At 42.9% G+C, this 63,347-nt stretch overlaps 3 protein-coding genes across 3 annotated transcripts; 1 reads left to right on the forward strand and 2 right to left on the reverse strand.

The window, feature by feature from the left end:
- Positions 1-9,440: 9,440 nt before the first annotated feature.
- Positions 9,441-10,046, forward strand: LOC145802286 (uncharacterized). Its single transcript, XM_082894970.1, has one exon. The coding sequence runs from the start codon at positions 9,441-9,443 to the stop codon at positions 10,044-10,046; it is 606 nt and encodes a 201-aa protein (XP_082751096.1).
- A 29,488-nt stretch (positions 10,047-39,534) lies between these two features.
- LOC145802287 (uncharacterized) lies at positions 39,535-41,232 on the reverse strand. Its single transcript, XM_082894971.1, has 2 exons — positions 40,344-41,232; positions 39,535-39,806 (listed from the first exon to the last, which is right to left on the reverse strand). Exons 1-2 carry the CDS (start codon positions 41,230-41,232, stop codon positions 39,535-39,537), a joined length of 1,161 nt encoding a protein of 386 aa, XP_082751097.1.
- A 997-nt stretch (positions 41,233-42,229) lies between these two features.
- On the reverse strand, positions 42,230-42,643 carry LOC145802288 (uncharacterized). Its single transcript, XM_082894972.1, has one exon. The coding sequence runs from the start codon at positions 42,641-42,643 to the stop codon at positions 42,230-42,232; it is 414 nt and encodes a 137-aa protein (XP_082751098.1).
- Between the last annotated feature and the right edge of the window lie 20,704 nt (positions 42,644-63,347).

The raw sequence follows: 63,347 nt of genomic DNA on the forward strand, positions 1-63,347 counted from the left end.
TCTGCTGGGGATTTATAGAACTTGACTCAAACTCATGATATGTTGTTTTATTTACACTCATGTGTTTCTTTGCATTTGCATTTGCATTGGTGCGCCTAAGTCCCTGTGTTTGCCATCTGCTATTCTTAAACGGTTTGCCAGAGGCTTGCTTAGAAAAGCTTGCCGTAAGATTGACCGGTTGCGGACTCTACCACGATGGGAACACAACCCTTGGATCTGGACTGCCGCTGTACCGTTTGATCCTCCTTTCACTTCTCAGTGTTAGGTCTGAGAGGTATATTAGGTGGTCTTGCTGATGTACCCTTTCAACCAATCGACCTAGTTGTATATCGGAAGCCTTAGAGAGTGTTCCAAACTAGGACAGGTTGCTCACCCGAATGTAGGAACTGTGGTGAATCCACTTTGTTTGAATAGTTATCCATAGTTCCTGATGAAATTAGGATAGAGTAACCCTACCCCATCATAGGGGTATTTTTGGCTCTCATTTAACTGGTATGCGCTTTACAGTCAAACTATACAAGGATGCGCATATCAGTTGCCCAGTTGGTATCTGTTTTGGAGCAGAATTCAGTGTGGAATACAGTCATTCAGCTGTGCTCATATTCGTTCTAGTGAAATTAGGCTGAGATGCTATCTGCATTCTCTTTTGCAAGGTAGTTTTGAAATCATAGCTTCAGAAGGCTCCAATATCCCCCAAGTACACTAGACTTGTCACTACAAAAAATTTACTTTTTTGCAATGGCAAAATACCGTTACAAATACCCAAAACGCCGTCTCAAAAGATTTTTTGTGACGGCAACTGACTTTTAGCGACCGCAAGTGGGGGGTCATAACAAAGGGGGTTGCAAAAAGGTTTTAGCGATGGTATAACGCCGTCGCCTTTTTTTGCGATGGCAAAATGCGGTCAGCGTTAATGCGTGGAAATCGAAGATTTTTTGAGACAACACTATGTTGCCGTCGATGAAAGGGTTATTTGCAACAGTAAAAATACCATCGCTAAAGGGTTATTTGAGACTGCCCAACATGCCGTCGCTACAATATTATTTGCGACGTCAAAGAATACTGTCGCTAAAGGTCTTTCGTTTCAACTAATGGCAATATCTTTTGCGACGGCATTACTGCCGTCTGTAGACACCCCATTTTTGACCGTCCTCAAGACTTGGACATCACCGTTTGAACACTTGGTGATCATCCATGTTCATGTTCGTCCTGAGTTCTCGAAGGTGTCGGCCACGCCCCTTGTCTCAAGACCTCTCGACTTGCTTGTTTTGTGTTTAGTTTTGCACCAAACACTTGTGTTTTGCTTTTGAGGGGCAGGGAATGGCTTGCTGGCCATCCGCACACCTCACCGGCCTTGGCTTCAGGCCACCGGCCATTGTTTTGTCTCCATTGACCAAACGTTTGGTCAGTCGGCACTTCTGTTAGGTGTATCGGTTGTTTGTGTGGTCGGCTGGCCATTTATTTGGCCGATAGTCTATTTCTCTGGCCAATACCTCCTTTTTACGTTTTTCAGGCATTGTGCATGCCAGCTGTGCCAGCTGGAGTGCACGGACCTGTCCTCCATACACGTGTATGGAGGAATTTGCACCCTTTGCACCCTTTTGGTCTAGCTTCTTGAGGAAGCTTGGACCATTGTCTTAGCTTCCACAAGAAGCTTGGACCCCTGTCTCAGCTTCCTCAGGAAGCCTTGGCCCCTTTGCCTTGGCTTCTTTAAGAAGCCTTGACCCCTTTCTTTAGCTTCTCTTGGAAGCTTAGGCCTTTGCCTTGTCTATATAAGAGGGCCTCTCTCCTCCTTTGAAAGGGTTGAGCAAAAATCAGATATACACATCTGATATATACACCACACTCTCTCTATATCTCACTCTCTCTCTCTTCATTTGTGTGTGTTAGATGGCCTAAAAGGGTGTTTTGTTCTTAGTTTTGCACTAAAACACCTAGGGTTACACCATACCTTGGTTATTGAGGTGTTGAGAGGTTGTTCTTGGAGCTTTTAGGCTGGTTTTGACCTAGGGAGGCTGCTGGAGCATTGTTCTTGAAAGGGGTCTTCAAGGGTAAGAACTTTGCTCTTTATTCCCATTTTTGCATAGGCTTTTAGCCATCCTTGCATCTGTTTTTGTGCTTAACTTATAGCATATAAAAGTTCTGGTTTTAAGTGCTTAAAATAGTTGTTTAAGGTTATTTTGGTGTTTCGGGTTGTTTGACCCCTCTTAGGCCTTGTTATTTTGTGCTATTTTGGTGAGCTCCGGGACCACCTTGTTTGGGCCTCCTCACCACTGAAATCCAGAGGGATTTCAGTCGTAGGGATGGTGCTTTGAGGTCCTAAGAAGGAGAGGGCCATCCCCTCTCCTTGTTGTCTTCAAAAGTTGTCATTTTAGCCTCATGTGTGAGCACCATTGTTGAGTTCATGGGCCATGTCTAAGCTAGTATTTGTGCTTATATTGTCATGATATAGCACTATTTTAAGTTGGTTTAGGCACACCATGCTTGCCTTGCATACTTGTCTTGTAATGCCACTATTTGCCTTAACATGTACTTAGCATTTAGACCACTATGCTTATTTGTTTTGGCTTAGCTTTGTGAAGCTTTTATGCATGTTTTGATGTGCTTGAGCTCTGATTTTGGTCATTTTGGCCATCCATGACATCCTTTGTATAGCCACCTTGCATTTTGTCTTGTTAGTCTTGGGTGTGTGAGTGTTGAGCATGCATTACTCAGCTTGTTTCAGTGGTTTGGCACCACTTATAGCATCATTTCAGTCCTTGTGGCATGCTTGTATGCTTGCATTTGATGCTCCTTTAATGCTTTGAAAGGTTGGTGTTTCATGCTCCATGTTTGGACCCTTTTGCATGCCTTTAGACTTAGGCCATTTAGATGCCATCTAGGTGTGCCTTTGACCTTGTTTTGGTCTGCCTTGTTTGTCTTGTTTAGTTGGTTTGGCACCATCTTTAACATGATTTTCAGAGCTTAGTATGCTTGCCATATGTCCATGCTTGTCCCTTTTAAGTGTGCTTAAAAGTTGCTTCTTGATGCTTAAGTCTTGAACCATGTATCTATGCATGCTTGTATGTACATTTGCCTTCATGTGCTTAGCATATTGGCCACTGTTTTGGACCTAGTAGAGAGCTGTCCATCTTAGTGTAAGTCTCTCCTTTGCATGTTGTTGCATGCTCACCTTGTATGTTGTTGCATACTTGGCCTATCGCATGTGTTGCATGCTTGAATCACATTGCATTTAGCATGTTTTCTTTCTTTTATCATGGTTGCTTAACATGTTACGTGTCTTGCATGTTTGCATGTTCGCATTGCATATTGCATGCTTGTTAGCTTGTACATGTTGTTACATGCCTTGCATGTTTGTTTGTTTAGGTTGTGTGCTTAGTACACATTACTTGCCCTCATGCTGATATTGCATACTTAGCTCACATCCTTAGGTTGCATTTGGCATGCATGCCTTGCCTCTTGATCAAGTGATAGAGGTTGGGCCTTATGTGTTTATTTGTGTGCATTGCATTTGACATAAAAATGCACAACTTGGCCTCTTTGGCCATCACGCATTGAAATGCGTGATTGGTGGCCCGAGGGTCGAGGACCATCCTCCTTTGAGTTGTGAACATGATAAGGAGGGTGTTGGTGCAACATTTGCTTGAAATACATTGCCATGCCATGTCTTGTCCTCTACTGCGGTCAAAACAGGATTCTGCAGGCATAGATGGCCGACCGACCACATTCAGTGCCGACCGGCCATGTATTGGTGGCCGAGAGCTCAATAGATGGTCGATGACCACTTCCCCATGGCTGGTGGTGTTTTCCCCTGGCCGGTGACCTTCCACTGGGATCAGAGAGTGTTCCTTGGGACTTGTCAAGTCTTCAGAGGAGGAAAACTGTGAAAACAGAGGCAGCTTGTGCATGGCGTTGGATTTCCGAGCGGAGCCGAGCATGCGTGCATTGGGCCCTCTTCTCGAGGCAGCTTTATTGCTTTCTTAGCTTAGTTAATTTGCTTAACTAGTTAAATGGTCTGTAATAATTAGTTAGCTTGTAGGTTAATTAATTTGTATTATTCTTTTGGTCACTCCGAGTGAGGGCGAATGTGTAATAAGTGTGGGTGTGTGTTTGCATGTCTTCCAATCCCCATTTCTTTCTCCCTTTTACTTACCTGCTTTTGATGGTTAGTACTAGGGCATATTTAATTTAGCATACCTTATGCTATGCATGCGTGCATTCATTCATCAGTATTGCATGCACCAGGCTCGGCGCATCATGCTAACTGCATAATATTTCAAATCTAACTTGAATACGTGTTACTTGTTGCATTCCGCATGCCACTCTTAGATTAGCCGAGCCTATCCTAGATTGCATTTTGTATGCGATGCATTAGCCATCTAACATGGACTTGGATCATACATTTGATTGCTAACATGTTCATTGTTTTGTCTTGGAGTACACTGTAAGTGTTTTTATGCTTTAGCATCTCGCATGAGTGTGAATGTTAACATGACGGCATGCTTACCATGTGGCTATGTGCTTATGTGTTATAACTGCCTAAATGCCTGTGGGTGAAGGTTGGATTGCTTAAGTCGGAACAACTCATTGAAATCCGTATTTTAGCCTACTTGCGAGTAGCAAATTTCAAACCATTTTCCGAATAAACGAATATGCAATGCTTTGTTCCAAATTAGGCGATCTAGTCTATACTTTTGTGTTGTGCACATCACATAGTAAGATTAGCTAATTAATTGGAATAAGAATGCATAATGTTTTCAAAACTAGATATCATGGTTAGTAGAGGCCGATCTTTGATCGGGCGAATGGGGGTGCTCATAGATGACCTTTCCCAATCGTACCCAAGTTCCCGAGCCGAGGCAACTTTGGTGATGATGGACAGGTGGCCTTAGGCGAACGAGTCAGGGTTTCCTAAATTCCAACATAACAAATATTTAGGTGGCGACTCTGTATCTGGAAAAGCAGTCCATGTTTGGCACTTCTTTACAAAAAATCTGTTTTCAAAAAAACGATTTGCCGGATTTGGACTCTTTGGTTCAGATTTAGAACTGTGACAATTTGAGTACTGAACTGTAATGAGCCCAAATGAACAGAACGGGATTTCCCTCCCGGGACGTTCGGGGACGTCTACAGTTTCTGGCGACTCTGCTGGGGATTTAGAGAGCTTGACTTGAACTCATGATATCATGTTTTGATTTCACTTATGTGTTTCTTTACATTGCATGTGCATTGGTGCGCCTAGGACACCGTGTTTGCCGTCTGCTATTCCTGAGCGGTTAGCCTGAGGCTGCGTGCCATAAGGTTGACCGGTTACGGGCTCTGCCAATATGGGAACACAAACTGCAGTTTTACCGGGGCAACCTTTTTGACCATTCAACCTAGTGCATATTCGGAATCCATAGTGACCATTCCAAACTAGGACAGGTTGCTTACCCGATGTTAGGTTGTTTGAAACCGCTGCGTGCGTAGTGAAACCCTAGTTCCTGACAAAATAGAACAGGGAAACCCTACCCCAATATAGGGGTGTTTTGGCTCTACTTTGCTTGCTATGTTTGCTTTTGGAGTGTATCTCTACAGGAACGCACATGTCAGTTGGCAAGCCTATGGGCACCAGTGTCAGTGTTTTTGAGAATCAGTTATATCCGCGGGTATCAAACTCAGTTTTGGGGCAGTGATTTTGGGGAACAGTGATCAGTAGTAGAGTACAGTTATTCAACTACGCCTGTGTCTGTTCCATTTGGGCTGAAATGCTGCTTTTTTTCCCTTTCAGTTCAGAGATTTGAGTTCAGAGATTTGGTGTTCTCCTTCACTGAGGCAAGGCAGGCGTCTGATCCGTCAATCGTCGGTTACATCATCACCGTTCAGTTCAGCGGACTTATGATGACGCAGAGTTCAGAGGAAATTGTGGTTGTGGCAGCCGCACTGCACCGAGGAACCATCTTGCGGGATGAGACTAATGTTGAAATACCACATCCGCCCAGGTCGCTTCCTGCGCGCCCGATCTGGGAGCCCCAGTTGTTTCAAGCTCGTGAGCCCACCACGTTCGAGTTGATGGGAATGATTGGTGACCTCCAGAGGTTTGTGGCGGATCTCGCTTACGGAATGTCGGCTTCGCCACCAGCTGCACCATATGCTGGGAACTTCGTGCCGCAGGAGCCCCCGCTACTGGGGCGAATTGTGATCGAGCTCAGCCAACCTGAGGTTGTTTCAAGCTATAGCAATGACGTGTCAACAACAACCGGGTTTCGCTCTGATGTAGCAACCCAAACCCTTGACCAAGCTGAGACTAGAGGTAAGAACAAAGTGGGAACAAATGCTGATACCATGGAACTACTGCCATGGGCAGTCGAGGCTTTGAAAACTGGGGGGATGAATAAGCAACAAGTACTCGTAGTCATGGCTAAGACTGTGGATGATGTTTTCCCCACTCCAACTGAAGGCAGTTCAAGCCAGGCGAAAAATCGGAATAGGCCCCATCATGCCAGAACAGTTCCTACTGCTCTTAACCCTGCACCGAGAACAGATTAGAAAGCCAAGGCGGTGCCTGCCGACCCTTTCGCTACTGCATCTAACAGGAACCCTCAGACTTCAACGTACCTGCCTCGAGGGCACAGAGTCTTTCATGCCCACTACATGCCTTTGTGTAATAACCCGACCCTCGTACATGTTCTTTGTTATATTTTCGGATCCTATTTTGGTGATTTGAATGCTTATTGTGAAATCCTATGGGAAATTTAAATTAAGTAAGTAAACCATATGATTGAGGATGTCTATCTGTTCAATAAGAAAAGCATCTGTTACATGAGAATGCTTAGATCAGAAATTGGAAGCCTTAGAGGCTTAATTATTCGGAATTGATTCCACATATCTAATCAGCATAATTTTTAAGTAATATTAAGCACTTCTGTGAAATTTCAATTTGGGGATGCTTAAACGATTAAATTTTGTCCTTAGTCAACCTATACATACATATATACTTATAAAGCCCTCATTGAGTAAGACTTAGCAATTTTTCCATAGCATCTTCTTGGGAGAAAAGGGAAAAGGGGATGAGAGCAAGGAGGAATTGAGATTGAAGCTAAGGTGAATTCAACTTCCCTAGTCTAATTCTCCTCCTCAATTTGAAGTAGTAAGATTTGGCTATGGTATGAGCTAAGTGTGATAAAAGTTTGGAGACATGTGTATGTTGAAGACTTGGTATGATAATCCTACTATTTGTGCATGTTGGACCAATTCAAGTTATTTGATTAAGACCATCCTCTTGCTCCTTATTTATCAATTGATATCCATGTTTATGCCATGTTTTGTATATTTATGTATGTGTGTATAAAGTTAAGAGCTTCAAGAACAATGATATGTGGATGAACTTCTATGGTTGCTCCAAATCAATTGAGTTATATTCATGAGCCCAATTCAAGTTAGATGAATTTTGGTGTGTCGTATTTATAATTTATATGTTTTTTTTTTTTTTAGCCTTGATTTAACACCTAGAAGTTTCAATTTAGAGTCTTGAAAACACTCCTAAAAGAATGGAATTTTTATAGCAAATTTCGGACTGGAAGTGCAGAATCGCCGCACGTACGGGAGTCATGGCCGCACGTGCGGGAAGTGCTGCCGCACGTGCGGGGGTTGTGGCCGCACGTGCGGGAGAAGGGCAATTTTGAGGCTTTTGTTCTGCTTAAAAGGCACGCGCGGGACCTCAGGGCCACACGTACGGGGCTCATAGCCGCACGTGCGGCTCATGCTGAAAAATACTGTTTGCCCCGTTTTGCGTGTAGAACCCTCTAATGTTGTCGAAATATGTATTTGATGCCTTTTAATATGTATAAATTCCTTCGAAGTAAAACGAAACAGAAAGTGATCTAATATGGAAAGGAAACTAAATTGTGTAAGGTTGAATGTGTGCAGGGCACACTCCGGAAAGAACAAGCACATCATCGCAACACTGTGAGTAGTAATACCACTATCCGCTTTACATATGGCTAATGATTTTCATTAGCATTTCATTCACGCAATTATGTTAATGTTTCAAGTATGCAACTATGTTCATAATTCAAGTATGTATCTTAATGTTCAAGTATGTTCCAAGTATGGAAAGAAAGAAATGGGAAAGATAAAATACCTTCCTTCTATATGACTCTGGGCCTACGGCCATTCAATGTAAGTTGTTACGATATGAAACAAAGTGCTACATGGAACTAAGTGCTATGACGTGAGCCACCTCTAGAATCCGTGTGAGACACCTCTTGAGTTCGCATAAGTATATTCAAGGGCATAATGCCAAATTATCCAAGGGCTTTGTGCCACTCTGTTTAAGGGCCTTGTGCCACTCTGTTTAAGGGCCTTGTGCCATCATGTTTAAGGGCCTTGTGCCACCAAGTTCAAGGGCTTTAAGCCATTATGATTTATGATGTGATCTGCCAACTGTTATGTTCAAGATTGGGCCTGAGGCCCTTATAAGATAAACACATAATCAGGCTAATTATGCGACCTCTGCACTTACATATATATATTGGTATATGTCATGTTTCAAGTTGAGCATTGTTTCATTATGTATTACTATTCACTGAGCCCGGCTCACTCTCTGTTATGTCTGTTTCTGTAGGCAACGAACCAGGTGGTCAACCCTAACCCGTGACGCCCGGTTTCTTTTGTCAACCTTCGTGTATCCAGGCACTCACGAGGCCACTTATTTTGTGAAGTTTATTATGATAATTAGCTTACTTCTTGGCTATCCTTCCAAGGTTGAATGTATATAACTTCAATAGTTTTTGTTACACGCCCGACTACAGGGCTGGGTCTGTATATGTGTTTATATATAAGTATTGTTAAGGAATATTTTTGGACCGTATCAATCTATTATGGTGCATGTAATGTATGAGATCCTGGCATGTTAGAAATAGCTCAATGGAGTTTGTTGGTTTTGTATTCTTCTAATATTTTGTGCTTCCGTCAAGGCCCCATATACTATATATACCAGGTTATATGTCTGTTTTTGAACGGGTCATGCCCGAACTTTTAGGGGCAAGTTTGGGGGTGTGACAAGTGGTATCAGAGCACGAGTTGCCATCTCACACACGGAACCATTGGGCTTTAGGGTGTCTAGAAAAGTTTTAGGCATCTTGCATGACATCCTGAAAATATATGAAAGAGCAATGGCAACGTTAAGTCTACTCTGATAATGCCAACACTTTTGAAATGTCTATTATGTATAAATGCTATTTGTGTAGGCAATGGTGAGGACAAGGACAGAAGAGACGGAAGATGCTACTTCTGCACGGCTGGATAGAATGGAGAGAATGATTATGGAAATGGCAGAGACCCTACGGCAACAACAACAACAGCCACAACAACCACCCCCACCACCGGTACCTCCACCGGCAGTACAAGATTTCCATGCTGAAGACCGGACTATCTCCCTTACTAAAGAGTTTAAAAAGATGAAACCGCCATCCTTCAAAGGAGGAATAGAACCAACGAAAGCTGAGGCGTGGGTGTTGGGAATAGAGAAGTTATTTGAAGTCTTTCCCTGCACAGAAGCTCAAAAGGTGCAACTGGCTGCCTTTACTCTTGAGGATGAGGCGCGCAAATGGTGGATGCTTACGAGAACTGTACACCAAGGATTGACATGGGACAGATTTTTAGAATTGTTTTATGACAAGTACTTCCCTCAAAGCATGCGGGATAAGAAGGTAACAGAATTCGAAACTCTCAGGCAATGGAACAAAACCGTCGCCGAATATGAAGCCCAATTTGCGGAATTAGCTCGGCTTGCACCTCATATGGTGGACACGGATTATAAGAAGGCGCGTAAATTTGAAGGGGGATTGCGGAGCGCTATCCTGGACAAGGTCAACATGTTGAAGTTACCTACTTACGTTGATGTGTTGGAGAGAGCTGTTATAGCGGAAGGGAATCTTCCTACTCAGGGTCGAATTTCGGAATGGAAAGGGAAGAGGCAAAATACTCAATGGTCGAAGGGATCACCTACTCCGCCAAACAAGAAGCAGACTTTAGGGAATTCAAATACCTCTACCCTCAGTTAGGATTCAATACCGACTTGTTTGGAATGTGGGAAGAAGCATCGTGGAACGTGCTATCGGAAGTCTGGAGCCTGTTTTCAGTGTGGTAAGACGGGTCATTTGATCAAGGACTACCCTCAAAGAAATCAACAAAGTAATAATAGAACCACTACAAGTTCAGCGGGGTCTGCACCAACTTCTAACACCAAGACAACTGTTAAGCCCACTAATAATAAAGACACTGCAAGACAAGGAAGGGTGTTCGCATTGGTTCCGGGAGATGTGCAAAATGCGGCAACGGTGGTGTCAGGTACATTTATCGTTCACGGTCATTTCGCTCATGTATTATTTGATTCTGGCTCCACCCACTCTTTTGTGTTGAAACTATTTGCTCCTAATTTAGATAAAACTGAAGAAAAACTGTCTTATATGTTGTGTGTGTCTTCACCTTTGGGAGGCCCTATGATTTGTACTTCTGTATATGCTGCTTGTGAACTCCAACTTGGGGATATCCGGGTATATGCCGATCTGTTACCTCTTGACATGGCCTACTTTGATATTATTCTGGGAATGGATTGGTTGGGTGAATATGGTGCAACCATAGATTGCTTGACTAAACAAATCAGTTTCCACCCTTCGGGACAATCAGAGTCTACCTTTCAGGGACATGGAGTGACTTCTCCACCTTATTTAATTTCCGCAGCAAGGGCTTGTAAATTAATTCAGAAAGGGTGTCAGGGGTATTTATGCAGTGTTCTAGAGAGGCAAGCGGAGAATGGGAATACCGACATGATCCCAGTTGTCTGTGAATTTTCGGACGTCTTTCCAGAAGAATTACCAGGACAGTTAATAGACCGTGAAATTGAGTTTACAATTGAAGTAGCACCGGGAACTCAACCCATTTCTAAGACTCCGTATAGAATGTCGCCAGTTGAGATGAAAGAATTGAAAATGCAGTTGCAAGATTTACTAGACAAAGGATTTATCCGTCCGAGTGTATCTCCGCGGGGTGCACCAGTTTTGTTCGTAAAGAAGAAAGATGGAACACTCCGGCTTTGTATTGATTATAGAGAGCTTAACAAGGTCACAATCAAGAATAAGTATCCATTGCCAAGAATCGATGACCTATTTGATCAACTTCGAGGGGCACAGGTCTTTTCTAAGATTGATCTACGGTCTGGATACCACCAATTAAAAGTCAAGGCTGATGATGTTGAGAAGACAGCCTTTCGAACCCGGTACGGTCACTATGAATTTTTGGTTATGCCCTTTGGAGTTACTAACGCCCCAGCAGCCTTTATGGATTTGATGAACCGCGTCTTTAAGTCCTATTTGGATGAATTTGTGGTGGTCTTTATTGACGATATCCTCATTTATTCAAAGAATGCAGAAGCTCATGAAACCCATCTTCGCTTAATTCTTCAAACCCTCTGGGAAAAGAAATTGTATGCAAAGCTAAAGAAATGTGAATTTTGGCTACTCAAGGTGGCATTTCTGGGGCATATTATCACAAAGGAAGGAGTTTCTGTTGATCCACACAAAATTGAAGCAATTGTGAAATGGCCGACTCCTACCAATGTGACTGAAGTGCGTAGCTTTATGGGGTTAGCTGGTTATTACAGGAGATTCGTTCAAAATTTTTCTAAAATTGCTGGGCCACTTACACAATTGACTCGAAAGGGAGTTGCATTTGAATGGTCAAAAGAGCGGGAATCTGCTTTCCAGGAATTAAAGATGAAATTAACCACAGCTCCAGTTTTGGCTTTACCGTCTGGCACCGAAGGGTTTGTAATTTACAGTGATGCGTCCCATAAAGGATTAGGGTGTGTGCTTATGCAAGGTGGAAGGGTCATTGCCTATGCTTCACGACAGTTGAAACCCCATGAAAAGAATTATCCCACGCATGATCTTGAACTCGCGGCGGTGGTTTTTGCTTTAAAGATATGGCAGCACTATTTGTATGGTACTACCTGCGAAGTTTACACCAACCACAAAAGCCTTAAGTACCTTTTTACCCAGAAGGAATTGAACATGCGGCAGCGTCGGTGGTTGGAGTTAATTAAAGACTATGATTTACAGATCCATTATCATCCTGGTAAGGCCAACACGGTTGCAGATGCTCCTAGTCGGAAAAATATGGGAGATTTGGCCAACCTGTTTACGGAGCAAAGAGAATTAGTAAGTGAATTGAATAAAATGAGTGTGGAGTTTGAGATACATGGGCAGGAAATAGTACTAGCAGCAGTAATGGCTCAACCGACTTTACTTGAGGAAATCAAGTTACATCAAATGGAGGATGACATTTTAAAGAAGGTATGTGATGAGTTAGAGACAAAACCAAAATCGGGGTTCAGTTTAGTGGATTCGGTACTCAAATTTCAAAATCGAATATGTGTCCCCAATGTGTTGGAACTTAAATGGAAATTGATGGAAGAAGCGCACGCCTCAAGATTTTCCATGCATCCGGGAAGTACTAAAATGTACCGAGATCTGAAACAAAATTTTTGGTGGCCAAGCATGAAAAAGGAGATTGCAGAATTCGTCTCTAAGTGTTTGCAGTGTCAGCAAGTGAAAGCGGAGCATCAAAGGCCAGCAGGATTATTACAACCCCTTCCAATCCCGGAATGGAAGTGGGAACATCTAACCATGGATTTTGTTGTGGGATTACCACGGACACCTCGGGGTATGAATTCTATATGGGTCATTGTCGACCGATTGACTAAGTCCGCCCACTTTCTACCAGTAAAGACTCAATGCAATGCAGATAAACTGGCGGTCATTTATGTGAATGAAATTGTAAGGCTGCATGGTGTACCGGTCTCAATTGTATCGGATAGGGAACCGAAGTTCGTTTCCAGATTCTGGCAAAGTTTACAAGAAGCCATGGGTACAGAATTAAAGTTCAGTACAGCTTTCCATCCTCAAACTGACGGTCAATCCGAGAGAACGATACAAACTCTGGAAGATATGCTCCGGATGTGTGTGCTCGAATTTCAAGAAAGTTGGGAAACCCATTTACCGCTGGTAGAGTTCGCGTACAACAATAGTTACCACTCAAGTATTGCAATGGCACCCTATGAAGCTTTGTATGGAAGACCGTGTCATTCTCCCATATGTTGGGCTGAAGTTGGAGACAAATCTTTGTTAGGGCCTGAAATTGTTCAGTTAACAATTGAAAAAGTTAAAGTTATTCGGGAAAGATTAAAAATAGCTCAAAGTAGACAAAAAAGTTATGCGGATAACCGACGGAGAGATTTGGAATTTGAAGTGGACAGTCACGTTCTTATAAAAGTTACTCCGATGAAAGGCCATCCAAGATTCGGAAAAAGGGGTAAGTTAACACCCCGTTATGTTGGTCCCTTTCAAATTTTGGAAAGAGTAGTTCCAGTAGCCTACCGGGTTGCCCTCCCGCCATATATGAGTCAAGTACATAATGTGTTTCATGTCTCTATGCTTCGGGGGTATCTTGCGGATCCGTCTCATGTTATTGATCATCACCAAATTGAACTAAATGATAAGTTAACTTATGAGGAGAAACCAATCCGTATTTCGGATCGGCAAGTGAAACAATTACGAAACCGAGAAATTCCAATGGTAAAAGTGGAATGGCAAGAACATTATGGAACCGACGCAACTTGGGAAAGAGAAGAGGAAATGCAACATCAGTATCCACATTTGTTTCTACCCTAAGGTAAAACAAGTTTGGAGGACCAAACTTATTTAAGGGGGGGAGAGTGTAATAACCCGACCCTCGTACATGTTCTTTGTTATATTTTCGGATCCTATTTTGGTGATTTGAATGCTTATTGTGAAATCCTATGGGAAATTTAAATTAAGTAAGTAAACCATATGATTGAGGATGTCTATCTGTTCAACAAGAAAAGTATCTGTTACATGAGAATGCTTAGATCAGAAATTGGAAGCCTTAGAGGCTTAATTATCTGGAATTGATTCCACATATCTAATCAGCATAATTTTTAAGTAATATTAAGCACTTCTGTGAAATTTCAATTTGGGGATGCTTAAACGATTAAATTTTGTCCTTAGTCAACCTATACATACATATATACTTATAAAGCCCTCATTGAGTAAGACTTAGCAATTTTTCCATAGCATCTTCTTGGGAGAAAAGGGAAAAGGGGATGAGAGCAAGGAGGAATTGAGATTGAAGCTAAGGTGAATTCAACTTCCCTAGTCTAATTCTCCACCTCAATTTGAAGTAGTAAGATTTGGCTATGGTATGAGCTAAGTGTGATAAAAGTTTGGAGACATGTGTATGTTGAAGACTTGGTATGATAATCCTACTATTTGTGCATGTTGGACCAATTCAAGTTATTTGATTAAGACCATCCTCTTGCTCCTTATTTATCAATTGATATCCATGTTTATGCCATGTTTTGTATATTTATGTATGTGTGTATAAAGTTAGGAGCTTCAAGAACAATGATATGTGGATGAACTTCTATGGTTGCTCCAAATCAATTGAGTTATATTCATGAGCCCAATTCAAGTTAGATGAATTTTGGTGTGTCGTATTTATAATTTATATGTTTTTTTTTTTTTTAGCCTTGATTTAACACCTAGAAGTTTCAATTTAGAGTCTTGAAAACACTCCTAAAAGAATGGAATTTTTATAGCAAATTTTGGACTGGAAGTGCAGAATCGCCGCACGTACGGGAGTCATGGCCGCACGTGCGGGAAGTGCTGCCGCACGTGCGGGGGTTGTGGCCGCACGTGCGGGAGAAGGGCAATTTTGAGGCTTTTGTTCTGCTTAAAAGGCACGTGCGGGACCTCAGGGCCGCACGTACGGGGCTCATAGCCGCACGTGCGGCTCATGTTGAAAAATACTGTTTTCCCCGTTTTGCGTGTAGAACCCTCTAATGTTGTCGAAATATGTATTTGATGCCTTTTAATATGTATAAATTCCTTCGAAGTAAAACGAAACAGAAAGTGATCTAATATGGAAAGGAAACTAAATTGTGTAAGGTTGAATGTGTGCAGGGCACACTCCGGAAAGAACAAGCACATCATCGCAACACTGTGAGTAGTAATACCACTATCCGCTTTACATATGGCTAATGATTTTCATTAGCATTTCATTCACGCAATTATGTTAATGTTTCAAGTATGCAACTATGTTCATAATTCAAGTATGTATGTTAATGTTCAAGTATGTTCCAAGTATGGAAAGAAAGAAATGGGAAAGATAAAATACCTTCCTTCTATATGACTCTGGGCCTACGGCCATTCAATGTAAGTTGTTATGATATGAAACAAAGTGCTACACGGAACTAAGTGCTATGACGTGAGCCACCTCTAGAATCCGTGTGAGACACCTCTTGAGTTCGCATAAGTATATTCAAGGGCTTAATGCCAAATTATCCAAGGGCTTTGTGCCACTCTGTTTAAGGGCCTTGTGCCACTCTGTTTAAGGGCCTTGTGCCATCATGTTTAAGGGCCTTGTGCCACCAAGTTCAAGGGCTTTAAGCCATTATGATTTAAGATGTGATCTGCCAACTGTTTTGTTCAAGATTGGGCCTGAGGCCCTTATAAGATAAACACAGAATCAGGCTAATTATGCGACCTCTGAGCTTACATATATATATTGGTATATGTCATGTTTCAAGTTGAGCATTGTTTCATTATGTATTACTATTCACTGAGCCCGGCACACTCTTTGTTATGTCTGTTTCTGTAGGCAACCAACCAGGTGGTCAACCCTAACCTGTGACGCCCGGTTTCTTTTGTCAACCTTCGTGTATCCAGGCACTCACGAGGCCACTTATTTTGTGAAGTTTATTAAGATAATTAGCTTACTTCTTGGCTATCCTTCCAAGGTTGAATGTATATAACTTCAATAGTTTTTGTTACACGCCCGACTACAGGGCTGGGTCTGTATATGTGTTTATATATAAGTATTGTTAAGGAATATTTTTGGACCGTATCAATCTATTATGGTGCATGTAATGTATGAGATCCTGGCATGTTAGAAATAGCTCAGTGGAGTTTGTTGGTTTTGTATTCTTCTAATATTTTGTGCTTCCGTCAAGGCCCCATATACTATATATACCAGGTTATATGTCTGTTTTTGAACGGGTCATGCCCGAACTTTTAGGGGCAAGTTTGGGGGTGTGACACTTTGTCTAGAGCATTTCAAATTTTGGCTAAAAAGCGGCATCTTAAACCCCTCGAGCGTCGACCTCTCCTGAAGAATCTCCCTCTCACACATTATGCTGCCTTGTACTGTGTGTACCACCAGCAAACAGGTCACAGCACCGACGGTTGTTTTCGCCTTCGCTACGAAGTGCAAGATTTGATCAACAATGAGGTCATCCTCCCACCTACCTTAGTAAAGTCTGTCGCCGCTGAGTTGTTGGACTTCGAGGATACTGCAAGTATGTGATCAGGGTTTGGACCACCTGCGGGCGGCGCTCGGTGTATTTCAGATGTGGCGTTTGGCATGCACTGTAGGGAGCATTTGCGAATGCAGTTCTGTAATTTCTGGCTTGGGTGTCGAGTCAGTTCTTTGTTTTGGGTCTGTCTCATTGTCTTGAGTCAGTCTTTTTGCTTAAGGGTCTGTCTTGTTGTGTCGAGTCAGTCCCATTGTATAGAATGTCAGGTGATCCCGGGGTTGTTGCCTCGAACACCGTTTTGTTTTGTAATTATCCTTTTGCTTTCTTTTGAGTCTGTCTCTACTGTGGACCCAGTTGCAAACCAAGAAATCTGAATGAAACAGCTGTGGCTATCATGCTTTCTGTGCTTATTGCTACTTTAAGCTAGTTGTGCCAGAGCATGTGAATGAAACGGCGGAGCATCTCACTTACTCTTCTGCACCTTGAATTCATTGCATTGACCTAAGTTTATCAAAACTTTTTCGACATTGAGGTGATGAAAACGAAGAGGAAGGAATTTCTCGGAATTTGCAAAACTTTGATCAAATTGAGAGAAAAAGAGACATGCTAAGCCCTTAATGATTGAAATCATGTTTGTTAACGTTAGTACTAAGAAGGACCCTGGCTTGATCCAGATGGGTTCCGCACTATCTTCGGCGTGAGCGATTTGTCGCTTTCTCAAAAAAATTTCAAAAACAAAATATTTTGCGCAGTCCTGCGAAAACCTGTGTGGAATCGCTTTTGAGATTGTGCAGCTCAGGATCGCTCTCAGCCTCAAGACTTGAGCCCTTGCTTTCAAACCTTGGACCTTAGTTCAGAATGTTCAACGGTCAAGCACAACATGAGGCCCACGTGGCCAAATTTGAAACAGCCCTCAAACAAGAGGCCAATAAAATCAGATCAAGAAGATCAGAGCTCATCAGAAGAAGCTTGCTAAGCTAGAACAGAAGCACCCCTCAAACTAGGGGCAAAAATGTCCAATGACCTCGAAGAGCCGAAGATGGATCTTTCTTCAAGCCAATATAACAGCTACCCTCCAGGATACGGATGGCTTCGAGATCCTAAAACCATTTGGCATGGACTTGTTACACTTTTACCCTTTAAGAGGCTCGCTGGGCCGAAAACCCGGAAGGGCGACCCAAGCAAAAGTTAGAGCAAAAAAAAAAAATAAAAATAAAAATAAATATAAAATAAAAAGATTTGAAAGAGAAAAGACAAAAAGGAATGAATAAAAAAAAAGAATTGAAAAGAAAAGAAGAATGAAGCTCGCAAGGTTGAAAACCCGCAAGGTTGAGAATTTATTTTTATTTTTTACTGAGGTTGACTATTTTCTCGAAAATTATTCCATCTTTTCTAAAATTGGACCATCTTCTTGGACCGAAAAAAGGAAAATTTTCAGTGCTCATAGCCTGGCTTGCATGATTTCAAATCAAAAATCGAACATGTATGCTAATCTAACTCTCATTTTGGTTAAAAATGTTTTAGTAGAAAACCAAAACAAACAAAAAAAAAAATATGGTCAAAATGATGAACTAAGGGGCACAGTTGAGTCAGGCTTCCTGTCTTTTCCCCATCGGCAGCATACTTGCCAGAAAGGGCACAGCTGAAGCTGTCATTACAGGGGCTGAAAGCTCTCTCAACGTCCGAGCAGCGAGGTGTCAAGCCAAGTGCGAAGGACGAACCGGAATATATCAGGATACTCCACTCCCTTATTAGGAACATCGACTAAACGTCACCGAAGGAAATAGCTGTGAGCTAACAGTGTTAGGCATGAACCCACAACCTCATTTGTCATGTGAGAATCACAAATGAGAAGAGGGTAGGAAACAATACCCGGGGAAACTGGCTCCTCGTGATCTGAGAAGTCTCTCGTCTTTATAACGCATCTATGTGTCATGTCTTTTGTTTTGTTTACCTTAACTCTTGTTTTGGGTCTGTTTCAAGCGTGTCTCATAGTGTTTAGGTTGTATACCTTTGGTTGAGTCGTAGTATGCTGTGTTCAGTCGTAGGCTCAATACCCGGTCGAAAACCCTCTCCTCAAATCATTTGTGCTCAAAGTGCTGTGCCATTCTCCACATTTGTGCAAAGTAAGATTGGTTCTTAAACAACCGCTGGGTTTAACCTAGGACATGTCAAAATAGTAAAACTTGGACCTATCTGAAGCTTTTGGGTTCCGAATTGCTAAGCAAGAAATTTTGGAGCATCTGAGTGTGTTTCAACTTCTGCAGAGTTCAGAATGAACCGTGTATTTAGAATGAGCAATATGCTGCTGTGGGCTATGAGTTCAAAATAAGCAGTGTTCAGAATTGGCTGTGTGTTCAGAATAAGAAGTGCGTTGTACGAACTATGTGTATAGGCTATATGCAGAGTAAACCAAACACTGTGTTATGGGCTGTGTGTTGAAATGAGCAGTGGGTTGTACAAGTTGTTTTGTCATTAGCTGGTTCACTACCTGGTTATTACAATACAAGTGTTTGATTTTCAGACAAAAGATCAATCTCATTTACGTTGAGGTGTAATATGATGCAATGTGATGCGATGTACGAAATACGCAAATGTAAGACTTTTTCAGACAAAAAGTTTGTTTCATTTCATCATCTTTTCAAGTACAAAGTTTTGCAGAGAATAAAACCTGCCTGTGGCAGTACAAGGTACTCAAGCTACCAGCAAAAAAGGAAAAGTAAAACAAAAAGAAGAAAAGCAGCAAAAATTTGGATCAGCATCGATCATCTCAGGCCTTAGAGTCTATCCTCATCCTCTTCCTGGACGAAGGTCCAGGAGCGTCATCGCCACCTCCATAGTCTGAACCCGAGTCCAAGTCATCTCCGGTCTCCTCCTCAGATGCCTCCGCCTCCGTCTCTGCCTCGGACTTGTTATCATCTGGGATCGGTGCTCGAGAGCTACTCCCAACATGAGTGCGCTCCACTTTGCTGCGGGGGAATACTGGGCCACCTCGCCTTCGCCCTCGAGCGGGAATAGAAGGCCCAGCTGGAACACCTCCTGCGGCAGGAATCTAGAATGGAGGTTGAAAAAGTACAAATGGCAAATGCGTCAGTATGCTACGCAAAAGCAGAGTATGAATATCAAGTACAGTGTATGAGTACAGTGTATGAATGTTGTGAACAGTGTATCAGTACATAATGCAGTGTATGAATACAGAGTATGAATGCTGTGAGCAGTATATCAGCATGGAATGCAGAGACTAAGTGCAGTGTATGAATGCCGTGAGGGCCGTGTATCAAGTGCTGTGTTGATGGTGCGATACATCAGATTGTGTAAAGTTTGAGTCGATAATCAGAAGGACTTACCGGGATACTGTAAAAGGCCAGCAAGTCTAAGCTTCACTGGAGCATCCCCATCATGGAGGCGTTCAACTCCAGGGACTGGCGAGTATACTCAGATGAAGCCTGCAAAAGTGTGCATCAGTATTCTGCGGAATATCAAGAAAAACGAAATGACTGTATAAAATGCAGTAGTGCATACCGGAGGCAAGTCGTAGAAACCGACTAGCTCGTGATCAGCCTGAGGGAGAGCGAAGGGGATCTGATAAATCTCCCCACTCTGCCCTCTGTATGTCATAATCGTGGGCAACGCCAGCCATCCAACTCCCCGCCCTCTCCGAGGCCCACTCCTACCACGGGCACGAGCCATCCTAGGTGCTCCTGCCCTTACTCCCGCTCCCGCTCCAGCCGCTGGTCTCTCTCTCTCAGCTCAGCGACCACTGCTCAGAGGCCACATGATGTAGGTCTGGACGTACTCTGCATAGTCGCTCTCGCCTCTGAAGCCCTCCGCCTCCCATCCGATCGTGTAATTGGCCATCTCATATGGTGGTATCTCTCTGTATACCTCATGTCGATAGGAGGCAGACGTGGAACTATCTGCTCTGGTAAACCTAAGGTCTGGCGCAGGAAGCGCTCACCCAGGTACTAAGCCCGACAGACCGGGCCCTCCAATAGAAGCCTGAATTGGGTGGACTCCTCAGCACCTGCATACCGCTCCCAAACTACAGCTGGCAACGGAGCCCAAGGCTGCCAGGTGATCTGTAAATTATACATAGTTGGTTATCTACCATTATCGAAAGAACAATGCAAAGCGAAGCCTGAATTAAACTCTAAAGTCGAACATACCTCTGCGGTGGTGATGGTGTCGAAATAGCCGCAGAAGAATATGAAAGACTCCTGGGGTCTCCGCACGCATCTCACGTCAAAGCGGCGGGAGAATAGAATGCCGAGGGGGGTCTCCTAGTCCGGCACTGGGGCAAGCCTCGGGAAGTAGGCATAGACCTACAACTGCAGAGCAAATATCAGTATGCTTATCAGATAAAGCAGAATGCTGAATAAAGCAGAAATTGCGGAACCGTGTATTGTGCAGTGTATTGTGTAGAGTGTACAGTGTGTGCAGTATACAGTCAGTGTAAAGCAGATTGCATGTTTGCAATGTGTGCAGTTTACAGTCAGTTGGCAGTAGATTGTGCAGTATATAAAGTGTATTGTGCAATGTGTGCAGTGTGTAAAGCAGATTATATGTGTGCCATGTGTGCAGTATACAGTTAGCGTGAGGTAGACCGTAGTGTGTGTAGTGTATAGAGTACAGATAATGTAGGACAGAAATGTAAAATAGAGAAAGAGAATGTACCTCCCAAGCCCGCCAGTAGCCTCCGATGTCCGCTGAGACGAGAGCATGAACTCATGTAGCCGTACAGGGTGGCCAAGCCGGCACCACCTCAGTCGTAAAGGCGGATCCGCGTGACGTCCACCAAAGCGCTCAGTAAACAGAGAGGCATGGTATTCGCCCGGTCGGCAAAGAGGGTCATCCCCAGCAAGAACATCAGGAAGCTGCGGGCATACTGCTCCACCTCTTCTTGAGCCATCGGTGCTTCCTCAGTCAAGGCTGGCTGAATCCTGAAGTGGTCCTCGAACCACGAATATCTGACGAATCCTGGACGAGCAAGAGGCGGTAGGTCGCCAAGCAAGTACATCTGAGTAGCCTCCCACTCATCCATGTCTTTATCGAAGAGGATCGGATCACCCCCTACCCCGATGCCGGTGAGCATCGAGAAGTCGAAGGGAGTCATCGTCATGTCTCTCGTGGCGAACAAAGTGGAAGGAATCAGTAGTGTCCCACCACCTCTCCACTAGAGCAGCAAGGAGAGGCCTGCTCGCAGTAAGGTGCGAGAGTCCCCTGCAGAAAGTGCCGAAGCCGGCCTGGTCGACGATGCGGCGGACCGCGTCAGGAAGCTCCAAGTACCATCCTCTGGCCATGACATTCCCATACCCTTGGAAGGCATCGGAATCCCCCTGTGGTCAAAACAAACATTTGCGAAGCAGTATTACAAACACAGCGTTGAAAGCACTCAGAATTGATGAAAACACAACGTGTGTGCGCGTGTTCAGATTCAAACAGATATCGGGTGCAGGTGTGCTCGCAGTGAGCTACAGCTTATGATGTATCAATGTGTTCAAGTGGTTCAGTGAAAATGCAGTGTGTGTGCACATTCTCAGGTTCAAACAGATATTGGGCATCAGTGTGCTCATAGATGAATTACAGTGTGTAATATATCGGTGTATCCGGGCTAAGCAGTTAAAGAACAGAATCAACTATTGCAGTTATGTTCTACAGTGCAAAAAATAAGACAGAGGGAAGACTGTACCTCAGAAGTGCCGTAAGACAGATGTGACTCTGGCTCACGCAGAAGAAGCTCTCGTGGCACGCCCCTATCAAAAGTCCTGAACTGGTGAAGACCATCAGGAGGTAGCACGTGAATCGCCGGCCTATAGGTCGCCGGGTCGAACGGTTGGACACTGAGAGGCAAGAGCTCGGCCTCAGGGTCCATCTCCTGCTCTGGGGGAGTCCCACCCTGTGGAATATCATCCGCCATGCCGAGAATGGTGTGAAAATGGCCGGAAGTGTGAAAACCGGGTGAGAAGGTGAAAAGTCAACTGAAAAGTCAACCCCGGGAGGGTGAAAAATGGCCGGAAAGGTCGGGGTGCAGAAAAGGCACATAGATCAAGGAAAACTCGAGGGAAACAAACCCCAACTGGTGGAAATCGAGAAAGAAACACTGAATTTGAGATTTGTTTAGCTCAAAATGTTCGAAACGTGAACGAGTTCGCGAATCGAATGATGAAACGGGCCTGAAAACCGAGGAAAAGCGAGGGTAGAAGGTTGGAAAATAACCTAGAGAGAGGGGGCAGGATTTTTTGAGCAAGAGGAAGTCAGAAATATAGGGCTAGAAGCCCTATATTTAAAGACCTGTGCCGAATTGACCAAACTGCCCCGATTCAGGCATATTTGGCCGGTCGGCCACATTGTTGGCCGGTCAGCCAAATATTTGGCCGATGGCCTTGTTTTGTGGCCGGTGTATGGCCGGTGACCTCCCCCGATGGCCGGTGAACCTCTTACACCTTTGTTTGGGCCTTTTATGTGATTTGGGGCCTCCATTTCTGAACACATTGCAAGAAAATGCATTTCCGAAGCTTAACCGGTCTATGTGCCGTGCCTTCTGTGCGTAGCACTTGAATGCGTGTGAAGGTGTATCCTTTTCGTATCCTTTGATATCTTACGGGATCCAATAACTACTTTGAATGCATCGCATTACAATGTTTTATCTTGTTAACGGTTAGCATACATAGATTGCATCGTTTTGCATGCATACACGCGTTCTAACGCGCACGATTCGCATTGTTATGCACCTCCCTTTGGTCCAGGAGACCTTAAATCCTGCCGGTCTAGGAGACCTTAAATCCTCTAAAGGTGCAAGTCCTTTGGTGTTTGTCGTGCTCGAACGACTTTTGGCAGGTTTCATCTTAGGCCGCATCGTCATGCGCACCTTACATGCATTGTCATACATGGTCCTTGTCACGCATCATCAATGCATTTGTCATGCATTTCAAAGAGAATATGCGTTGTCACGCATTTGACTCCCCTTGCATCGTCATGCGCATTCCAGTTGCATTGTTATGCATTTTCTCTATCATGCATTGTTATGCATTTTAATTTCGGTCAAGGAGACCTTAAATCCTCTGAAGGTGCAAGTGCTTTGGTGTTTGTCGTGCCCGAACGACTCTTGGGGGGTTTTGTCCTAGGTTGCATTGTCATGCATCCCTCACTCGCATTGTTATGCGTTACTCATGTGCATTGTCAAGCATTTTAAAAAAGACATGTGTTGTCGCGCGTTCAATTTCATCTGCATTATCATGCATTTTCAAAAAAAAAAAAACAAAAAAAACAAACATGCATATGTCATGCATTCATGGTAAATAGTGCATATGTCATGCATACATTGTAAATAGTGCATATGTCATGCATTACACTGTGTATAGTGCACATGTCATGCATCACTGTAAATATTGCATTGACATGCATTTCATTGTAAATATTACATTGCATATTGTATATATTGCATCGTAGCTTGCATGCATTCGCTGCATCGCCCCCATCTACGGTTTGCGCCTTTCCATGTTGAGCCTGGTCTAGTATGTGCCCGTACTTTTTGCGTTGAAGCACAGTTATGATATTATGTGTACGCACCTAGTGTTGAGGGTGATAGCACCGTTTCTGTGTTAAACGTGGTTTGTATGTGTCCATGCCTTTCCTAGGCAAGATACGGTTCATCCGCAGGCCTTATCCATCATAAATATTCCATTGCATTCATTGTATTGCATTGTAGTTGCATGCATTCACTGCATCACCCCCATTTTCGGCTTGTGCCTTTCCATGTTGAGCTTGGTCTGGTATATGCCCGTACTCTTCGCGTTGAAGCACGGTCATGATATTATGTGTACGCACCTAGTGTTGAGGGTGATGGCACCGTTTCTGTGTTAAATGTGGTTTGCATGTGTCCATGCCTTTCCTAGGCAAGATACGGTTTGGCCGCAGGCCTTATCCACTGCATCCATTGCATTTTAGCTAGTAAATATTGCATTGTACATAGCTTGCATTGTCATGCATCTTACCTTACATGCATTGTAGTGCATTCTTCCTTACTTTGCATTGTGTATGTAGATTTCATTGTAAATAGTGCATTGTCATGCATTCATTGTATTGCATTGTAGTTGTATGCATTCACTGCATCACCTCCATCTACGGCTTGCGCCTTTCCATGTTAAGCTTGGTCTGGTATGTGCCCATACTTTTCGCGTTGAAGCATAGTTATGATATTATGTGTACGCACCTAGTGTTGAGGGTGACGGCACCATTTCTGTGTTAAACGTGGTTTGTTTGTATCCATGCCTTTCCTAGGCAAGATATGTTTTGGTCGCGCACCATATCCATTTCATTCATTACATTGTAGTGTAGTGTTTTGCACCCGGCATTTAGGATCACGATCTCTCCTGAGCAGAGCATTCCCCACTTATATCATCCCGCCCAATTACTTGTATCTTGTGTTCCATCTACACACTCATAGTTCTGCATGTGTACGCGCCTATTCCACTGCTGGTATTGTGGTTTGAGGGTGTCGGCACCTTTTCTATGGTAGACGGACTTTGCATCTCCATCATCTTCATGATATTTGTGTGGTTTTGAACTGCTTATGGTTTGATCATGTTTCAATTGCTTTGCATATCCTTTGCATTGCTTATATATAGTTTTGTATATATTGCATTATCATTTTGCATCCATTCCGCATTGTTATGCATTGTCACACATAGGTTGCATTGTCATGCACTCCATCACTTGCGTTGTTACACAGCTTAGATTACATTGTTATGCATGTTGCTAGCGATATCGTACCTGTAAAGTTTTCTTTCTCTTTCAGGCACGATATTGTATGTAGGGTTCATTTGAAGCTGGTGCAACCAGACGAGCCGCACAGGTAATGTATTCTCCGTGTGAGGCGTATCGAGAATTGAATAATTCTCGTACATCCTTTCTGTATTGTAATGTAGTTTGGTTTCTGCTAGCTTAAAACTGTCGCATGTTATGCTTCGTTATAGCTTTCTTTGCATGATCATAAGTTATGCTCGGCTTTGTGCATTGTTTTGCATTTTGCCCCTGCCTTCTGGCGCATATCTTTATCTGTAGCTTGTATGCTTTGTCTAAGTCTTCGGCCTTGTCAAAAACGGGTCGTCTCCAGGATTTGACACTCACTCCCGTCATTGTTATCACTTCCGAGTTCTGTCAAAGAGGGGCAATTGTAGACACCCCATTTTTGACCGTACTCAAGACTTGGACGTCACCGTTTGAACACTCGGTGATTATGCATGTTCGTGTTCGTCCTGAGTTCTCGGAGGTCTTGGCCACTCGCCTTGTCTCAAGACCTCTCGACTTGCCTGTTTTATGTTTGGTTTTGCACCAAACCCTTGTGTTTTGCTTTTGAGGGGCAGGGAATGGCTTGCTGGCCATCCTTGCACCTCACCGGCCTTGACTTGAGGCCACCGACCATTGTTTTGTTTCCATTGGTCAAATGTTTGGTCGGTCGGCACTTCTGTTAGGTGTATCGGCTCTTTGTGTGGTCGGCCGGCCATTTATTTGGCCGATAGTCTATTTCTCTGGCCAATACCTCCTTTTTGCCTTTTTCAAGCATTGTGCATGCCAGCTGTACCAGCTAGAGTGCACAGACCTGTACACCATACATGTGTATAGAGGAATTTGCACCCTTTGCACCCTTTTGGTCTAGCTTCTTGAGGAAGCTTGGACCTTTGTCTTAGCTTCCTCAAGAAGCTTGGACCCCTGTCTTAGCTTCCTCAGGAAGCCTTGGCCCCCTTGCCTTGGCTTCTTTAAGAAGCCTTGACCCCTTTGTTTAGCTTCTCTTGGAAGCTTAGGCCTTTGCCTTGCCTATATAAGAGGGCCTCTCTCCTCCTTTGAAGGGGTTGAGCAAAAATCAGAGATACACATCTGATATATACACCACTCTCTCTCTATATCTCCCCCTCTCTCTTCATTTGTGTGTGTGAGGGACTAAAATGGTGTTTTGTTCTTTGTTTTGTACTAAAACACCTAGTGTTACACCATACTTTGGTTATTGAGGTGTTGAGAGGTTGTTCTTGGAGCTTTTAGGCTGGTTTTGACCTAAGGAGGCTGCTGGAGCATTGTTCTTGAAAGAGGTCTTCAAGGGTAAGAACTTTGCTCTTTATTCCACATTTTTGCATAGGATTTTAGCCATCCTTGCATCTATTTTTGTGCTTAGCTTATAACATATAAAAGTTCTAATTTTAGGTGTTTAAAATAGTTGTTTCAGGTTATTTTGGTGTTTGGGGTTGTTTGACCCCTCTTAGGCCTTGTTTGGCCCCCATTTTGTGCTATTTTGGTGAGCTTCGGGACCACCTTGTTTGGGCCTCCTCACCACTAAAATCCAGAGGGATTTCAGTGGTGGGGATGGTGCTTTGAGGTCCTAAGAAGGAGAGGGCCATCCCCTCTCCTTGTTGTCTTCAAAAGTTGTCATTTTAGCCTCTTGTGTGAGCACCATTGTTGAGTTCATGTTGGCCATGTCTAAGCTAGTATTTGTGCTTATTTTGTCATGATATAGTACTATTTTAAGTTGGTTTAGACACACCATGCTTGCCTTGCATACTTGTCTTGTAATGCCACTGTTTGCCTTAACATGTACTTAGCATCTAGACCACTATGCTTATTTGTTTTGGCTTAGCTTCGTAAAGCTTTTATGCACATTTTGAGGTGCTTGAGGTCCGATTTTGGTCATTTTGGCCATCCATGACATCCTTTGTATAGCCACCTTGCATTTTGGCTTGTTAGTCTTGGTTGTGTGAGTGTTGAGAATGCATTACTCGACTTGTTTCAGTGGTTTGGCACCAGTTATAGCATCATTTCAGTCCTTGTGGCATGCTTGTATGCTTGCATTTGATGCTCCTTTAATGCTTTAAAAGGTTGGTGTTTCATGCTCCATGTTTGGACCCTTTTGCACGCCTTTAGATTTGGGCCATTTAGATACCATCTAGGTGTGCCTTTGACCTTGTTTTGGTCTGCCTTGGGGTGGTTTTGAGTCCCCATGGCCCTTTGGGACTTGCTTCATATAGCCATGGTTTAAGCACCTTGGCTTGCCTTGAGTTTTGGAGTTAGTTGCATGCCATGTTTGTCTTGTTTAGTTGGTTTGGCACCATCCTTAACATGATATTCAGAGCTTAGTATGCTTGCCATATGTCCATGCCTGTCCCTTTTGAGTGTGCTTAAAAGTTGCTTCTTGATGCTTAAGTCTTGAACCATGTATCTATGCATGCTTGTATGTACATTTGCCTTCATGTGCTTAGCATATTGGCCACTGTTTTGGACCTAGTAGAGAGTTGTCCATCTTAGTGTAAGTCCCTCATTTGCATGTTGTTGCATGCTCACCTTGTATGTTGTTGCAGGCTTGGCCTATCGCATGTGTTGCATGCTTGAATCACATTGCATTTAGCATGTTTTCTTCCTTTTGTCTTGGCTGCTTAACATGTTACGTGTCTTGCATGTCTGCATGTTCGCATTGCAAATTGCATACTTGTTAGCTTGCATATGTTGTTACATGCCTTGCATGTTTGTTTGTTTAGGTTGTTTGCTTAGTACACATTACTTGCCCTCATGCTCATATTGCATACTTAGCTCACATGCTTAGGTTGCATGTGGCATGCATGCCTTGCCTCTTGATCAAGTGATAGAGGTTGGGCCATATGTGTTTATTTGTGTGCATTGCATTTGACATTAAAACTCACAACTTGGCCTCTTTGGCCATCAAGCATTGAAATGCATGATTGGTGGCCCGAGGGTCGAGGACCATCTTTCTTTGAGTCGTGAACATGATAAGGAGGGTGTTGGTGCAACATTTGCTTGAAACACATTGTCGTGCCATGTCTTGTCCTCTGCTGCTGTCAAAACCAGATTTTGCTGGTATAGATGGCCGACCGACCACATTCAGTGCCGACCGGCCATGCATTGGTGGCCGAGAGCTCAATAGATGGTCGATGACCACTTCCCCATCGCTGGTGATGTTTTTCCCTGGCCGGTGACCTTCCACTGTGATCAGAGAGTGTTCCTTGGGACTTGTCAAGTCTTCAGATGAGGAAAACAGGGAAAACAGAGGCAGCTTGTGCATGGCATAGAATTTCCGAGCGGAGCCGAGCATGCGTGCATTGGGCCCTCTTCCCGAGGCAGCTTTATTGCTTTCCTAGCTTAGTTAATTTGCTTAACTAGTTAAATGGTCTGTAATAATTAGTTAGCTTGTAGGTTAATTAATTTGCATTATTCTTTTGGTCCCTCCGAGCGAGGGCGATTGTGTAATAAGTGTGGGTGTGTGTGTGCATGTCTTCCAACCCCCATCTCTTTCTCCCTTTTACTTACCTGCTTTTGATGGTTAGTACTAGGGCATATTTAATTTAGCATACCTTATACTATGCATGCGTGCATTCATTCATCAGTATTGCATGCACCGGGATCGACGTATCATGCTAACTGCATAATATTTCAAATCTAACTTGAATACGAGTTACTTGTTGCATTCCATATGCCACTCTTAGATTAGCCGAGCCTATCCTAGATTGTATTTTGTATGCGATGCATTAGCCATCTAACATGGACTTAGATCATGCATTTGATTGCTAACATGTTCATTGTTTTGGCATGGAGTACACTGTAAGTGTTTTTATGCTTTAGCATCTCGCATGAGTGTGAATGTTAACATGACGGCATGCTTACCATGTGGCTATGTGCTTATGTGTTATAACTGCCTAAATGCCTGTGGGTGAAGGTTGGATTGCTTGAGTCGGAACAACTCGTTGAAATCTTTATTTTAGCCTACTTGCGAGTAGCAAATTTCAAACCATTTTCCGAACAAACGGATATGCAATGCTTTGTTCCAAATTAGGCGATCTAGTCTATACTTTTGTGTTATGCACATCATATAGTAAGATTAGCTAATTAATCGGAATAAGAACACATAATGTTTTCAAAACTAGATATCATGGTTAGTAGAAGTCGATCTTTGATCGGGCGAGCGGGGGTGCTCATGGCTGACCTTCCCCAATCGTACCCAAGTTCCCGAGCTGAGGCAACTTTGGTGATGACGGACAGGTGGCCTTAGGCGAGCGAGTCAGGGTTTCCTAAATTCCCCCATAAAAAATATTTAGGTGGCGACTCTATATCTGGTAAAACAGTCTATGTTTGGCACTTCTTTACAAAATATTTATTTTCATAAAAATGATTTGTCGGATTTGGACTCTTTGGTTCAGATTTAGAACCGTGACAATTTGAGTCCTGAACTATAGTGAGCCCAAATGAACAGAACGGGATTTCCCTCCCGGGACGTTTGGGGACGTCTACACTGTCGCAAAAAACCTGATTCTAATTTTTTTTTTTTAAGACGGTGTGGTGCCATGTCAAATTTTTTTTTTCTGAAAATTACCTGTATTAAATAAAAAATAACTAAAAAAGAAACCGATAATTACATAATATTATAAAAATTCCAATATATAAATAAAAATTCATCCATAATTAAAATATTTTTCCATTCATAACATCAAATCAGGAAAATTATCTCACTACATAATGTTGCATAATACATACATAATGTTGTTCACAAATCTAAATAACATAAATCAAAAACAAAAGTTTTCGTCATGATTCTTCTGTGGGTTACAAAAACAAAAGTTAGTCGCAATCTTCACACGCCTGCATTCCATAAAAAGCAAACTGCTACTCAGGAAAATATCTAAAAATAAAAAATAAAAATAATTAATGACAATATAATTATGTGTTAATATTTTAATTACAAAAAAAAACATAAAAAATTAACTACTATATAATTACAATGATAGTCGAGTAAATAATTTTGGCCAGACAGAAATCCAACCCTAATTCCCAAACCAGAAACCCAATTGAAGTCTCGTCTTCTCCCACAAGTCTCCCATACCTAGGCCGTCGTGTGTGGCAAGTTTTGTGCTAAACTAAAGTCGTTTGGTGATTTTGGGGTGTCAACACCTTGAATTCAAGTTTCTTAAGGAACTAGTTTGCCTAGACCGAAATCTGGCTCTAACGCCTAAACTGGGAACGCGATTGGAGTCCCGCCTTCTCCCACAAGTCTCGGGCCTAGGTGGTCATGTGTGCCAAGTTTCGTGCTAAACCGACGCCGTTTGGTGATTTTGTAGCGTCAACACCTCGAATTCAAGTTTCTTAAGGTACTAGTTTTCCTAGAGTGATATTCGACTCTAACTCCCAAATTGGGAACCCGATTCAAGCCCCGTCTTCTACCACAAGTCTCTCATGCCTAGCGGTCGTGTGTGCCAAGTTTCAGGCTAATCTGACCCCCTTTGGTGATTTTGGGGCGTCAACACCTCGAATTCAAGTTTCTTAAGGAACTAGTTTGCTTAGAGTGATATCCGACTCTAACTCCAAAATCGGGATGTGGACACCCCATTTTTGACCGCCCTTAAGACTCAGACGTCATCGATTGAGTGCTCGGTGATTGCGTATATTGTGCTCGTTTCGAGGACTTAGAGTTTTGGCTGAGAGCCTTGCCCTCGGGTCTCTGAAATCTTTGTGTTTCGGCTCAGTTTGTGGACCAAGCCTTGTTTTCCTTGCCTGAGGGAGGGAGTGGCCTGGTAGACCATCTTTTTGTGGTCGTGGATCACTTTTTGTGGTTGTGGGCTACTTTTCCCGTTTGGATACTAGTTTCCGATTTTCGGAGCCTTCGGCCGCATGCCTTGTCTCGGGACCGCTTAACGTTCTCCATTTGGCATGGTTTTTGAACCACACCTTGTTTCCTTGGCCTAGAGGGCCATTGTGGTTTGGGAGACCACTTTTGTGGTCGTGAACCACTTTTGGTGCTTGTCAGCTAGTTTTTGAGGCTCCCGGCTGCGCGCTTTGCCTCCCGAACTTTCGTCTTGCATCTGTTTTGGTTTGTTTTTGGTGCAAACCTTGTTTTCTTTGTTTGGAAGGTGGTCTAAGGGTGGGAGACCAGTTTTTTTCCTTGGAGACCACTTTTCTTCCCGCCAGCCTGTTTTTTGATCTAACAACTGGTCTCCTTGGTCTTTGAGCCATCTTTTCTGGTCGACCACCCCACCCCTGGCTTGTTTTCAGTGTGCTGATCATCTCCCACCATGGCAGACCACTTGTTGTCTTGGAAGATCACTTGTGGTGGTCGGCCGACCACTTGAAGTAGCTGGCCGACCACTTGCTTTTTGCCATATTTTTGGAGATATTTTCCTCCAGCTGGAACATCTGGAGGGCACTGAAGCTATCCTCCACACATGTGTATGCAAGGATTTCCTTGGACCTTAGCCTCTCCAAGAAGCTTTGATTTTGGTTCTCTATAAGAGAGAACCATTTCTTCCCTCCTCTAGGTTCAGAAAAAATGTCCTTGAGTGATACATATAGCTTTGTATCTATACTTATTCATTTTGCTCTCGTTTTGCCTTAAAAGTGTAGTTTTGCCTCACTTTGACACACAAACACAAACTCAAACACCATACTCTTGGAGCTGAGGACCGTTGAGGTTGTTTTTGAAGCTTTTGGACTGGTTTTGGTTGGAAAAAGCTGCTGGAGTTTTGGTTTTGAAGAGGGTCTTCAAGGGTGAGTCTTTAACCTTTTAAACCCCAATTCTTGCTTAAGCTTTTGGACCCTTTTGCATGCTGGTTTAGGACTAACTCTTAACTACAAAAATTTCTGTTTTTTGGTCCTTAAGATCTTTGTTTAAGGTCACTTTTGTGTTTGGGGTTGTTTACCCCCTCTTAGGCCTTGTTAGGCATTGTTTGGAGCCATCCATTTAGGCTCTTGTTGTAGCCTTTGCATGACCTTTCTACCACTAAAATCCAGAGGATTTTTAGTGGTGGAAAGGTGATTTTGATGTCCAAAAAAGGAGAGGGTCATCCCCTCTCGTTGTATTTTCAATACTTGCTTCATTAGCCTCATGTGTGAGCATGTTTGTTAAGCTTATGTTGGCCATATCTTAGATTGTATTTGGGGTTATTTCAGCATGCCTCAGATCTTTTTTGACTTGGTTTCGTCATTCCATGCATCCCTTATACACTTGTAGTGTAAATCTTACAAACTAGCTTTGTTTGTCTCATGTTTGAGCATGTCTTTCTAGCTTGTTTTGGGGCCATCTCAGTATGTTTTCGGTGTTGTTTTAACATGTCTTAGATCTGTTTTGGGTTGGCTTAGTTGGGTCTTGCATGCCTTATACACTTGTAGTGTAAATCTCATAAACTAGCTTTGTATGCTTCATGAAGTAGCGTGTCATTCTGGCTTCTTTGATGTCCATTTCAGCATGTTTTTGGTAATGTTTTGCCATGTCATGACTCTGTTTTTGGTTGGTTTGGTTGGCCTTTGCATGCTCCATGAACTTGTAGTGTATTTCCATAAAATAGCCTAACATGCATCATGCTTTAACATGTCATTCTAGCATGCTTTTGGCTTAACTTCATGAAGCTTTTGTCCATGTTTTAACATGCTTTAGCTCTGTTTTTGGTTGTTTTGACCATGCATGCTTTGCTTTGCTTTGTATAGCCATGGTTCAACCTAGCATGTTAGCTTTGTGTGTCAAGTCCACTAGCATGCTTTCCTCGGACTATTTGAATGATTTGGCATCATTTATTATGTGATTTCAGTCCATGTTTCATGGTCATGCACTTGCATTTATCACTCATTCAATGCGTTGAAGGGTTTCCCCATTTATGCCTTAACATGAACCATTGTGTATGCCTTCATGCCTTAGCTTGCGAGCCATCATTTCAATGTGTTTTTGGGGTTATTTTGCCATAATATAACTCTGATTTTTGTTGGTTAAGTCATCCCATGCTTGGTCTTAATAGGTGCAGTGTAATCCACCTTGTATGCATCATGGCTTATGCCCTTTATGCTAGCTTGTTTTGGCTTCCTTCCATGCATGTTTTAGTATCATTTTGACATGTTCTAGGACGGTTTTGGGTTTCCTTTCCCATGTCCTTCATGCTTTGTATAGTTGTAGTGCAATTGGCCTTGCCAGCTTTGTGTTTTGTTGACTCATGCATGCTATCTTTGAGCTATTTAGATGATTTGGCATCATTTAATACTTCATTTCAGAGCATATAGGACTGTCATGTTCCCAATTCTTTCATGCTTTGAATGCCTTTAAGTGTTGTGCATTGTTGTCTTACTTATGGCCTAGCATGTATGCCATCTTGCCTAGGCCTTCGAGACCCTAACTTGGCATGTTTTGGCCCATGTTTAGACCTACTTGAGCTCTGTTTGTGGTTGGTTCGTGCATATTTTCCACGTATTGCATGCCTCCTTTGCAATTTTCTTTATTAGCCTTCACGCTTTAGGACCTTTGCATGCTACACTTGTGTTTGTTTGAATGATTTGGCATCATTTCTTACTTAATTTCAGTGCATTTAGTGTTGTTACACTTCCGAATTTATCACTCCTTGAGCCTTCTTGAGGGTCGTGCTCTTAGGCCTACTTGTATGGCCAATGCATTGTGCATGCATGCTTTGTATTTTGTCCCTTTATTTTGGTGTTATGGCCACTAATTTGGGCATGGCTGAGGCTTATCCACTTTGGCTTAAGTCCATTGTGCATTGCGTACACCATGTAGCTCATAGCATTGAGTATGCCATGTTGTTTGCATGATTAATTTAGCATTGTGTATGCCATGTTTATTGCATTGTGTATACTAATTTCCATTTGCATTGCGTATGCTAGTTGTCATGAGCATTGTCTATTCCATGTAGTTCATAGCATTGTGTATGCTAGTATGTTAATTGCATGTTTGCACACTTGCCCCTTTGCATGCTTGCATGCTTAAGTTGTATCGCATTAAGTTGCATGCTTTAGCATTGTGCATTTTGCATGCCATTAGCCTTGTTAGGTCGTTCATGTTACATTGCATATTTGCATGCTTAGGTCATATTGCATGCTTGCATGCTCGAGTCGTATTGTGCATGTCATGTTTGTGTTGTATTGTGTTTGGAATAGGTGTAAGTCCAAACACGGGAAACGAGGGACGTTCATACTTATAGTGATGAAACGTGCCTTAATTCCCGGTCGCCGACGCTCTTGATCATACACGATAGAGTTCTAGGCTTTATGTGTTTACTTGTGCATTCATTTTCATATTTAATTGTGCAACTTCGCCTCTCGGTCATCACGCATTGAAATGCGCAATTGGTGGCCCGAGGGTCGAGAACCACACTCCCTTGAGTTCACAACATGATAGGGAGGGTGGTTGTGCACACATATCTTGCAAATACATTGTCGTGCCCTTTCTTGCTCTCTGTTGCATCAAACTGGAGTTCAGCAGCAACAACTGGTCGGCCAGCTAGAAAAACTAGCTGGCCGACCACTTTTTCTAGCTTTCTGCATGAAAAGTGGTCGGCAGGAGGCTGGAGAGACCAAAAATGGTCAGCCACCCTCCCACAGATCTCCCAAGGTGAAGTTTCAGCTCTTTGGAGCTTGGTGCAGTGTTCTGAGAACAAATGAAAACAAAGGCGAATTGGGGCATCGCATTGGATTTCTAAACGTGGCGACCGGGCTTGCATGCATTCCTCTCCCTCTGAGGCTCCTGATTTATTGCTTTCCTTAACTGCCATACTTAGATAGCTGGCTTTCGCTTTGTTTTGTACCTTTAATAGTTAATGCGTTTAGCTATTTCTAGTTATTTTGTAATAATTAGTTAACTAGGATTAGTTAATTAATTTCTTGTGTAATAATTAGTTTAATTAGCTTAGATTAGCTAGTTAGCTTCTTATTCGGTCCCTCTTGCGAGAGGGCACATTGTTGTAATAAGCTTGTGTGTGTGTGATGCATGTCTTCCAACCCCCATTTCTTTCTCCCTTTTACTTAACCGCTTATGATGGTTAGTTTTAGGGCATGTTTCGTTTAGCATACCTTATGCTTGCATGCGTGCATCCATTCATCTGTATTGCATGCACCAGGCTCGGCGCATCATACTAACTGCATTGTATTTCAATTCCTGTTTGAATACATGTATCAAGTTGCATTTTCACATGACAATCTAGAATAGCCGAGCCTATTTTAGTTGCATTTTCGCATGTGTTGCATTAGCCATTTCAACATGAACTAGGATCATGCATGATTTCTAACTAGTTCTCTGTTTTAGCTCGGAGTACACTGTAAGTGTTTACGTTTTAGCATACTGCATTTCTGTTAATGTTGCCATGAAAGCATGCTTGCCATGAGGCTAATTGCTTATTTGATATAACTGTCTGAATGCCTGTGAGTGAAGGTTGGATTACTTGAATTGGAACAATTCATTGAAATCCGCATTTTAGACTACTTGCGAGTAGCAAACCTCAAACCATTTTCAAACGAATATGCAATCTTTTGTTCTAAATTAGGCGATCTGGTCTATACTTGTATGCTGTGCGCATCACATAGTAATTCTAGCTAACTAACCGGAATAAGAGCACATGTGTTTTCAAAAACAAAATATCATGTTTAATACAGGCCGATCTTTGATCGGGCGAGCGGGGGTGCTCATTACATGACCTTCCCGTCTCGTACCCAAATTCCTGAGCCGAGGCAACTTTGGTGATGACGGGCACGTGGCCTTAGGCACGAGTAAGGGTTTCCTAAATTCTCCTAAAATAAAATATTTAGGTGGCGACTCTGTATCTGGCAAAGCAGTCCATGTTTGGCACTTCTTTCTTAAAAATCAGTTTTCCAAAACGATTTACCGGATTTAGACTCTTTGGTGATTTATCGGTCCTACATCGCACATTGTAAGATTAGATTCAGAGCCGTGACATTTGAGTCCGAACTGTGGTAGCTCAGAGAACAAGACGAGATTCGCCGCCCCGAAGCTCAAAGAAGAAGACGAGTCCGAACCATGACATTCGCCGCGGATGTTGGGGAGTTCCCGGGAGCGCATCCACAGTTTCTGGCGACTCTACTGGGGAATTAGAGAACTTGACTCGAACTCATGATATCTTGTTTTGTTTACACTTATGTGTTTCTTTGCATTGCATTTGCATTGGTGCGCCTAGGACACTGTGTTCGCCGTCTGCTATTCCTGATCGGTTAGCCAGAGGCTGGATGCCATAAGGTTGACCGGTTACGGGCTCTGCCACGATGGGAACACAAACCCCGGTTGTTACCGGGGCACCCTTTTTGACCATTCAACGTTGCGCATGTCGGAATTCATAGTGACTATTCCAAACTAGGACAGGTTGCTTACCCGGTTGTTGGTTGTTTGAAACTGCTGTGTGCGTAGTAAAACCCTAGCTCCTGACAAAATAGGACAGGGAAACCCTACCCCAACGTCGGGGTGTTTTGGCTTTCATTTAATTATTACGTGCTTTTAGGAGTGTGTCTCTACAAGAATGCACGTATCAATTTGCAAGTCTGAGTATCAGGCCTGAGGGCATCAGTGTTTGGGGAAATCAGTCTTACCTGAGGATATCAGTTTACAGGCAGAATTCAGTAAAGAGTGCAGTCAATTCAGCTATGCTTATATCTGTTCTGGTAAAATTGGGCTGAGATGCTGCCTGTTTTCTCTTTTGCTAGTGGTAGTCATAGAACTATAGCATCAGAGGGCTCCAATATCCGTCGAGTACACCGGATGTGAGGCCCCGATTCTACACTATTGGTTGTAATCAAGGGAGAGTCACTAATGAGTCCTATGGTCAATAACCAAGTAAGATCCCAGATCGTCGTCGGAGTCAAATTGGCCTCTCTTCTAAGTCCAGCTTTCTTAGGCAGCGCACTGCCCTTTTGACAGATCTTAAAAGGCATTGACACAAGGTCTCCTACGCAACGAAAAGGTTCATACATAGAATATAAATACATAACAATCAGAAATATACTTAATTCAAAAGATTGTTCCATTACATTACATCCCAAAAAAAGAAGTTTAAAACTTCACATGAGTCTTACAAAATAACAAAAGGAAATTTTTAGCCTTCCTAAGATAGCAAAAAGTCTTCGAAGGTTTCTGGCTCGTCGTCTCCCGCTATAAGTTCCGCTTCGTCACCTGGCATGATACGCCGTGAGCTTTGAATGCCCAATAAACACACACACACCCCACCCCCTTTTCTCAGTCCAATACACAATCATAATTATAACATCAAGTAGTAAAGCATGATACTCAAACAAACAAATAAATGGTTAAGTTAGGTGTTAGCAAACTAGAAATCCCCCAAAGAGATTCCGTCCTCCCAACCACAAGAATCGGACACGGATTATTCGGTATGCCCCCTTTTGTGCTGCTTTGTTGCAGAACTAACCACGGATGCCTACCAATGGTTATGCACCGCGTTGCGCCAACCGCAGGACCTCAAAAGAGACGGTAAAATGGGGCCTTACCCGAATCCCTCCTCGCACCAAACCACCTAGGGTCTAAATACAACCGCTCCGTTCAACGGTTCCGGAAACCACTTGCGCAAGACTTTAACTTTCAAATAGGGAATGCATCCCGACAATCCATATATCACATATTCTCATCTTTTCATTACTCAAATGCTCGAAAACCCAATACCCTCCCCATTAGGTTTCCTGTTAAGTTGAATGTTTTACATCAAGGTTAGACATCTTAACAATATAATAATATCCACGCAAGCATGCCTCAATAAGATGAAAAAGATGAAGAACATAACATAACACATACAATATCATGCCAAGAGATGATCATAAGCTAATAAACATTTTCATGAATATAAGGGCATAAAACATCCATTCATAACAAAATTTCCCGATTTAATTCACATAAAGATTAAAAAGAAAGGACTATTTTAGATCTTTCACCGGACACGGCCTTCCTATGGTTTGTAGAGAATTTGATCTATTTTCTAGAACATTTTTGGGAAATGGGATTGCTTTTCAAGATTTTAAGTTATTTAGAAAACTTTCCAGCGCTGTCCAGATTCTGTCCAAATCCGTTGACCGTTACGAAAATTTGATTTTCTTGCAAACCGCCTAATGTTTTTCGATGAAACCAATTCTAGTTAAAAACTGACACCTTAAGGACGGTTTTGACATAAAATAGAGGTCCAGAATAATTTTATACATTTTTCTAGAATTTCTGGAAGTGGGCTGCAAAAACAGATTCTAAGGTACCATGCCCAAAACAAGAAGTTTTATGATAAAAGGGTTCCACCAAGGGAAAGTTTTCATTTCTTTTGTGAAGAAAACATGCTAACTAACATATATTTAACTCAGAAAATTTTCTTGAAAGAGTGTCCTTGGAAAGTTGAGAGATTGGTATAAAAAAAGATAGTTTTGAAAACATTATTGAAAAAATACAAGAGAGATGGAGTCAATACTCAACCCTTAGCATTTTTAACAAAAGAACTCATTAATAACAGATCTGAAAACATTATTTAGAACCCTTAGAAACATGTATTGAAAAAAGGAAAATGAAAGAGAAGGTTATGTTTGTGGCTTACCTACTAAGCTTTGCACAAGAAGGCTTTCTTCTTCCTCCCTCTTCTTCTCTAGACTTCTCTCTCTTTCTCTCCTCCCTCTCTCTAGGTGAAAGTGTATGTGAGTGTGTTATTTGTTCTTGCCAAGCTAGGGGTGTGTTGGTATATATAGACAATTTTTGATGTAAAATGTCCTAAAAGCCCATTAGTTGGAAATGGATGGAAAGTTTAGGATTTGTTTGAAGCTTAAAAGAATAGAAGTGATTTTTTTTTTGGGGGGGGGCGCTTACTCGAGGATTAGGCAACATTTGGTTGTAATGAAACTAGTTTTGGAATTAGCATCCTAGGTCCAGGGTATTAGGTTGTGTTTTTCTAGAATTTCATAATCATAAATCTTGAAAATTGGCTCCTCTCTTCTCCCTACGGTAGCCGGCCTTGGGGAAGTGTAATGGGGTTATTATTGTATCAATTCTAGGCTCTAGGACACACTCCTCAAGGTGTATACATACATATATATATTACATGATTGATGGTACTTCAAAGTACAAGGTACTAGTTTTTGGGTAAGTTTTGAATTTAAAAAAAAAAGTGAGGGCTTGGAGTTAAATACATATAACTTATGTAGAATTAAATTAGGTTAGGGAACCTAATCCAGCTAGGGTAATTCCTGTTTTTATAAAATAAAAATAGTAATGCTAACCGACAAGATTCGAATTAATTCAAGTAACTAAGAGGCGTTAAGAAAATAATTCAATCAGTAGGGCTTTTGAAGTGAATACATATTTCAGGGGCTTCACAACCTATCCCCCTTAAAACAATTTCGTCCTCGAAATTCAACTACATACTGCCTTCGAAAAGCTCGTGGTAGTTTGCCTTCACCCAATCCTGGCGTTCCCAAGTAGATTCCTCAATTCCCCGATGACGCCATAGCACTTTCACCAAGTGAATCGTCTTGCCTCTAAGGTTCTTTTCTCGACGATCCTGTATTGCTACCGGTCCTTCTTTAAACAAACCATCTTTGTCAAGAATGATCTTTTCCCATTTGAGGACATGTGTCGGGTCAGCGATGTATTTTCTCAACATGGATACATGGAAGACGTTGTGTATCCCTACAAACTGCAAGGGTAGAGCTAGTCTATATGCTACATCGCCCACTCTTTCCAATACCTCAAAAGGCCCAATATATCATGGTGACAGCTTCTCCTTTCCCCCAAAACGTACGACTCCATGCCTTGATTGCACCTTTAGGAACACGTGGCTGCCTGCTCCAAACATCAATGGTCTTCTCCTCCTGTTTGCATAATTCTTTTGACGGTCCTGAGTAGTCTTTAACCGTTGTCAGATCAATTTGACCTTCTCAGTAGTTTCTAGAACAAGTTCGGGTCCTACCAGATTTGCGTCACCCACTTATGTCCAACAAATCAGCGATCTACAAGGTCGTCCATATAATGCTTCAAAGGGTGCCATACCGATGCTAGCTTGAAAGCTGTTGTTGTAGGCGAATTCAATTAGGGGTAGGTGTCGCTCCCAACTTCCTTGAAAATCCATTGCGAAAGCCCTCAACATATCTTCGAGTGTCTGGATGGTGCGCTCAGATTGTCCATCTATCTGCGGGTGAAAGGCAATGCTAAAACATAACTCAGTACTAAGATCTTCTTGTAGGCTCCCCCAAAATCGAGAGGTGAATCGTGGATCACGATCTGACACAATAGATACCGAAATTCCATGTAGTCGAATGATCTCCCCAATGGAGAGTTTGCACATAGACTCTAAAGTGTCGGTCATCTTATAGGGTAAGAAATGTGCTGACTTGGTGAGACGATCTACTATTACCCATATAGCATCACACCCTCTAGGTGACTTAGGCAACCCTGTCATAAAATCAATCGTCACGTACTCCCATTTCCATTCGGATATAGGTAGAGGTTGCAACATTCCCCCTGGTTTCTGATGTTTCGCCTTCACTTGTTGGGATGTCAGACATTTTGCTACAAATTTAGCCACTTCCTTCTTCATCCCATTCCACCAATATTGCCTCTTCAAATCTTGGTACATTTTAGTCTCTCCTGGATGTACCGCAAATGCAGAATGGTGACATTCCTTCAATACCTTTTCTCTAAGTAACTCGTTACCTGGTACAAACAATCTACCTTGGTATCTTAAACTCCCATCAGGGTGAATTACCCAATCGGGCATGGGCTCTCTTGATTCCAGACGTCCCTTGATGTAGGCTACCTTTTGATCGTGTTTCTGGGCCTCCATGACCTCATTCATCAACTTAGGCATCACCTTCTGTGGACTAAGATATGCTTTTGTATCTCGAGATTCCACTTGGATCCTGAACTCGTTGAGTGTCTTAACCATATCCCATTCCTTGACAGAGATCTTAGCCATCATCCCTCTGCTCTTACGACTTAGAGCATCTGCTACTACATTGGCTTTTACCAGGGTGATATGAGAGAGTGAACTGGAAATCCTCAAGATACTCCATCCATCGTCTCTTGTGATCTGTGAAACCCTCAAATTGTTCCCCATACAGGTAATGTCGCCATTGCTTTAGGGTAAAAACTACGGCTGCTAACTCCAAGTCATGTGTGGGGTAGTTGCGCTCATGAGGTTTCAACTGCCTGGACCCATATGCGACTACCTTTCCATTTTGCATGAGCACGCAACCTAACCCTTCTTTAGACACATCGCAATACACAGTGTACCCCTCTTCTCGTTCTGGGATGATCAAAATTGGCGCACTAGTTAACCTCTTCTTTAGCTCTTGGAAGGATTTTTCACAAGCTTCGTCCCACTCATACTTTACTCCCTTTTGCGTCAAACGAGTCATTGGTTTAGCTAGTTCGGAGAAATCTTGGATGAACCTCCGGTAATAACCGGCCAATCCTAAGAAGCTGCGGATTTTTGAAACGGTTTTTGGTTGTCTCCAATCTAATACTGCCTCCACCTTGGTTGGATCCACCGCAATCCCATTCTCTAATGACATGTGCCCTAAGAATTTCACTTCAGTCAACCAGAACTCACATTTACTCGTTTTGGCATATAACCGGTTATCCCTAAGAACTTGAAGAATGGTCCTTAAAAGTTGCTCATGCTCTTCTTCGGACCTTGAGTTTACCAAGATGTCATCAATGAACACTACTACAAACTGGTCAAGGTATGGTCTAAAGATCTTATTCATTAGGCTCATGAATACTTCCGGTGCATTGGTTAGTCCGAAGGGCATTACTACAAACTCATAGTAGCCACATCTAGTACGAAAGGCAGTCTTTGGTATATCCTCCTCCTTGACTCATAGTTGATGGTAACCTGACCTGAGATCGATCTTTGAATAGCACCTTGAGCCTCTAAGTTGGTCAAAAAGGTCATCAATCCTTGGGAGTGGGTGTCGGTTCTTAATTGTGACTCGATTGAGTTGACGATAATCGATACATAGCCTCAACGATCCATCCTTCTTTTTAGCAAACAACACAGGTGCTCCCCATGGCGAAGTACTTGGCCTAATGAATCCTCTCTCAAGCAATTCCTATAGTTGTGTCTTTAATTCTCGTAGCTCTGCTGGTGCCATGCGATATGAGGCCATGGATATTGGGGTACTTCCAAGTTGTAGCTCGATGCTAAAGTCTACTTCCCGGGTTGGTGGCAATCCTGGTAATTCCGTAGGAAATACATCTGCATACTCGCATACTACGCGCGGAAGTTCTATTTCTCCTTGGTCCTCCTCATTTAGACTCAGACTTGCTATCCTACCCGCAAGTTGATCGTGCCACTGCATCCGATGTTTTGTTGAAGCCATGGGGTCTTGTCTATCCCCCTTAAATTGGAAGCGTGTTCCATCTTGCGTGTGAGCTACCACCTTCTTCTGATGACAGTCGATCATCGCTCGGTGGGCTGACAACCAGTCCATGCCCAAGATGATATCGAAGTCTGACATTTCCATGATACGAAGGTCGCAAGTTAAGCGTAGGTTCGACATCCCTATCTTGCAGTCTTTACAGATCGATCCTACTCGAACGCATCCTCCCATAGGTGACATTAAACTTAAGGCAGTTTCTAAAGGTTCGTATACAAGTTCTAATGACTTAGCACAAGCAGAGGATATAAAAGATTGTGATGCACCGGTATCAAATAAAACATGCACCCAAGAATTGTGTAGTACTAAAGTATCCTCAATTACAAACGGGTCCGCTTCTTCCTCTTGCCGGGCAAAGATTCTACCGGTTGCCTTCTGGTTGCCACTGTTCTTGGCGTTCTGAGTTCCTCCACTCCTCTGGTGCTGCTGCCTGGTAGATCCTGTCTTATTTGTCCAAGGCTTCTGCCCACCTAATGCCTGAGCATTTCCTCCGGAACCTCCTCCTTGGTATCCAGATGGAGGGAGTTGGGGGCATTCGCTCTTTTTGTGCCCTAGTTGTTGACAATGAAAGCACTGGATTTGTCCCACCGGCCATTGCTAATAGCCTTTTCTCTGGATCTATTGTTGCGGTTGCTATCATTGCTGTTGTGGTTGTGGTCTGCAGTAGGGCTTTGAGGTCATTCTTCCCTTCTGGTTCCTCTAAGGTCCAATAGACGCATGTCTCCCTTTTCTCTTGTTGCAAGCTTTCCTGGCGTCGTTTACTTCCCTTTCAGATTCTAATGCCGTTTTCAGCACCTCGGCATATGAGGGGAGTCGTTGCGGAAGAACTCTTCCCCTGATTGTAAGGTCCAGTCCCCACTCGAACATCCTTGCTTTCTCTTCATCATTTGCTACGTATCTGGTTACGTAACGGGCTAGTTCTTCAAATTTTACAGCATACTGGGTCACGATCATATTTCCTTGTTCCAGGTTTTGGAATTCCTTGACTCGTTCTTGGCGGATAGTACTTGGGAAGTATTTATTTAGGAATACTTCCCTGAACTGGTACCATGATAGGCTTGCTACGTCACGAGTATTCTTGATTAACTCCCACCAATGGTTAGCCTCATCATCAAGCTCGAATACAGCCAAAGCTATTCAATCAGCGGCCTCGGTTATGCCCATGGTGTCTAGCATTTTCTCTATCTGCCAAAGACAATTTTCAGCTACCTTTGGGTCTGGCACACCTGTGAACTTTGGGGGCCTCTGCTTCTAAAACTCGGAGATGAGTTGAGTCCTCTCATTCTGCCGATTGTTCCTTATTTGCCCTAGTTCCTCCAAAATTTGATGACCTAGGTTATTGGAGATGTCAGCCCCTGCAGGGATGGGTCCGTGTTGATTTCTGGGACGGTTTCGTACATTGTTGTTGGTTTCGATATAGCCATTAGCTCGCGTGTCCACCATTCTGTTCATGGCACATGATGAGTTGGTTTCCAGTCTTAGAAAATCTTACTACCTAGATTTGAAATAAAGGTTCAGTTTCCTTATGGTGCACTAAAGCAAGTAACAGTCAATAACATAGATCAACACATCATTCATATATTATAATAGGCATCATTACAAAAGGGCTCCTATATCTGAGTTACATTCGAACAGCATCTATGCATTACAAAGTTTAGGCTATCTTATTCTTAGGATCCCCATCAACGGATCTTACAAAAGTCTAGTTTTACTACTTCTCGAACTAGTTCTCGTTTCCCGACCAATCAAAGTCTTCTTCTGGGTCTTCATCAGCAGAGTCGGTGGCTTGGTCTGGAGAGCAGGGGGTGTACATTGGTGAGGGGGCATTGTGTTCAGATGACACCTCTATAGGGTAGGCTGGGTTTGCTCCTTGCTGTCCTGGTGACTACTCCATATTCATTGGTTGATGGTTGCCTGGGTCCTGATAAGAAGATGCGTGACATTCAGCCGGAGTTGGTGGTCGGTGGTTTGCTTTGGTGGTCAAAGCTTGGTGTATCAAGAAGTCCATCCTCTGATCATCCTGCTCCATTTAGATTGCCTTCTTCACTGCATGGCTCAAGAATTGTAGGCGGTGCCGCACCAGGGACCTCTTCTGCTCCCTCGTATAGTGGGAGTACTCTGTCTCCACCTTACGTATCTCGGTTCTGATCATTTCCTCAGTGGCACCATACAACGTTGGTGGCTAAAGCAGGGGCTAACAGACATGGCCCTTCTTCCTTGCATGCGGAAAGTACCCCACGAGTCGAGACTGACGGTGCGTCCTGAAGAGTCTCCCGATGACATTCTAAGGTAGAAAAAGACTTTCATTAGTTAATCTTCTTACAATAGCGTGGTGGAATAAAATAAGATAAGGGGTAAGGGCTTCAAGAGTCGTGTATAGGGTTGCGAGGGTTAAGGGTTGAACCTATGCTCTGATACCAAGTTGTGACGCCCCGATTCTACACTATTGGTTGCAATCAACGGAGAGTCACTAATGAGTCATATGTTCAATAACCAAGTAAGATCCCAGATCACCGGAGGAGTCAAATTAGCCTCCCTTCTAAGTCCAGCTTTCTTAGGCAGCGTACTGCCTTTTTGACCGATCTTAAAAGGCATTGACACAAGGTCTCATAAGCAACGAAAAGGTTCTGACACAAGGTCTCATAAGCAACGAAAAGGTTCATACATAGAACATAAACACATAACAACCACAAATATACTTAATTCAAAAGATTGTTTCATTACATTACATCCCAAAAAAAAGAAGTTTAAAACTTCACATGAGTCTTACAAAATAACAAAAGAAAATTTCTAGCCTTCCTAAGATAGCCAAAAGTCTTCGAAGGTTTCCGGCTCGTCTTCTCCCGCTATAAGTTCCGCTTCGTCACCTAGCATGATACACCATGAGCTTTGAATGCCCAGTAAACACACACACACCCCACCCCTTTTTCCCAGTCCAATACACAATCACAATTATAACATCAAGTAGTAAAGCATGATACTCAAATAAATAAATAAATGGTTAAGTTAGGTGTTAGCAAACAAGAAATCCCCCAAAGAGATTTCGTCCTCCCAACCACAAGAATCGGATGCGGATTATTCGGTATGCCCCCTTTTGTGCTGCTTTGTTGCAGAACTAACCTCGGATGCCTACCAACGGTTATGTACCACGTACCGCCAACTGCAAGGCCTCAAAAGAGATGGTAAAATAGGGCCTTACCCAAATCCCTCCTCACACCAAACCACCTAGGGTCCGAATACAACCGCTCCGTTCAAGGGTTCCAAAAACCAATTACGCAAGACTTTAACTTTCAAATAGGGAACGCATCCCAACAATCCATATATCACATATTCTCATCTTTTCATTACTCAAATGCTCAAAAACCCAATACCCTCCCCATTAGGTTTCCCGTTAAGTTGAATGTTTTACATCAAGGTTAGGCAACTTAACAATATAATAATATCCACACAAGCATGCCTCAATAAGATGAAAAAGGTGAAGAACATAACATAACACATACAATATCATGCCAAGAGATGATCATAAGCTAATAAACATTTTCATGAATACAAGGGCATAAAACATCCATTCGTAACAAAATTTCCCGATTTAATATCACATAAAGATTAAAAAGAAAGGACTATTTTAGATCCTTCATCGGACTCAGCCTTCCTATGGTTTGTAGATAATTTCATCTAGTTTCTAGAACACTTTTTAGAAATGGGATTGTTTTCCAGATTTTAAGTTATTTAGAAAACTTTCCAGCGCTGTCCAGATTCTGTCCAGATCCGTCGACCGTTACGAAAATTTGATTTTTTGGCAAACCGCTTAATGTTTTTTGATGAAACCAATTCTAGTTGAAACATAACACCTTAAGGAAGGTTTTGACATAAAATAGAGGTCCAGAATAATTTTATACATTTTTCTAGAATTTCTGGAAGTGGGTTGCAAAATCAGATTCTAAGGTACCATGCCCAAAACAAGAAGTTTTATGAGAAAAGGGTTCCACCAAGGTAAAGTTTTCGTTTCTTTTGTGAAGAAAACATGCTAACTAACATATATTTAACTCAGAAAATTTTCTTGAAAGAGTGCCCTTGGAAAGTTGACGGATTGGTATAAAAAAAGATGGTTTTGTGCCAAAATGGGGCAAATACAAGAGAGATGGAATCAATACTCAACCCTTGGCATTTTTAACATAAGAACTCATTAATAACAGATCTGAAAACATTATTTAGAACCCTTAGAAACATGTATTGAAAAAAGCAAAGTGAAAGAGAAGGTAGTGTTTGTGGCTTACCTACTAAGCTTTGCACAAGAAGGCTTTCTTCTTCCTCCCTCTTCTTCTCTAGACTTCTCTCTCTTGCTCTCCTCCCTCTCCCTAGCCGAATGTGTGTATGGGTGTGTTATTTGTGCTTGCCAAGCTAGGGGGGTGTTGGTATATATAGACAATTTTTGATGTAAAATGCCCTAAAAGCCCATTAGTTGGAAATGGATGGAAAGTTTAGGATTTTTTTGAAGTTTAAAGGAATATAAGTGATTTGGGCGGGGGGGGGGGGGAGGGGGCCTTACTCAAGGATTAGGCAACATTTGGTTGTAATGAAACTAGTTTTGGAATTAGCATCCTAGGTCTGGGGTATTAGATTGTGTTTTTCTAGAATTTCATAATCATAAATCTTGAAAATTGGCTCCTCTCTTCTCCCTACGGTGGCCGGCCTTGGGGAAGTGTGATGGGGTTATTATTGTATCAATTCTAGGCTCCAGGACACACTCCTCAAGGTGTATACATATATATATATATATTACATGATTGATGGTACTTCAAGGTACAAGGTACAAGTACTAGTTTTTGGGTAAGTTTTGAATTTAAAAAAAAGTGAGGGCTTGGAGTTAAATACATGTAACTTATGTAGAATTAAATTAGGTTAGGGAACCTAATCCAGCTAGGGTAATTCTTGTTTTGATAAAATAAAAATAGTAATGCTAACCGACAAGATTCGAATTAATTCAGGTAACCGAGGGGCGTTAAGAAAATAATTCAATCATTAGGGTTTTTAAAGTGAATACATGTTTCTGGGACTTCACACCGGACTTGTGCCAATAGACTCTGTCAGGTCAGAGATTCAGTTCAGAACAACTAATGTTTTCCTTCGCTGAGGCAAGGCAGAGAAAGGCCAGTCAAGGCTCACCAGTTCATTTGATCCGTTAGTGACCAGTGACATCACCTTTGCTCAAACTCAGCAGACCGTGATGGCATAGAGTTCGGAAGAAGTTGTGGACATGGTAGCAATGTTAAACCAGGGAATCGCTATGCAAGGTGAGACCGATGCCGAAAAGCAACTCCTATCTGGGGCACCTACTACACATCCGGTCTCGGGACCCCAGCCGAACTTTGACCCACTTCCGCTAGCTGAAGACTTGCATCGTCCGAATCCCCAAGAAGGGTTGGCTCAAGCCCGAGTTTCCACACCCCTGGTGCAGCCTACTGAGAGGCTTCATCCCTTTGATGTTAATGAGTTCAATCCGACTGTAGTGAAGCTTGCGAACCTTGAGAAGCAATTCAAAAAGGCACAGGGTCTTAACTCTATTCCCGACATTGAGGATGGGTACACCGAGGTTCCCGTACGGCTCCCAGACATATTCAAAATGCCATATATTGACCATTTCGACGGATTTGGAGATCATACAATACATATCTTGCTTTTCCTGGATGTCCTGAAGCCGATGGGTCTGACTAAGCCACAGAAACTTTCTCTGTATGGAAGAACCCTGTCGGGTGTAGCAGCTGCTTGGTATGCCAAGTTGGAGAATACAGTGAAGCATAACTAGGAAGAGTTGGCTGAGGCCTTTGTCGATCAGTATTCTTGCAATACCAAAGTTAAAGTGACCACTCAAGAGCTAGAAGCTACCCACCAGAATCCTACAGAGCCTTTGTGGAATTTGTTGTGAGGTGGAGAGCGAAGGCAGCACAGATGACAGATCGCCTTTCTGAGAGGGATCAAGTACGGATGGTGGTGTGGAACCTTGAACATGATATGTTGCAAAAGTTGATAGTCGCTCCACTATCCACTTTCAAAAGTTTGCATGAACTGGGAGTTCAATTCGAGAATGCGCTCAACAGTGGGATCATTCCCAGAACAAGTGAGCCGATAAGGAGGGTTTTTGCAGGGAGTACCAATACTGGTAGTGGTACTATTCCCAAACCCACTGAAATCAATACAGTCGCCATAGCTGAACCTTTTGCCAAACCAAGCCTACAAACAGCCATCCCAGCCCGAGCTTAAGGTAGAACTTTCACTCCCCTCTTTATGAGCCTAACTAGCGCACTAAAAATCTTGATGGAAAGAAGACATCTCAAACCCCTCGATCCTCAACCTCTGTCTGACCCACTCCCTGCCAGACATAATCCCTCCAAATACTGCATATATCATCAATAGCGTGGTCATGGCACTGATCGTTCCTACCGCCTTCGTCATGAGATCCAGAATCTGATCCACAACTAGACGATAGCTCCACCTCCAGACCCCACTGACCAAACATCCCCTGCCTACCTCAACCTCATCCATATATTGCCATCTACCTACAACCCGAGCATATACATCACCCCGGCCCATCTACCCAAACCTGAGGTGTTCATCCCGGTCAGCATGGACTTATGCATGATGAATGCACTCAAACCGCAATCATCCCAAACCCGTGAGCCCACTACTTCTGAACTAATGTGAATGATCGAAGATCTTCAGGGTACAGTGGCAGATCTAGCCTTTGGGATATTGGCTCCGTCATTGACCACATCACATGCAAGAAAAGGCTCTCTAGTCTTGGGGCAAGTTGCATTTGAAATTGAAAATGGCCAACCTAAAGTCGTCCCAAGTCTAGGCGACAACATGTCGACAATAATTGGGTTTCGCTCTGCTATAGCGACCCAATCCCTTGGCAAGGTGGAGGCAAGTGGAAAGAACAAGGTAGGGGCGGACATTGATGCCTATGAACACCTTCTATGGGTTGTTGAGGCTTTGAAAGCCAAAGGAATGAACAGATAGCAAGTGCGCGCAGTTGTTGCAAAAACTGTGGACCACACTTTTGTCACTCCGAATGAGAGTAGTTCGAATCAAGGGAAAAACAGAGAGAAGGGCCGTCGTATCGGAAACGATCCTTTTAACTCTAAACATGTACTCGGGAAAGATCAGCAAACCAAGCCTGTACTTGCCGGCCCCTTTGCTAGAGCATCCAATTCAAACCCCAAAACCTCTAAGTACCAACCCTAAGGTTAAAGGGTCTTCCATGCCCTCTATATGCCTTTGTGCAAGGCTCTTCAAATCCTTGTTGAAAAAGGCCATCTCGAACCCCTCGAGCCTTGGCCTCTCCCTAATCGTCTTCCATTTGGTCATGATGCTACCCACTACTGTGCGTACCATCAACAAACCGGTCACAGCATCGACTATTGCTTCTGTCTTCGCCACGAAGTACTGGATTTGTTTGACAACGGGGTCATCCTCCCACCAAGCTCAGCAAAGCCTATCGTCACTGGATCAGTGAACTTGGAGGATAGTACGAGTATGTGATCGCGGGATGAACCACCTGCGAACAATCCTCAGTTTAATCGCTCGCGAATGCTAGTTTTTGTACTTTCTGACTTGGGTGTTCAGTCAGTCTTGTTGTGATGTATATAGTCTGTCTCTTTGTTTTGAGTCAATCTTTTTGTTTGGGGTCTGTCTTGTTATATCAACTCAGCCCTGTTGTATAGGAGTCGGGTGATTCCAGGAAGTGTTACCTCGGACTTCACTATTTGGTTTTGTGTTTGTCTTTTCAATTTCTTTTGAGTCTGTTTCTACTGTGGAGCCAGTTACACCAGAAGACCTGAATGAAATAGTAGTGATTTTTCATGCTTTTATGCTTGTTCTTGCCTTAAGCCAGTTGTGCCAGAAGATGTGTTGAAATGGCAGTGTTTTTCACTTACTTCTCTGTGTCTTTTAAATCATTGCATTGACCTAAGTTTTTTCAAAACCTTTTGAACACTGTGGTGAAAACGAAGAGGGTGGAATTCCTCGAGATTTGCAAAATTTGATCAACTGAGAGAAAGAGAGGCATGCTAAGCCCTTAATGAATGAGATCATGTTTGTTAACGTGAGCACAGAGAAGGATCCTGGCTTGATCTAGATTGGTTCTGCTTTGTCTTCCGTGCGAGCGATTTGTCGTTTTCTTAAAAGATTTCAAAAAATGTTTGGCGTGGTCCTACGAAGACCTGTGTGGAATCGCTCTTGAGATTGTGCAGCCTAGGATCGCTCTCAACCTCAAGACTCGACCCCTTTACTTTCAAACCTTGAACTTGGATTCAGAATGTTCAACGGTCAACCACGATGTGGGGCCTGTGTGGCCAGATTTGAAGCAGCCCACGAACTAGGGGCAAGAAAAGTCAGATCAAGAAGGTTAGACGTTGTCAAAAGTAAGCTTGTGAAGCTAGATCAGAAGCCCCTCGAACTAGGGCCAAAAATGTCAAATGAGCTCGAAGAGCTAAAGATGGATCACTTTGCATATCAATGAAGATCGGCAAGAATGCCAAATCCCAGAAGGGAGGAAAAAAGAAAGTATTGTTGAAAAACAACTGAGTTTCTATCCACAGCACTAGGAGCAAATTCAAACCCCATTGGATAAACTTCTACATCATCAGCGAACAACAGCCATCCTCCTGGATTCAGATGGCTTCAAGATCCTAAAACTATTTGACATGGACAAAGCTACACTTTTACCCTTGAGAGGCTCGCTGGGCCGAAAACCCGGAAGGGCGACCTAGGCAAAAGTTAGAGCAAGAAAAAGCAAAGAACAAAAATAAAAAAAAAGAAAAAAAAGAAAAAGAAATGAAAAGAATTGAAAAAAAGAAAAACGAAGCTCGCAAGGTTGAAAACCCGGAAGGGTGACCTTGGCAAAAGTTAGAGCGCAAAAGGAGAGGTTAATACCCGAGTGTACCTTAACCCCCCGAACTATGTAAGGCTTGATTCCCATGTTTGGGATATGTAGGCAACTTCATTCTGAAGTCCTGTTGTACACACTTCCAAATCAATTGTGTCCATGTAATGGTTCTTATCATCTTTGTCTTTTCTGTATCCTAGAGTCTGGTCGTGATCTTCACTATGAGAACTGGTTACAGTGTGCTGCGGTACTATTCAAACAAGGGGCAACTTTCCGTTGCCGTACTGTGTGCTACGGCGCTATTCAAACAAGGGGCAATTTTCCATTGCTTTCGATATGAGGTTGTGGATCTTAAGAGTAAATTCTATGATTGGTCGAGCAGTGGCCATTTGCAAAAACAATTTTTGAGAATTTTTACTGAGGTTGACTAATTTTCTCAAAAATTATTCCATTTTTCCAAAACTGGACCATTTCTTGGACCCAAAAAAAAGAAAAATTTTCAGTGCTCATAGCCTGACTTGCATGATTTCAAATTAGAAAATCAAACAAGTGTGTTAATCTAACTCTCATATTGAGTAAAATTGTTTTAGTACAAAGCAAAAATGAAAAAAGGTCAAAATGATGAACTAGGGGCACAGTTGGGTTAGGTGTTCTGTCTTTTCCCCATCGTCGACATATTTGCCAGAAAGGGCACAACTGAAGCTAACAACAAAGGGTCGAAAGCTCTCTTATCCTCCGAACAGCGAGGTATCAAGCCAAGTGCAAAGCACGAGTTGGAAGGGATCAAGATATTTCATCTCCTAATCAAGGGCATCGACTAGACATCACCGGAAGAAATAGTCGTGAGCTGAATATGCTGGGCATGAGTCCACAACCTTCAATTCATCCATCAACCACCCAGGGAAGGCATAAAAAATGAGAGATTGAAGAATAGAGAGATATGCATTGAGAGAAAAAGTGAGAAAAGGGCTTTTTCAGAAAAACAGAGCCTGATGGCCGAGTGATGTGAGAATCACAAATAAGAAAGGATGGGAAATAATACCCGAATAAATTGGCTCTTCGTGAACCGAGAGGTCTCTCGTCTTTGTAACACATCTGAGTGTTGTGTGTGTGTTTTTTGTTTTGTCTCGATTCTTATTTTGAGTCGTTTCGAATGTCAATAGATGTGTTTAGGTTGTTTACCTTTATTTTCCGTTGTTGAGACTTTTTCGCTGTGTTTAGTCGTAGGCTCAATACCCGGTTAAGAACTTATCTCTTATTTTTAAAAGAAATCGTTTTGTGCTCAGAGTGTTGTGCCATTCTCTACATATGTGCAAAACAGGATTTGTTTTTTCATAAAATCGCAGGGTTCAACCCAGGTCATGTGAGAACAGAAGAACCAGGACCTATCTAAAGTTATATGGGTTCTGGGCTGCTAGGCAGAAGAAAAGAGGGAAAATTTGGAGCATTTGAGTTTGTTTCAACCCTCTGCAAGTACCGTCACCACATCACGCACATTCAGAATGAACTATTTGTTCAGAATGAGCTGTATGTTCAGAATTGAGTTGTATGTTCAGAGTGAGCAGTGTACTGTATGAGCTGTGTGCCAAATAAACCGAGTACTGTGTTTTGAGCTATATGTTCAGAGTGAGCAGTGTGTTGTATGAGTTGTGTGCCAAATAAATCGAGTACGGTGTTTTGAGCTGTGTGTTCAGAGTGAGTTGTGTGTTCAGAGTGGGTTGTGTGCCTAATAAACTAGAATGTTGTGTTATGAGCTGTGTGTTCAGAATGAGCAGTGTGTTGTACGAGCTGTGTGTTCAAAGTGAACAGAATACTGTATTGACTGTTTCCATGCCAGAATGGCAAATCAGAAGTGCTCTCCCTGAGTAGTAGTCCCTGCCAAAGGCATCTTGGCAGTGTTTGCAATGAGTTCCTAGGAGATCAATTGCGATGGTGGAAACTAGAGTTCGAATAGCTGTTGCCTAGAACACAAAGGTTTGGAATTTCCAAGACTAAAGTCTGGTTTAAATACCCAGGGGTGTATCCCCGGCTTGAAATCTATATGGAAGCCCCATAGGTTGAGGTAGCGGGTGCGCCTCGCTTCTGGATACTGGAATAACCTAGTTTGTCACCCCATGGAAGAATAGGGAAAGTTGTGAATGTGATCAGGAAGGAAAATGGCATCAGTGGTTTCCCCAGCGGATGCTGCTCCTTGTCAGCATTTCAGGACCTTTGTACTGCGAGTTAGAGGTAAGTATTCAAGGAACACAAGGGTAGATCCCCGTCAAAGTAGAGTGGTTCACCGCCACTCACCCCTTGAGGTGCTTTTTAAAGAACCGCTTTGTTTGTTTATTGCATTTCCTAAACATCATGCTCTACATTGCTTGTAACATGTTGTAACATGTATCGTATCATCGTACTTATTGCATTTATTTGCATCTTGCACTATTTTGTATCGTTTATCTTTCTTGCTAGGCAGCGTTTAGGATCGTTGCCCTCCGGGATTTTCTCAGGTTGCGTTGTACGCGCACCTGGGCAATTTGTTTTCGGCTCTCCTCTCACGATCTCAATGCGGTTTGAGTGTCCCTTTCCTCACACGATTTCAGCGTGTTTGGAATTTATCTCAGGTTGTGTTTTGTACGCTCCTGGGCGGTTTGTTTTCGGACCTCCTCTCATGATTTCAGCGTGGTTTGAGTGTCACCTTCCTCATACGAATTTAGCGTGTTTGGGCTTTGTCTCTGGCTGCGTTGATCACGCTCCTGATTGGTTGTTTTGGGATTTTTTTTTCCACCTCTCTTGATTCCAGCAAGGTTGGAATATGTCCCCCTTTGCATCTGCTGCACAATTTATCACTCGCACTGTTTTGTGCACTTTACTTGCATTGGGCATGCATTTTATCGCGGTATTTTACGTATCACACTATTTTGTGTGCCTTACTTGCATTGAGCATGCATTTTATCGCACTTTTTTTGTGCACCTTACTTGCATAGAGCATGCATTTTATCGCACCCTTCTCTTGGGCACCTTCCTCGCACTTTTTTGTGCATTGTATCTCACTCGCACTGTCTTGTGCATCTTGTGGTTGTGTTTCACTCGCACTATCTTGTGCATTGCATTACACTCGCGCTGTTTAGCGGATCGCACTGTTTAGTGCATTTCAAATCACTCGCGCTATTTAGCGCATCGCACTATTTAGTGCATTTCAAATCACTCGCGTTGTTTAGCGCACTACACTGTTTAGTGCATTTCAAATCACTCGTGCTGTTTAGCATATCGCAGTGTTTAGTGCATTTTGAATCATTCGCGCTGTTTAGCACATCGCACTATTTAGTGCATTTCAAATCACTCGTGTTGTTTAGCGCATCGCACTGTTTAGTGCATTTCAAATCACTCGCACTATTTACCGCATCGCACTGTCTAGTGCATTTCAAATCATTCGCGTTGTCTAGCGCATCGCATTGTTTAGTGCATTTCAAATCACTCGCGCTGTTTAGCGTATCGTATTGTTTAGTGCATTTCGAGTCATTCGCATTGTTTAGCGCATCGCACTGATTAGTGCATTTCAAATCACTCGTGCTTTCTTGCACATCGCACTGTTTTGTGTAATTTACACTCGCGCCTTCTTGCATATCGCATTGTTTTGTGCAGTTTACACTCGTGCTTTCTTGCGCATCGCACTATTTTGTGCACCTTACTTGCATTGTGCATGAATTTTATCGCGTTGTTTCGCGCATCGCACTGTTTTGTGCAGTTTTCATTCACGCTATCTTGTGTACCGTATCTGCACTTATTAGTGCATTGCTTCATTCACGCTATCTTGCGCACCTTACCTGCACTTGTTAGTGCATTGCTTCATTCGCGCTATCTTGCGCACCTTACCTGCACTTGTTAGTGCATTGCATTGTTCACGCTATCTTGTGCATCTTACCTGCACTTATTAGTGCAATGCATTGCACTGTTTTGGGCATCTTCTTAGCACTGTTTTGGGCATTCACTCTTGCATCGCACTATTTTGTGCATCTTCTTCGCACTGTCCTGTGCACACATCCTGTATCGCACTGTCTTGTGCACTTTATTTTTTTGTATCACTCGCATTGTCTAGTGCATTGCGCTTTCTTGCGCAACCTTTCTGCACTCACGTGTGGTGCGTTTGGACATGGTAGCACTGTCTAGTGCATCGCGCTTTCTTGCGCAACCCTTCTCCACTCACGTTTGGCATGCGTTTGGACGTACCTTTCCTCTCTCGTATGTGATACGCTGAGAGGTTTTCACTTTCCTTTTCTTGCGTGTGATACGCTGAGAAATGTTGCTCTTTCCTCTCCTGCGTGTAATACGCTAAGAGATGTTGCCCTTTCCTCTCTTGCGTGTGATACGCTGAGAGATGTTGTGTTTGAGACTCTGGGTATTCTCGGTAGTCGCTTTTAGCCTTCTCCGCGTGAGACGAAGTGAGAATTGCATAATTTTCTTACATCCTTTCTGTTAGAATGTCTGAGACAGTGGTTTCTTATTCGTTTTCTTAAATTGTTGCATTTATTGTGTATATTTGCTTTATTACAGTTTTCTTTGCATGATCATAAGTTATGTTCGGCTTTGTGAATGTCATTTGCATTTTGCCCCTGCCTGTGGGCACATCTCTTTGTTATCTTGCCTGTTTGTCTAAGTCTTCGGCCTTATCAAAAATGGGTAGTCTCTGGGCTTTTACATTCACTCCCGTCACTTATGACTTCCGAGTTCTGTCAAAGAGAGGCAACAGTAGACACCCCATTTTAGACCGACCTTAAGACTCAAATGTCATCGATTGAGCGCTCGATGATTGCGCATATTGTGCTCATTTCGACGTCACGGAGTTTTGGCTGAGAGCCTTGCCCACGGGCCTCTGAACTCTTTGTGTTTCGGCTCGGTTTGCAGACCAAGCCTTATTTTCCTTACCTGAGGGAGGGAGTGGTCTGGTAGACCATCTCTTTGTGGTCGTAGATCACTTTTTGTGCTCGTTGGCCAATTTTTCCATTTCGAGACTAGTTTTGGTTTTCGGAGCCTTCGGCCGCGTGCCTTGTCTCGGGACTGCTTAACGTTCTCCGTTTGGCTTGGTTTTTGAACCACACCTTGTTTCCTTGGCCTAGAGGGCCACTGTGGTTTGGGAGACCACTTTTGTGGCCGTGAACCACTTTTGGTAATTGTCAGCTAGTTTTCGAGGCTTTCGGCTGCGCGCTTTGCCTCCCGAACTTTTTTCTTGCATCCGTTTTGGTTTTTTTTTTGGTGCAAACCTTGTTTTCATTGTTTGGAATGTGGTCCAAGGATGGGAGACCAGTTTTTTCCTTGGAGACCGCTTTTCTTCCCGCCAGCTAGTTTTTTGATCTGACAACTGGTCTCCTAGGTCGTTAAGCCATCTTTTCTGGTCGACCACCCCACCCCTGGCTTGTTTTCAGTGTGCTGATCATCTCCCACCATGTCCGACCACTTGAAGTAGCTTTTTGCCACCTTTTTGGAGATATTTTCCTCCAACTGGCACAATTGGAGGGCACTGAAGCTATCCTTCATACACGTGTATGGAGGGATTTCCTTGGACCTTAGCTTCTCCAAGAAACTTGCTTTTGGTTCTCTATAAGAGAGAACCATTTCCTCCATCGTCTAGGTTCAGAAAAAAAGGGCCTTGAGTGATACATATAGCTTTGTATCTATACTTCTTCAAATTGCTCTTGTTTTGCCGTAAAAGTGTAGTTTTGCCTCACTTTAGCACACAAACACACTCTCAAACACCATACTCTTGGAGCTGAGGTCCCTTGAGGTTGTTTTTGAAGCTTTTGGACTGGTTTTGGTTGGAAAAAGCTGCAGGAGTTTTGGTTTTCAAGAGTGTCTTCAGGGGTGAGTCTTTAACGTTTTAAACCCCCATTCTTGCTTAAGCTTTTGGACCCTTTTGTATGTTGTTTTAGGACTACCTCTTAACTACAAAAGTTCTATTTTTTGGTCCTTAAGATCTTTGTTTAAGGTCACTTTTGTGTTTGGGGTTGTTTACCCCCTCTTTGGCCTTGTTAGGCCTTGTATGGAGCCATCCATTTAGGCTCATGTTGTAGCCTTTGCATGACCTTTCTACCACAAAAATCCAAAGGATTTTCAGTGATGGAAAGGTGGTTTTGAGGTCCTAAAAAGGAGCGGGTCATCCCCTCTCGTTGTATTTTAAATACTTGCTTCATTAGCCTTATGTGTGAGCATGTTTGTTAAGCTTATGTTGGCCATATCTTAGCTTGTATTTGATGTTATTTCAGCATGCCTAAGATCTATTTTGACTTGTTGTGGTCATTCCATGCATCCCTTATACACTTGTAGTGTAAATCTTACAAACTAGCTTTGTGTGTCTCATGTTTGAGCATGTCTTTCTAGCGTGTTTTGGGACCATCTCAGTAGGTTTTTGGTGTTGTTTTAACATGTCTTAGATCTTTTTTGTGTTGGTTTAGTTGGCTCTTGCATGCCTTACACACTTGTAGTGTAAATCTCATAAACTAGCCTTGTATGCTTCATGAAGTAGCATGTCATTCTAGCTTCTTTTATGTCCATTTCAGCCTGCTTTTGGTAATGTTTTGCCATGTCATGACTCTACTTTGGGTTGGTTTGGTTGGCCTTTGCATGCTCCATGCACTTGTAGTGTATTTCCATAAAATAGCCTAACATGCATCACGCTATAACATGTCATTCTAGCATGCTTTTGGCTTAACTTCATGAAGCTTTTGTCCATGTTTTAATGTGATTTAGCTCTGTTTTTGGTTGTTTTGACCATGCATGCTTTGCTTTGTATAGCCATGGTTCAACCTAGCTTGTTAGCTTTGTGTGTCAAGTCCACTAGCATGCTTTCCTTGGACTATTGAACGGTTGGCATCATTTATAATGTGATTTTAGTCCATGTTTCATGGTCATGCACTTGCATTTATCACTCATTCAATGCGTTGGGGGGTTTCCCCCTTTATGCCTTAACATGAACCATTGTGTATGCCTTCATGCCTTAGCTTGCGAGCCATCATTTCAATGTGTTTTTGGGGTTATTTTGCCATAATATAACTCTGATTTTTGTTGGTTAAGTCATCCCATGCTTGGTCTTAATAGGTGTAGTGTAATCCACCTTATTTGCCATGTATGCATCATGCCTTATGCCCTTCATGCTAGCTTGTTTTGGCTTCCTTCCATGCATGTTTTAGTATCATTTTGACATGTTCTAGGATGGTTTTGGGTTGCCTTTGCCATGTCCTTCATGCATTGTATAGTTCTAGTGCAATTGGCCTTGCTAGCTTTGTGTTTTGTTGACTCATGCATGCTATCTTGGAGCTATTTAGATGATTTGGCATCATTTAGTACTTCATTTTAGAGCATATAGGACTGTCATGTTCCCACTTCTTTCATGCTTTGAATGCCTTTAAGTGTTGTGCATTGTTGCCTTACTTATGGCCTAGCATGTATGCCATCTTGCCTGGGCCTTCGCGAACCTAACTTGCCATGTTTTGGCCCATGTTTAGACCTACTTGAGCTCTGTTTGTGGTTGGTTCATGCATATTTTTCATGTATTGCATGCCTCCTTTACAGTTCTCCTTATTAGCCTTCACACTTTAGGACCTTTGCATGCTATACTTGTGTTTGTTTGAATGATTTGGCATCATTTCTTACTTCATTTCAGTGCATTTAGTGTTGTTACACTTCCGCATTTATCACTCCTTGAGCCTTCTCGAGGGTTGTGCTCTTAGGCCTACTTGTATGGCCAATGCATTGTGTATGCATGCTTTGTATTTTGTGCCTTTATTTTGGTGTTATGGCTACTAATTTGGGCATGGCTGAGGCTTATCCACTTTGGTTTAAGGCCATTGTGCATTGTGTATGCCATGTAGCTCATAGCATTGAGTATGCCATGTTGTTTGCATGATTAATTTAGCATTGTGTATGCCATGTTTATTGCATTGTGTATACTAATTTCCATTTGCATTGCGTATGCTAGTTGTCATGAGCATTATGTATGCCATGTAGTTCATAGCATTGTGTATGCTAGTATGTAAATTGCATGTTTACACACTTGCCCCTTTGCATGCCTACATGCTTAAGTTGTATCGCATTGGGTTACATGCATTAGCATTGTGCATTTTGCATGCCATTAGCCTTGTTAGGTCGTTCATGTTGCGTTGCATATTTGCATGCTTGCATGCTCGCGTTGCATTGTGCATGTCATGTTTGTGTCGCATTGTGTTTGGAATAGGTGTTAGTCCAAACACGGGAAACGAGGGACGTTTCATACTTACAGTGATGAAACGTACCTTAATTCCCGGCCGCCGACGCTCTTGATCATACATGATAGAGTTCTAGGCTTTATGTGTTTACTTGTGCATTCATTTTCATATTGAATTGTGTAACTTCACCTCTCGGCCATCACGCATTGAAATGCGCGATTGGTGGCCCGACGGTCAAGAACCACACTCCCTTGAGTTCATGACATGATAGGGAGGGTGGTTGTGCACACATATCTTGGAAATACATTACCATGCCCTTTCTTTCTCTCTGTTGCAGCACACTGGAGTTCAGCAGCAACAACTGGTCAGCCAGCTAGAAAAACTAGCTGGCCGACCACTTTTTCTAGCTTTCTGCAAGAAAAGTGGTCGGCAAGGGGCTAGAGAGACCAAAAGTGGTCGACCACCCTCCCACAAGTCTCCCAAGGTGAAGTTTCAGCTTTCTGGAGCTTGGTGCAGTGTTCTGAGAACAAATGAAAATAGAGGCAAATTGGGGCATCGCATTGGATTTCCAAACAAGGCGACCGGGTTTGCATGTATTCCTCTCCCTCCGAGGCTCCTAATTTATTGCTTTCCTTAACTACCATGCTTAGATAGCTAGCTTTCGCTTTGTTTTATACCTTTAATAGTTATTGCGTTTAGCTATTTCAAATTGTTTTGTAATCATTAGTTAACTAGGATTAGTTAATTAATTTGTTGTGTAATAATTAGTTTAATTAGCTTAGATTAGCTAGTTAGCTTCTTATTCGGTCCCTCCTGGGAGAGGGCACATTGTTGTAATAAGCGTACGTGTGTGTGATGCATGTCTTCCAACCCCCATTTCTTTCTTCCTTTTACTTAACCGCTTATGATGGTTAGTTTTAGGACATGTTTCATTTAGCATAGCTTATGCTTGCATGCGTGCATCCATTCATCTGTATTGCATGCACCAGGCTCGGCGCATCATACTAACTGCATTGTATTTCAATTCTTGTTTGAATACATGTATCAAGTTGCATTTTCACATGACATTCTAGAATAGTCGAGTCTATTTTAGTTGCATTTTCGCATGTGTTGCATTAGCCATTTCAACATGAACTAGGATCATGCATGATTTCTAACTAGTTCTCTGTTTTCACTCGGAGTACACTGTGAGTGTTTACGTTTTAGCATACTGCATTTGTGTTAATGTTGCCATGAAAGCATGCTTGCCATGAGGCTAGTTGCTTATTTGATATAACTGTCTGAATGCCTGTGAGTGAAGGTTGGATTACTTGAATTGGAACAATTCATTGAAATCTGCATTTTTGCCTACTTGCGAGTAGCAAGCCTCAAACCACTTTCAAACGAATATGCAATGTTTTGTTCCAAATTAGGCGATCTACTCTATACCTGTATGTTGTGCGCATCACATAGTAATTCTAGCTAATTAACCGGAATAAGAGCACATGTGTTTTCAAAAACAAAATATCATGTTCAGTACAGGCCGATCTTTGATTGGGCGAGCGGGGGTGCTCATTACATGACCTTCCCCTCTCTTACCCAAGTTCCCGAGCCGAGGCAACTTTGGTGATGATGGACACGTGGCCTTAGGCACGAGTAAGGGTTTCCTAAATTCTCCCAAAATAAAATATTTAGGTGGCGACTCTATATCTGGCAAAGCAGTCTATGTTTGGCACTTCTTTCTTAAAAATTAGTTTTCCAAAACGATTTGCCGGATTTGGAATCTTTTGTGATTTGTCGGTCTTACATCGCACATTGTAAGATTAGATTCAGAACCATGACATTTGAGTCCGAACTATGGTAGCTCAGAGAACAAGACGAAATTCGCCCCCCCCGGGCTGGCGCCCGCACGCGGATGTCGGGGAGTTCCCGGGAGCGCGTCCACACGGGAACCCGATGCGAGCCCCGTTTTCTCCCACAAGTCTCTCGTGCCTAGGCAGTCGTCTGTGCCAAGTTTTGTGCTAAACCGACCCCGCTTGGTGATTTTGAGGCGTCAACACTTTGAATTCAAGTTTCTAAAGGAACTAGTTTGCCTAGAGTGATATCCGACTCTAACTCCAAAATCGGGAACCCGATTCGAGCCCCGTCTTCTCCCACAAGTCTCCCGCGCCTAGGCGGTCGTGTGTGCCAAGTTTAGTGCCAAACCGATGCTGTTAGGTGATTTTTGGGCGTCAACAGTTCGAATTCAAGTTTCTTAAGGAACTAGTTTGTCTAGACCGAAATCCAGCTCTAACTCCCAAATTGGGAACCCGATTGGTGTCCCGTCTTCTCCCACAAGTTTCTCGTGCCTAGGCGGTCGTGTGTGCCAACTTTCGTGCCAAACCGACGCTGTTTGGTGATTTGGGGGCGTCAACACCTCAAATTCAAGTTTCTTAAGGAACTAGTTTGCCTAGAGTAAAATCTGACTTTAACTCCCAAACCGTGAACCCGATTGGAGTCCCGTCTTCTCCCACAAGTCTCCCATGCCTGGGCGGTCTTGTGTGCCAAGTTTCGTGCCAAACTGATGCTGTTTAGTGATTTTGGGCCATCAACACCTCGAATTCAAATTTCATAAGGAACTAGTTTGCCAGAACCGAAATCCGGCTCTAACTCCCAAATTGGGAACCAGATTCTAGTCGCGTCTTATCCCACAAGTCTCTCACGCCTATGCGGTCATGTGTGCCATGTTTCATGCTAATCCGACCCCATTTGGTAATTTTGGGGCATCAACACCTCGAATTCAAGTTTCTTAAGGAACTAGTTTGCCTAGAGGGAAATCCGACTCTAACTCTGAAACCGTGAACCCGATTACAGTCCCGTCTTTTCCTACAAGTCTCTCGTGCCTAGGCGGTCATGTGTTCCAAGTTTCGTGCCAAACTAACGGCATTTGGTATTTTTGGGCGTCAACACCTCGAATTCAAGTTTCTTAAGGAACAAGTTTGCCTAGAGTGAAATCTGGCTCTAACTCCTAAACCGGGAACCCAATTGGAGTCCTGTCTTCTCCCACAAGTCTCTCGTGCCTAGGCGGTTGTATGTGCCAAGTTTCATGCCAAACCTATGCCGTTTGGTGATTTTGGGGCATCAACACCTCGAATTCAAGTTTCTTAAGGAACTAGTTTGCCTTGAGTGAAATCCGACTCTAGCTCCCAAATCGGGAACCCGATTGGAGTCCCGTCTTCTCCCACAAGCCTCTCATGCCTAGGCAGTCGTGTGTGCCAAGTTTCGTGTGAAACTGATGTCGTTTAGTGATCTTGGGGTGTCAACACCTCGAATTCGAGTTTCTTACGGAACTAGTTTGCCTAGAATGAAGTCCGGCTCTAACTCCTAAACTGGGAACCCGATTGGAGTCCCGTCTTCTCCCACAAGTTTCTCGTGCCTAGGCAGTCGTGTGTGCCAAGTTTCATGCCAAACCGATGCCGTTTGGTGATTTTGGGGTGTCAACACCTCGAATTCAAGTTTCTAAAGAAACTAGTTTGCCTAGAGTGAAATCCGACTCTAACTCCAAAACCGGGAACCCGATTAGAGTCCCATCTTCTCCCACAAGTCTCTCATGCCTAGGCAGTTGCGTGTGCCAAGTTCCGTGCCAAACCGACGCCATTTGCTAATACGACGCCGTTTCTTGCCAAACAAACCGAAAAGTCATGAGAACTATGCATTTATATCCGTCAGAGTGCTAATTCTGGCACCCCCGACCAGAGTGTTTGTG

Source organism: Camellia sinensis, chromosome 11 (assembly GCF_055761805.1).
Source record: "Camellia sinensis isolate YWXY chromosome 11, ASM5576180v1, whole genome shotgun sequence".
Classification (NCBI taxonomy): Eukaryota; Viridiplantae; Streptophyta; class Magnoliopsida; order Ericales; family Theaceae; genus Camellia; species Camellia sinensis.

Coding starts and splice junctions, on each gene's coding strand:
- LOC145802286 (XM_082894970.1), top strand. CDS start 9,441: ATGAAACCGCCATCCTTCAAAGGAGGAATAGAACCAACGAAAGCTGAG.
- LOC145802287 (XM_082894971.1), bottom strand. CDS start 41,232: ATGGGGAACAATTTGAGGGTTTCACAGATCACAAGAGACGATGGATGG. Junction 39,807..40,343: donor GAGCCTACAAGAAGATCTTA/GTACTGAGTTAT, acceptor TGCAGTTTGTAG/GGATACACAACGTCTTCCAT.
- LOC145802288 (XM_082894972.1), bottom strand. CDS start 42,643: ATGGAAATGTCAGACTTCGATATCATCTTGGGCATGGACTGGTTGTCA.